Source organism: Solanum lycopersicum, chromosome 12 (assembly GCF_036512215.1).
Source record: "Solanum lycopersicum chromosome 12, SLM_r2.1".
NCBI lineage: Eukaryota > Viridiplantae > Streptophyta > Magnoliopsida > Solanales > Solanaceae > Solanum > Solanum lycopersicum.
The window spans coordinates 42064105-42136193 of NC_090811.1; the positions used below are offsets into that span (position 1 = coordinate 42064105).

General features: G+C 35.1%; 1 protein-coding gene across 6 annotated transcripts; it reads left to right on the forward strand.

The window, feature by feature from the left end:
* The first annotated feature begins 1604 nt into the window (after positions 1-1604).
* LOC101252157 (uncharacterized) lies at positions 1605-47915 on the forward strand. 6 transcript variants are annotated; one of them, XM_010315870.4, is made up of 22 exons: positions 1605-1984; positions 2093-2178; positions 2271-2372; positions 2768-2874; positions 2959-3059; positions 5759-5846; positions 20442-20530; positions 20648-20787; positions 20896-21058; positions 25350-25485; positions 25582-25678; positions 26381-26510; positions 28300-28359; positions 28511-28629; positions 28781-28905; positions 37749-37848; positions 37924-37973; positions 39805-39965; positions 40538-40701; positions 42007-42089; positions 42169-42254; positions 47518-47915. In XM_010315870.4, the coding sequence occupies exons 1-22, from the start codon at positions 1772-1774 to the stop codon at positions 47659-47661; spliced, it is 2544 nt and encodes an 847-aa protein (XP_010314172.1). In that variant the 5' UTR covers positions 1605-1771; the 3' UTR covers positions 47662-47915. The 6 variants fall into 6 exon arrangements, 2 of the variants coding, with proteins under 2 accessions (XP_010314172.1, XP_010314171.1); XR_011213099.1 differs by adding an exon at positions 47260-47437 and having other exon boundaries at positions 1607-1984; positions 37749-37973; XM_010315869.4 differs by having other exon boundaries at positions 37749-37973.
* The last annotated feature ends 24174 nt before the right edge of the window (positions 47916-72089 follow it).

Consider the following 72089-nt stretch of genomic DNA (forward strand, 5'->3'; position numbering starts at 1 on the left):
ATAGAGGAGAGGAGAGAGGGAAAATGAAAGGACGATTGTTTTAGATATTTTTATTTTATTTATTTAATTTTTTTTATAATTCATAGTGTGACATCTATTGCCACATATATACTTTCTGTTGGAGTACATGCAGATAAATTTATAGTTTTTTTTTTACAACAAAAGTTATATATTGCCATAGACACTACATTTGTAACAATGAAATGTTGACACATATCTCCTTTCTATGACATATGTTGCTACATATCTTCTTTATGTGACATATCTTGCCACGTATCTTCTTTCTGTGACATATGTTGCCACATATCTTCTTTCTGTGACATATGTTACCACATATTTTCTTTCTGTGACATATGTTGCCACATATTTTCTTTCTGTGACATATGTTGCCACATATCTTCTTGACATATGTTTTCACATATCTTCTTTCTATGACATATGTTGCCACATATATCCTTTCCTTTGGGGCGCATATAGATAATTTTATGGTGTTTTTTACAGCATAGGTTATATATGTTGCCACATACACTACATTTCTTCTTTTCCATTATAATTGACATTTGTTTCAACAGAAAAATCATTAATATTATCAACAAAAATAAACACTTCACCAATTGTTTTATACAACTTATCAACAAAAAAAGTAATTTACAATGGTTTACATAATCATCAATCTAATCAATGGTGGATATTGTTGCTTCACATCACAATTGACGACTTCGATTTTTTTCTCTTTCTCTTTCGCTTTCTTTTTCAATTTCTCCTTCTTTATCTCTAGGTCCTTCTCCTTCTCCTTCTTGTTCTCCTTGCCTTTTGGGTTTGAATGTGATACAGAGCAGTATTCATTGTGTTTTTTCTTTCACTAATTATAGATAGTGATTGATAAATAAATTTTTTCAATCTCCTACACTTCAAATATTTATGGATAACTGAACAAAACTATATTTCTTAAATCATATGAACAAAATGGTCACAAAAAGAACAACAAAAACAAAAAAAAATTAAAAATTTTCAGTGAATGTTAACATTACATATACATTTTTTTTTCAAATTATGGCTTTTTGAGTTTGTTAATTTTCTTTCTAAAACAATAAATAATAGGTACCATTACACTATTATTCATTTTCACATCTATATAACGATTTATTTTTCATTAACTGAAGAAAAAAACTTAGTATTATTTCAAAAATGTAAAATCTCTCAAAAAAAAGACTTACCCATTTTAAGTCAAACACAATTTTCAGTTCAGAAAGAGGAGAAAGTCACGACCGGAGATGATAATGAAAATAAGATAAAGAGAGATAATATTTGTTTTGATAGTTGAATTTTCAGATTTTCTAAAGAGAAAGAAGAAAAGAAGAGAGAACATTGAGAGAAGAAGAAGAGAAATACCTATTTTCATTTTTTTTTTTTAAAAGGAATGATTTGGATAGAATTATAAAAATTAAAAAAATAAAATACTTTTTTGTATTTTATAAAAAATTAGAAAATTTTAAAAATATTAATTTAATTCCAAATTTACTTAATTATATTTTAAAATAATTTAACCGGCATTTGATTGTTCTATTATAAAAAACCTAACAATTATTTGACACCTTTCATTTAATTCTCTACAACACTGTGTAGGGCATTTCGGCTGATAGGCCGAAAGGTGATGGGCCTAAAAAGGTCAAAAAGGGGAATTGATGGCATTAGAGTGTCGTCGCTGATTCGAATATTTCGTTTGTTCAAAGTATTATATGAGTGAAGTGAGAAATAGAGAAGAATAGCAATGGCTTGGAGACTGAACTCGGGTGATATAGCCGGATTCAAAATTCTGTTTAGTCTGGGGATTTTGTACGGATTGATATCGGTTCTTGTATACTCCATCATTCACATGAAGTTCATCACACCTCTTCCCATGGACGCTCCTCCTGATCGCTTCTCTGAGGCCAGAGCTATTGAGCATGTCCGCATCTTATCAAAGGATATCGGAGGTCGCCAGGTAATGACTCTCACAATTCCATTTTACATTTCTTTGCCGACAACCCTCAAACCACAGTTTTTGCCCCCAAAGAGAATCTCATGCTGTTTAAATCTTTTTTGTGTACAGCAAGGGCGTCAAGGTCTGAGACTAGCGGCGCAATATATTAAGACACAGTTGGAAATGATGAAGGAGAGAGCTCAACCTGGTGTAAGGTTGGTCTTATTTCAAACTTTTTAAACTTATTCTTCAGGTAATTCTTAATCTCAATTGCTGCATTAATTATTGGAGATTCTTATTCTTGCAGAATAGAGATAGAGGAGACCATTGTTAATGGCTCATTCAACATGTTCTTTTTACGGCATAGCATCTCTCTGGCTTATAGAAATCATACAAATATTATTATGAGGTATACCAGCTTGAATCTGACGTTTCCTCATATATCTATATATTTCATCATCCTGAACACTTCAGTTTTTTGTTTTCCTCTCTTTTTTCTTAAAGCATAAAGATAAAGCAGTGTTAATACCTGAATTCTATTCCTCAATTAAATGAATTTCTTTTTGGTGGAGCTCATTTGTAGGAGTCATGGATCTTTTACCTTTGGAAAATATTCCTTACACTTTCTTAAGTTATGAAAAATCTGAAGAAGTTTGGGAAATAACTGACAAATTGTTATTGATGTTTGATTTGTAATCAATCTCATATACCTAAGGAAAGCATTTTTTAAAAAAGTTTTTCATTCAAATATGCAACACCTTAATTTTATTTAATGAAAACTGAAAGTAAAACAATCAATTTCAGAATCTCATCAGTGGATTCAGGAGAAAATGATTCTGCAGTTTTGGTAAATGGCCATTTCGATACTCCACCTGGTTCTCCAGGAGCTGGTGATTGTGGTTCTTGTGTTGGTATGTATATCTTGCATTTGATCTGCTTTCCAGCTGATGTCGTAGTTGGTTATAACTATCTTGATTGTACTATGACTGAAACAGCATCGATACTCGAGCTAGCCAGACTCTCTGTTGATTCCGGCTGGATTCCACCCAGACCAGTAATATTTCTGTTTAATGGAGCTGAAGAACTGTTTATGCTGGTAAGAAGATCCTTATGTGGGACCAACGACAATTTATTTGACGCTGTACTCCTATGATATTTCCTTTTTAATGGTTAGAGTTTGGATGTTCTCATGTATGCCGCTTGATTTTGGGCTTTAATACATTCCCCGATTTTCTATTAAGAATAATGGACTTAAAGAATCATGAACTATGCTTGTGTATTACGGTGTTAGGTAGAGTGTATAAAAATAATGTTAAATAAAATGCATTAGTAATGCTTGCATTAACAATGCATGTATTACTTATGCCTGTATTAATCATACGTAGATTAGTTTTATGCATTGTTTGGTTTGATGCATTAAAAATAATATGCATTGTATACAAATAATTATTTACAAAAATACACTCTACTATTGTGGTAGAAAATATGTAAAAAAGGTTTTGAGGGGCAATTGAGTCTTAAATGATGTTAATGCATGCATTAAAACCATTGGATTGCTAATACCTAGAAATCCATGACATTAATAATACATACCTTAACACATAATCGAGTGTATAATTAATGCTTGCGTTGGTTATACATAGATTGGAAAAAAGTACCAAACAAACTACTAGTAATACACAAGACTAATGCTGTAATGCATGCATAAGTTTTTCTAATGAACTCTACTAAACAACCCCTTAGAGTTCTACGAAGTAGATGCCACTTTCCTATGACTTCCCATTTTCTTAGTGCATGTTTCTTAGAAAAATTATGCGGTTCGACAGTATTTCAATTTCCTGAAAATTGTTGTCTTCTATCTCTGTCCTCTGTGCCCCTTAGTCTAATAATGGAAGACGTGATGACGATACAAGTCAGGAACACATATTTGTTTACTCAAATAGTTTTCTGTAATATTTGGAATGATTTTTGGTACTCTTCATTTCATACTCTAAAAGCATACATACCAGTGCAAGATTTTCCTTGTATTTATATGGACAGGGTGCTAAATTATGATGGTAGCATGGTGCAGATGATAAATACTTTTGTCGATTCTGAGAGTCATTTGGATTAAGGAAGTATCTCGCTCTGGTGATTGATATACGGGGTTCTTAAAATCTTCTACTACCCCATCTTTACCTCTAGATATGTTTTTATACTGCTTGCGGTAGGCCCTCTGGTTATCTTTTGAACCTTTTTGGCCAATGCGATATGGAATCATGATATGATATCATGATATGAAATCATGAGATAAAAAGTAAAGTTTTTATTGGACATGCAATATGAAATTTGTGTGTTATATATTCTCTCATAAACGTAAGAATCCTATAAGTTGTAAAACTATTAAAAGAGCCCCAATTGTTTATTCAATCTTACCAAATAAACAAAAATTTATAAAATTGCATAATAAACTATTACAAAGCTATTTGTTCACCACTTAAGTAACTGTTTCATCTAATTTTAATTGATCAAACTTAATTCAATTAAAAGAATTGATCATAAAATTGTAGTGTACTAGTCTTTTATATAATTCTCTCATATAGTACGGATATTCTCTTCACGTTGAGCTTGCATTTCTTGATCATATGACCAACAAGACGAACCAACATTGTTACTTTGAGTCATTTGTTGGTCAATATCATCTGCAACTATATTTTCATGTTCACAGACCATAGATATTTCATCACTACTTTGATATTCTTGCAAATAAGTATGTGACACTCCACAAGCTATGAGAATTTTCACTTGTGTGTCAATATCATAATGGTTCATGCCTTGTTTCAGTTGTGTGCAATTACACATTTTTAGTGCATTAGTTTCGTGCTAAAATCAAATATATAGGAAGTAATTATCAAACATACATCACCAATTTTCCCCTTTTTCATATTAAATTGTTTTAAACATTTTCATATGAAGCTGAGAAAGAAGTTTTTTTTTATCATGAAAAACCAAAAACATACTACTCCCTCGGTTCTTGTTTGTATTCACCAATTCTTACTTCATAATTTATATTCACCAAATTGAATGTAATAATAAATTTTATGTTGGTGAGCGTAGTAAATTTTAAAAAATAATGATGTGATTATGAATTTTACATACATATGACAAATGGTTAATAGATATAAATGTGGGGTTGTTTTACAAATTTTGAACTTGTGAGTCAATTTTTGTATATAAAAAATCCCAAATCATGATATCGAATTCCCAAATCATGATTTTTGGAGAATATGGAATTTCATCTCATGATATGAAATCATGAGATCATATCATGAGATGAAATCAACATGAAATCGCATGTCCAAACGCTTATTCTGTCTCACGATTCCATATCGTTATATGGTATTGCATGGCCAAACGCCTACTTATTGTCTCATGATGAACAATTTTAGATATCAGTGAACAAATAAGGTTCTGCCTCCTTTTGTTTCTTTATTTTTCCTTCTGTTCCTTGATTACTGCGATTTTAATTGCATATCTTTTCTTATCAATTGTATCCTGTTTAGAATCTCGGATTCTAGTTCAATTGTAACACTCAATGCATTCGAGCATCCATAGAAATACATTTTGTCTTTAATAATGTCTCATGGCTTCATTGACTTTTTATATCTAAAGCTTTATGCATCTCTTCCATGAGCTCAAAGGAATTGTAGTTATCTAATTGTCATTGTTGATATTCAGAATGCTTTATGTAGTTTAGTAGATGATTAACAAAATCAAGCAAGTTAAAAACAAGAGTTTTTTTGATGATTTTCTCAGGGTTCACACGGTTTTATAACTACGCATAGATGGAATGAGACGATTGGAGCATTTATAGATGTTGAAGCTTCTGGGACCGGAGGCCTCGGTAGGTACCTGCATTCATACAATTGTGCCATGTTTATGCTTTCTGTGCTATGTTTTAATGTGATAATGTTATGAACATGAATATTTTCACTATCATACGAGCTGCCTGCTATTACAAGCCTGTAAGGAGGGATACATGTAAAGCATAGGGATAAATGTAAAGCACATTTTTCCTTTTTGGCAAATGCTAAAGTAATTGATAGTCAAAAGAGGGTACACTATGGCTTGGAATCATTTTATTGAGAACACTGTCTTCAATGTTGTTCTTTATCTTGGATATCTTGTTGTTTAATAGGTTGATATAAAAGATACAATGAATAAATAGATTGCCTATTAATTATCATAATGGTAGTTATGGGTACTGGAAACTGTATAATCATAGATTCTCTAGTTAAAGACTGATTGGATTTTATATTTGTAACAAGATTCTTTCGTCGGTTAAGCGTATGAGTTGTAATTTTCTTATATATTCTTTGCCAATCATCGCCACTTGAATTAGCCTTTTGGTTTAGATTCAAAAAGATTCTTTCATCGGTTAAGCGTATGAGTTGTAATTTTGTTATATATTCTTTGCCAATCATTGCCACTTGAATTAACCTTTTGGTTTAGATGCAACTCCCAAGATCCATTTTCATAGTGGCTCAATGTGATAGCCAAACCATCTTTGGTATTACTATCCAATGTTGGACTTGGACCACCCAGTTACGTTGCTCTATGCTCTAGGTATTAAGCCTTGAGCGTGCAGGTGTTAGAATCACACATTGGTCAACTATATAGGTTGTAATTTCCTGATACAATCTTAAGCAATCCTCACTACTTCAACCGCCTTTTGTAGTTGAGTTGGTCAAGTTCCAATTTCTCAAGAATATTATATTTATAAATCATGAATGTCATTGTACGAACAATAAAGTGAGTGTATTTGACTAGGGAATCTACCATCTCTATCTTCACTAGGGTGTCATGTTGATGTTATACTTCCCTTTTTAGTCTGTTTGTTTGTAGTTTAAGGGCCCATTTGGATGGGCTTAATAAAAGCAGCTCTAAAAAAGTACTATTGAAAGTGCTGAAACTTATTTTTAAAATAAGCAGTTATGCGTTTGGATAAAAGTGCTGAAGTTAAAAAAAAGTTGTTGATGTGTTTGGCAAATAAGTGCTGATATACAACTTTTTAAATCAAAATGTTTGAAATACCCTTAAAAGTTGTTAACATAATAAAAATTAATTAATTTATATTTTACAGCCATAAATAATTATATTTTGCTATCATTCACATATTTCTTTCTCATCAGAAATTATTTATAAGAGGAATATAAACTTATTATAGATTTTAAAGATATATAATTTGAATAGATCAAAGAACGATTTAAGATTTTATTTTAGTTTCATCCATAGGTAATAATAATAGTCTATCAGCCACATATTTCTTTATTATCATAAATTATTTATAAGACGAATATAAATTTTTATTTAAGTTATATGTCAACTTATTTTACATTTTAATAATATATAATTTGAATAGATCACTTGAAAGATTTAAAATTTATTTTATTTTCATTCATTAGTAATAGTAATTGTCTATCATCCACACGCGAAAAGGGAAAAATAGAAGAAAGAGATGTTAGGATTATGTGGGTAATTTGGAGATTGTATAAAAATATTAACGGTAAAAAGGTAAAAATGTGGTCAACTTAAAACAGCTTATAAGTTGGAGAAAAAAAAGCACCCCTACCCCAGCTTTTAACTTTTGGCTTAAAATAAGTTTTTTTAAACTTAAAATAAGTTATTTTGAGGATTGCCAAACAGCTAAATAAGTCAAAAATCAGCTTTTAAGTTAGTTTGACCAGCTTTTAAGCTGAGCCAAACAGGCTCTAAGCACGCCTAGGCCCTGAAGCGAGACTCAAAATGTGTTGAGCGCTTTGCTTCATTTTATGAGCATTTCAGTGTCATCCTCAAGGTTTTGAGATAAACTTTTCCTTGCTTATGAACCTATTCTGAAGAGTGACACTAACGACAAACTTTTCCTTGCTTATGAGCCTATTCTGAAGAGTAACACTAGACAATTGATATTTCCCTTTATCATATGTTTTATTTCAATTTTTTTGGTCATATATTTGTCATTCATGTTTATAATTATTAGTCTTGGACTAAACATATATATTTATATTTTTTTTCTACCTTAACGCCTTTTTTCATTAAAAACTACGCTTTATTTGCGCTTGAAGATCCGTCATGCCTTAGACAGTTGTTGCGCTCGAAGCTCCAACATGCCTTAAGAGTTTATTTGCGTTTTTCGCCTTTGATAAAACCACTTCAACACAACATATCACTTTACACTTATAAGTTATCAAAGAGAAAACTCTCTTGAAATCTTTGCTAATGTTCGATGCCTTTTCGATGTTGTGCTTTCATATACCTTTTTAGCTTCGATAGTAAGGTAAACTGATAGTCTACCAACGATTTACTCATGGAAAATTTAAAGAAATTAGACCGTAACTTACTTTATTATGTCTTCCATTTCTGTGTAGCATTTATTAGTAGTAAGGAGGTTATTCCACTACTTTCCATTTCAGTAGTAGTAGGAAGTATTTTCTTGTTATTTAGGCGGGGTTAATCCACCAATAATGTATTTAAAGTTATTTGATTTCAATAAAAAGATCAGGAGGAAATTATTGATGTTTTGGAGTTCTTTTACTCAAGATGTTATAGGTTTACTCTCAGCGTAGCACTATAGGTTGTAGGAAGAAGACATCTAATTTCATCTTGCAACGCTACATAACTAGAACCATATCAGGGGATCATAAAAACTTACTATTAGAGATGAGAGTTGTGGGAGATCTAATCTAGCAACAATTGACACAATTGTTGACTTTGTTCCAAGAAGAACCCACAACCATTTTAGCAAGAAAGGAAGCCATAAATGCTTGCTTGGATTCACTCATGGAGGGTTTAGAAAATTCAAAGTCATGTTGAAGCAACTGAAAATGAAGTCTCAATCGAGGTAGGAAAGGTAAAGCAGTGGCTGTAGGTTCCGAGTAGAAGCTAGTGAAAAATTCCATGATTCCTAAATATACAAAGTTGGATTTCCACATTTTTGTGGCCACGAGGACCCCTGGGAATGATCGATCCCGACACTTCTTTCGACACCAACAAACAACAAAAGAAGAATATGTTGGACTTGCTTCTTGCTTATTCTAGGGAAGATATGCCTCAATGCTCTTGGGATGAGTTCAAACATTAATGCAACCTTCGTTTGGATCACCAATTAGAAGTCAAAAGTTGAGAGAATTGGCTAAGTTACGCCAAAATGGATCTACAGTAGATCACCATAAAAGGTTTGCACAATTGGTTTTGTGGGTTGGTACCCTTTCACAAGCGTGAAAATTTGAACACTTCATTAGTGGCTTTGCTGATTACATTGTAATTGAGGTAGAGCTGCATAACCCTCTTGATTTGGCTATAACAATGAGTATTTTCCAGCGAACGCAAGGAACGACCCCTTTGTTCGCCATTGTTATATGCATGTTGATCAAATACAACGTATTTCTCACGTCAACAACCCACCGAAATTTGTGAAGAAATTGACCAGATTTGAGATGGATCAAACAAGCCATAAGGGACTCTATTTCAAAATTTGACGAACTATTCCCTCTAGTCCATCAAAGCAACAAATTATTTTGGATTGATTCCATTGGCGATGAAGAGGAATTTGCTAGAAATGCTTCTACTTTCCACACTTAGTGCTTAAGGAAAGCACAATTTGAAGAAGGGGAGTAATGTTCGCACACCTTTAGTTTACCAATGGTTCACACATGGAAAGTTTAAGGTAATCAGAAAGTAGATTACTTAACTTATTTATTAACTAGTTCTCGACACGTGCTTTGCACGTGAGTCTCACGAATATATATATATATATATATATATATTATTTCTATTAGACAAAAACATATTTTGCATAAACTATTCAAGTATTATCAAAGTCATCACGTATTAATAGAAGTTTTGTCAATTAAATAGCACTTGAAAGTGTATAAGAAAAACATAATAACATAAAAATATGATTTATACTTGAATAGCACTTAAAAAATTTTCATAGCAATGCAAAATCATACATAATTGCATAAAAATGTGAGTTGCATACTAATCCATTTTGATCAACCATACCTCAACTACAAAGTGAAAAAGAAAAACATAAAATATAATCTAACACACAAAAAAAATCTAATAATATATAAGTCATATCTTATACTGTTAAATTTAACAGTTGAACTATATTCTACGAGAACTTCTCTTTTAATTTCAAAATGAAACTATTTGTTCTTCTCCCAATCAGCTTCTTGATGACGTGTATTCATATCATAATCTAGGAAGAAGAAAAAAGTATAGTAGATGATAGAAAAGAAAAGAATGTGATGACCTAGGAAGCAATTAACTAATATTTATAGTGATATTTGATTGTCTTTTTACCTACCAAAATTTATTAATGATGCACATTGAATCATGATAGATAAATTTATTTAGTTTCGAAATTCAAAGAATCACAAAATTAGAAGAGTTACATACATTATTGTTTCATAAATAAAAATAAAAGTGAAGAGAATTTAGCCAGTCTCAAAGCAAATGAAAGCGGTTGATTTGATGCTCTCCGGAAAGACCAAAATAGCCGCGGATGCAGAGTTAGCACTACCCTGCTTCCATCCCCTATCTCACCTTCTTTTCCTATGTTGACATTGTCATTTGGTCACTAACGGTCTAATTAGTCATAGTTTCCTTCTTCGGAGGGTTGGTTTGCCTTCTCATCCAGCTTGAGATCGGCCAGATGGGCTTTTGCTTTGTTTACTCGGAGCTCTTTCGGTCTAGTCTGGTTTGCTTCTTACAAGCCGACCAGAAGAAGCAAGGCTTAGATTACCAGATCCTGGACACAATCTTCCTAGAGATGGAGAGCCACTTGACTGTAAGGAAAGGGGCACTTGTGCCACTTGCCTCGCCCTTTTTTTTGCACCTATCCTTCTTGCTTGCTTACCTATAGCTCTCTTGTCTTAGTGACTCTTCCTCTTTTCTAGGTTTTTTTTCTGAGTGTTAAAACAATAGATTTTTCATTTGCCAATGAATTGGGATCAGCCCCGATTCGATCAATAATGGGATTCTTGGCTAGAGAAAGGTTCTGTGACATGGACGCCCAGCCCAACTCGGTCGGTCGGTTGGCCCACCTAACATATGATGATATTCTCGATCGATATAATACTATAACAACTATTATGAAAACAATAACAACAACAATAAAAAAGTGCAATAACCAAACAACATAAAATCAATGGGTGGTAAAAAGCAAAAGAAAGATTGTACAAGAATAAGAGTACTACTACAACAGACATCACTAAGTCTAATCCTTTCGGAAAGCAAGAGAACACTCCACAACAACCTTTTTCCTTAATTTGCGATCTCCATGCTTAAGCATTTTGTATAATTGATGAAATTAATTTCTCTTTTCTTCTTAGCTAAGAAAGGCGAATTAGCTTATGTATTTGCCATTAATAATTTTACCTCATGCACATGATATTTAATTATAAGCCAAAAGTTTGCCTAGAATTCTGTTGAAAACTCAAAAGTTATGTTGGAGAATAGAGACATTCTTAAAATGCATTTTAAAACACCTTTTTATTTTTAGTATTTAAGATAATATTATATAATTATTATTTAATATGTAGTTGCTTAGATATATTACATCATTTTGAATTAAGATAGGGGTAAAATAGTATTTCAACTTTTACTTTTATGGCTTCCCACTTATAATAATATATGATTATGTTTTTCTATTTCTTTGTATCAGTTATTAGCAATAAGGACAACTTTGCCTATTTCTTTGTAGTAATTATTAACAGTAAGGAGGCTATTCCTTCCCCTCTCATTTCAGTATTAGTAGGAGGTTATTTCCTTGTTATTAGGTGCGTGGTTAATGATGCACCAATTTGTATTTAAAGTTATGAAAATTATTCCATTTTTGAGTACTACAACTCAAGAGATTATAAATTCTCTCATAACAAACCAACACCATAAGTCATAGGAAGAAAACATATAAGATATGACTTCATCTTGCATTATTGATAACTAGATACATATCAAGGAACTGTAACAAAGACTTTCTTCACCACCGTCAATAAGTCCTTTGAACTAAAAAAGGTCATCGAGTCTCACAGGTGTTGGTTTGTTATCATTTGAGCGAGGTTGTCTTTTCACTAGCTCAATCAATGTTGGCAATACGAACCTTCATTTTTATTAGAATCTTTAGATAGAAGATGAAGACCGGAGACCTACAATCACTTTTTAAGGGATGAGAGTTTAAAATGTGGAAGAAAAAGAGGGTTTGGAGTTTGCTTTTAGTGAGGAAGAAGTGCTATCTGCTATCAGATTTTACGCCCCTGACAAAGTACGTAGACCAGATGGATTAACAATGACTTTTTATTGAAAAAATTGGACACCATTAGACCTGAGATCCTTGGTGCTATTGATCATCTCCGTCATATCAGCTATATGGTGAAATTTTTCAATGATGCATTCCTTAAAAGAGGGATTCATAACATTAAGAGACGATAGAACTATCATCCTTTACTGGGAAGCTTCTATAAATTTATAGCCAAGGTGCTGATTGAAAGACTCAATAGGAAATTTGGAAATTGGTCTTACACCACCAAAATAATTTTATCAAGGGTAAGCAAATAACTGATGCTGCACTTGTAGCCAATGACGTGCTTGATTTGAAGCAGAAAAGTGAAGAATCAAGCCTCTTATTCAAGCTTGATATTGGAAAGGTCTTTGACAAGCTAAATTTGACATGCCTACTCTACCCTCTCGAATGCCCCTAATTCATCAAGAATCCTAGTTCATGAAGTTAAACCAAGAACGGACAACATTCCATATACCAATGATGATGCATCTCTATATTTACCTAAAACAATTGGCTCAACCTCATTTAAAAATGGGGGAGAAGCGCTACCTTTTTGGTTTTGAGTCCTAGGTTGAATCTTGTCAAGAGCTTGGATTTGGATGGCTCCCTAAAGATTTGGGATTTGTCCATGTGCTGGAACTTGCAATAATCAAAATCACATCAAGAACAATTACGTTGAGTGTATTAATGAGAGAGATCCTCTTCCTTCTCTTTTGAAGCCAAAATGACCCTTTTTTTGTTCCTCTCCAACAATGCCTATATTTATAGGCTGAATTCTCTTGCTACATTTCTTGCATATGAGACGGTCCATGAGCTCCTGAGCTTTTTACTTGCTGGGTGTTATAGTTTCTTGCCTACAAGCTAGGAACACTTGTTATGTTTCTTGCTTTGCAAATGAGGCTGCAAGCAAACTGGAGCTTTTATTACTTTTCAGTCTAATGTTCATAACTTTCTTTACAAGCTCAAATTGACGAACAATTTAAGTTGTTGAAAACTAGACTCAAAGGGCTACAATTTTTAGTCGAACACATTGTCCATATTTTTTATAGGTTTTGATTTATACCAATTTAAAGTCAGGTCATATGTTATCTTGGACATTCTTTCCTACTTACGTTTTCAACTTTAGTATTTAGCTTCCTTTGGCCATAACCACGCCAACTACTTCTAATAACTGCCATCGATATATTCACGTTTTGTTGTGTATGCCCAGTTCGCGAAAGCATTACCTTAAATATGTTAAAATTTAATTGGCCCTATGGCCTTCAATAGATGTTAAGTCACTTACATAAGTCATTATTATCCTAGTCCTGTGTTCCTACCACTCATACCCTTATCTGGGCCCCACACACCTTGGGTTTATTTTTATCATTCTTTTAGGGTACCACGACTTACATGGATAAGGTTCAGCAAGACCACAATCAACTACTCCATTCTTATCAACAAAGGGCTAGTGGGATTTTCCCCCTATGAGAGGGATCATACATGCAAGATCTTTTCTCTCATTCTCCGTGCATCCTTGCCATGGAGGGGTTAGCTAATGCGGAAAAAGCAAAACAGATGTAGGAAACAAATATTATTGAATTGTTGTTGTGTCTACAGTATTACATTAAGACCCTATTTATGGATCCTAGAATAATCCTTTACCAAGTAGGATACTATTTAATATTCTTATTACTATTCTAATAGGATTGTATACACTTATTCATATTTTAATATGATTGTATAAACCTATTCCTATGCCTATTCCAATAGGATTGTATAAACCTATTCATATTCTAATACTTCCTATCAAGCTAGTGCATACAATTCTTGTACCTAGCTTAATAGAAATGTAATTAACATGAGGACCAATGAAGGGCTTGGTGAGATATTTGAAAGTTGATCAATCGACTTCACCAAATTGATAGTCGTCTCAATGTGCTTAGTCTTATTAAATGCTGGATTTGATGCATAATGTCAGTAAACACAGAGATAAAACTCCAATGTTGAACTTCCCAAACCAAACCTGCAAAGACTGCTTCAGACCATAGAGTAACTCACATAATCGACATACAAGTTTACTAAACTCCCCCTTAAAAAAGTGCTCAAAACCAGTATAAACTTTATGGATATTGTTGGAATCAATAGATGAGTCGATATTAAACAAGTCATCGAAAAACTGGCTGGAACATGTTCATATGCCAGAGTAATAGATTTTATGGCTAAAAGTGGTCACAATTTAAGAAATAAAATTATATAATTAGGGTCTAAATGATATCACCACCCAACTAGAAAATATAAATTATATAAGATAGTTCGAATTGATTGAATGAGCCCATTGAAAAAGATAAAAAATATGGGTAGGGTCGGAATGATGACACGATCCTAATGTAAAAGAGAAATTATATAGGTAGGATTGGAATCATGGCACAACCCTCCACAAATCAGATTTGAGGAGTCACGAAAAAGACGAATGGAACTATGCAAATAAAATACGAGTCACCGAAAAGATACACGGTGATATGCAACTCAGATATGAGAAAGTAGTTTCGAAAAAAACCCATGGTACTACGCAAATTAAATATGAAAAGTAGTCCGGAGAGTTGTACGGTGCTACGCAAATAAGATATGCAAAAAAAAAAATGGTAGCTACCACAAAGAAGACATGATGCTACACAAATTAAATATGAAAGAGTAATCACTAGATTGATGACACGGTGCTACACAAATTAAATATGAAAAAGTAGTCACTGGATTGATGTACAAAAATTAAATATGAAAAAGTAGTCACGGGAATGATGGCACAGTGTTACACAAATTAAATATGAAAAAGTATTCACCGAAATAATGGCAGGGTGCTATACAAATTAAATATGAAAAAGAATTCATCGTAATAATGGCAGGGTGCTATACAAATTAAATATGAAAAAGTAGTCACGGAATGATGACACAGTGCTACACAAATTAGCTATAAGAAAGTAGTCAACGGAATGATGTCACAGTGCTTCAAAAATTAGATATAAGAAAATAGTCACTAGAAAGAAACACGGCGAGCCAACTTTTGCTAACATAATCATTGGTCGGACGGGCGACATATATGAGTAATAGCCGCCCGCTGGTAGCGGAAGCTCTTTGATTTTCTACCAAGAACGTAGAGGCTATGGTACCATGTGAGAAATATAGAAAAAAAATATTATTGGATTGTTTTGGTGTCTACATTATTACATTGAGACTCTATTTATAGACCCTAGAATAATCCTTTACCCTATTTAGTAATCCTATTCCTAGTCTAATAGGATTGTATAAACTTATTCCTATTTTGATAGGATTGTATAAATCTATTCCAATCCCAATAGGATTGTATAAACCTATTCATATTCTAACAAAAGCGATGGAATGCTATCGCTTCTTTAGAAAACGATAATTTTAGAAGAAAAAGGAAAGTTGGGGATCCTTTTCAAAAAAACAAATGAAATAATGAAGAAGAGTCCAGGCTGGGGACTCTTTCTGAAGAAGTCAATCAGTGATTTGGGTTCAAAATTGGCTTCTTTTCCTTTGAGAAGGAACTGGTTTCTTTTTCTTGCTGAAGCAGGATTTTCTCCAGGTTCTTTTCTTCTCTTCTTTCTTCTTCTTTCTTCTTGTGGTGCTTGGGTTTCTTCGGAGCTAGGGCTTTCAATAGGGGATGGCAAAAAAACTTTTTTTCCCTTATTTTTCGTTGCTGCTGGTAGTTTTATTTAAAGTTATTTATTTTCCTCTTTCCCTTTTCTGTATACGTCTGTTTTTCCTGTCGTTTTGAGCTGACATCTGGCAGCTGGAAGTTTCTCTTTTTAATAATTATTAATTGTTTGTAAGTTGATTAATGACTTCTATTTTTGAAATCCATTTTTAATATGAAAAATATGATGTTGATCCATTTATATATTGTTATGGATTTTACTTGTCCTAGGGAGGATTTTAGGCTATCTACCTTAGTTTTTAAATTGAAATATTTGTTTATATATACTCCCTATGTCCCAGTTTATGTGACAGTTTTCTTGATTAGTTTGTCCCAAAAAAATGACACCTTCCCGTATTTGGTAATATTTTGACTTTACACTTCCCATTTTACCTCAATGATACGATTTATAGTCACACAAATATCTAAGGCTTGTTTCAGACGACAAATTTCAACCATGTATCTTATTTTCTTAAACTTGGTGTGTAGTCAAACACGTTCACATAAATTGGATGGGTATTGCTTTTGTTGAATTCTTCTTTCTTTGGTTATTTTACTTACCTTTGCAAAGTTCATTTGGTTTTTCTTAAACATTGTGCTTCACTTCAATGAATCAAGTGCTTCGCGTCATGCTTTGCTGTTAAAAGTGAAGCAAGCCCCTTTCGTTTCTTTGCGCTCAACCTGGTGGAATTTAGCTGATATCATGTGTTTTACTATTGTACTATTGGTTTACTTATCTGGGACTCTCTCTAGGTCTCAAATACAAATAAACTGAAATATGGAGTGAGTTAGTTGATGAAAACTGGCCATATGGAAAAACCAAATATCTTTCACTTGGAGAAAGATTGACACTCATCAACAATGTATTGAATACCATTCACAGATACTTTCCATCTATTTCCCTCCTTCCTACGAAGGTGTACAAAGCAGCAGCAGCTAGAAATGTTGAAGAAATTTTCTATGGGAGGGCAACAGTCAAACCCACAAAATACATCTGTGAATAGGTCCAAAGTCACTCTCCCCAAGACTCGTGGTGGCTGGGCATCAAAGACCTTACTGTTTATAGCTAGTGTATGCTCATGAAATGGTAATGGAATTTCAATCAAGAACGAACTAGCCTATGGAAGGTGGTAATTCTGACCAGATATGGCAACAACAGTCATTTGTCCACCAAGGCAACCAACCAGGTTACCACATGTTACAGGACTGGAAAACTATCAACAGCTTATGGGAAGATTTCATAAGCAAATAGGAATTATCTCAGGTTTTAGATAGACAAATGTCAGGAGCTTACACACGGAAAAAGCCTTTCTGGATTTGTTTGGAATTGCCAGCCAACCAAATTCAACTATTTGCCCAACATAGAGATGGTAGTTCTGAATCTAAGACTAAGGAGGGACTTATATGATTGGGAAATTGAACACCTCCATGATTAAACATAGAGGACTGCAAATTGATGATCATGCTAGAGACAAATTGAGATGGAGCTACAACAGCAATGGATTGGAGACAGTCAAAGGCAACTTATGCATATATGAGCTCCAACAAGATTGTGAGAAATAGAGGAGAAAAATATTATTGAATTGTGTATCTACATTATTTCATAGTGACCCTATTTATAGGCACTTAATACATTCCTTTACCAAGTAGGAAATTACTATTTCTATTCCTATTCCTATCTTATTCCTATTCTAAGTAGGATTATATATACCTATTTCTATTCTAACACTCCCCCTCAAGCTGGTGCATACGAGTCATACGTACCTAGCTTGTTATAAATGTAATTAATACGAGGACCGGTGAGATATTCACTAGTTAATCACTCAACTTCACAAATTCAACGTGTTTAGTCTTTTCATGCAATACTGAATTTGATGCAAAATGTCAATAAAACACAAAGTGATAAATCCCTGAATTACAATGTTGAACTTCCCAAACCAAGCTTGAGAAGATTGTTTCACTTGTGTAATCAACATAGAAAGCTACTAAACTCACCCTGAGGAATAAAATTAGGTAGTTGCTCCATATAAACTTCTTCATAGTGCAGTGGACGTTAGAAAGTGCTCAAAATCTGGTATAAAATATATGGACGATCTTGAAATCAATAGATGGGTCAATGTTAAACAAGAAAGTCACTGAAAAACTAGTCAAAATATGCTCATGTATGAGTACTAGATTTGATGGCTGAAAGTTGTCATAATCTGAGAAATAAAATTATATGGGTAGGGTTGGAATGATGGCAGAACTTTATTGGAAAATAGAAATTATATAGGAAAAGTTAGATTGATGGCACTAAAAAAGTGAAATAATATGGGTAGGGGCAGAGTTATGGCATGACCCTATTGAAAAAGAAAGATTATATGGGTAAGATGAAAATGATGGCACAACCCTACTCAAATCAAATTTGAGGAGTCATCGGAAAGACCAATGGACCTACACAAATCAAATATGAGTAGTCACCAAAGAGACAGATGGTGCTATGCAACTCAGATATGAGAAAGTAGTTCGGATAAATCCATGGAACTATGCAAATTAAATATGAAAAATAGTTTTTGGAGAGATGCACAATGCTATGCAAATCAGATATGAAAAAATAGTAATTACTAAAAGGATGAGACAGTGTTACACAAATTAAATATGAAAAAGTAGTTACAAGAAAGATGACACGGTGTTACGCAAATGAGATATAAAAAATTATTCACCGAAAAGATGACATGTTGCTAAACAAATTAGATAAGAGAATGTAGTCACCAAGAAGATGGCACGGTGCTACATAAATTAAATATGAAAAAGTAGTCACCAATGACGGCACATTGCTACATAAATTAAATATGAAAAAGTAGTCACCGGAGATTGCACAATGTTAAACAAATATCGACGGATATAGGTTGACATAAAGCAACCCTAGAAAGTCTGTGGAAATTGACGCATGGTAACCTGTCTGACCGAGTCTTATTCCCCTGAATATGGGGTTCATGCATATATCATTAGCCCTACTTTTGTTGGCATAATCACTGGCTGGACGAGTGGCATATATGGCTAATAGCTACTCGTCGGCAGTGGAAGCTCTTTGATTTTCCACCAAGTTTGTAGAGGCTCTAATACGATTTAAAGATATGAAACCTAGCCTAATTCAACCATAAAAGCTAGCTCATACGGGAGGTTTGTCCAATTCCATATTAGGAGACCATTTTCCTTGTTAGAATAGAAAAATAGAAATAGGTATAGACTATCCTACTTAGAATAGGAATAAGAATAGTAATAGTAAGAAATAGTAACAAGAATAAGAATAGTATGTAATTTCCTACTTGGTAAATGACTGTATTGTAGTGTCTCTAAATATAGTCTCTCTATGTGACAATGTAGATACACAATTCAATAATATTGTTAATCTATATTTCTCACATGGTATCTGAGCCATATCCATTCCAATATGTTGTTCACCGATGTTGTTCCCCATTTATAAGTGTTCACGCTCCAGTTAAAGTCTGAGTGTGCGGGGAATTTGAAGAAGTCCCACATCGGTAGAAGAATGGGAAATTGGTCTCCTAATATGGACTTGGACAAATCTCCTTAGAGCTACCTTGTCAGGTTGAGTTAGGGCAGGTGCCATATCTTTACAAAGATGATTGGTATTTTGCCTTGGAAGCTAGTTTGGAAACAATCACCCTTCAAACATTTCGTGCTTCACTTGGACGGTCCTAAAAGGGACATGTCTCACCCAAGATAACCTTATCAAAAGTAGTTTTCAGCTAGTACCAAAATGCCTTGAAAGAATTAAACAGCTTTTCCGCCACTGTCCAGTTGCTGTAGACTTTTGACATATGTTCTTAGTTGCTTTTTGACCTAAAATGGTCTATGCCATTCTCTATCAGAGAAGCATATACAAGTTTGGAGTTCTAGGAATGTTGAAAATTCCGCGGATCATGGTACCTGCCTGCATTTTTTGGTGCATCTGGTCTAAAAGAAACATAAGACGTTTTGATGGAATATAAACTCAAATATGCTCTCTTAAGGCTAGTTTATCTAGTTAACTTATATAGCTTGGCTAACCTTTCACCTCTAAATAATTTACATGTTTTTGGAATTTGTCAGCTTCTTAGCTTTATAATTTTTTTTGTTTTTTCTTGAGCTGAGAGGTCCTCTCTTTTTAGAATTTGTCAGCTGCTTAGCTTTATAACTTTTTTTTTTGCATCTGTTAAGCTGACAGATTCTTCTCTTTTGTAATCTCTGCATCCTCTGAATGCTTTTAATGATATCTCACTTCATCAAAAAAAGTATTCAAGTTATGATGTTCTACTAATTGGTGCACCATCCATGCGACTGCACATTCTGAATGACTTGTTTCCCTGACCAAATTATCTACTCTATGAGGAGAGTTATTAAGTTATTAAATCTTCCATCTCTATGCCATTGCTATTGTTATAATTTTCACCCGCTGTGCATTGTTGGATTTACAGATTTGGTTTGCCAATCTGGACCTGGGTCCTGGCCTTCATATGTTTATGCTCAATCAGCACTCTATCCTATGGCAAATAGTGCAGCTCAGGTTCACAGAATATTGTCTACTACTGAAATCAGTTTCTTGATATCTTTGTATCAGCTCCTTGCAGCGATGCGTGGTTGATATGGTGTTGAAAGTTTCTCTTTTCCAATGTTCTTGTAGGATATCTTTGGTATAATACCTGGTGATACAGACTACAGAATGTTTGCACAAGATTTTGGCGATATTCCTGGCCTAGATATCATCTTCCTCCTTGGGGGTTATTTTTATCATACCGCATCTGATACTGTTGAAAGACTATTGTATGCATCACAATTGCTGTTTTGGTATAGTTCACCAAATTGAGTTTTTATGACCATTATGTCTACATGGATACTTGCTCTAATACATGAGAATTTTTTTTGACCTAGACCTGGAAGCATCCAAGCACGTGGAGACAATTTATTAAGAATAATCAAAGCCTTCACCAACTCATCTAACCTGCAAAATGCACATCAAAGGAAATTAAGATCTGCTGTCAATAGATCTGACAATGAACGTGCAATTTTCTTTGATTACTTGTCGTGTTTCTTGGTAAGCCAACACTTCTCAAGATGAAGATCTTCTTTATGCATGAAGTGAAATTAGATTGTAAATTAACTATAGAGTACCTATTGTTCTTGTGAGAATATTGGAGAAAATATTATTGAATTGCATATCTAAATTGTTACATGAAGACCCTATTTATAGACACTACATTGGAAACCTTTTCCAACTAGGATTCCTATTCTTATTCCTATTTTGAGAAGGAAATACTTATTTCTATTCCAACACTCCCCCTTAAACTGGTGCATACAAATCATATGTACCTAGCTTATTACAAATGTAATTAATACGAGGACTTGTGAGGGACTTGGTGAAAATATCTGCAAGCTGATCATTTGACTTCACGAATTTTGTAACAATATCTCCTGAGAGTATCTTTTCTCTGACAAAGTGATAGTCAATCTCAATGTGCTTAGTCCTTTCATGAAACACTGGATTTGATGCGATATGAAGAGCCGCTTGATTATCACACACAAGTTCCATCTGATCAATTTTGCCAAATTTTAGTTCTCCCAGCAACTCTTTGATCCAAACTAGCTCACAAGTTGTTGTCGCCATTGCTCGATACTCTGATTCAGCACTAGATCGAGCAACTACATTCTGGTTCTTACTCTTCCACGACACCAAATACCTCCTACTAAAACACAATATCCTGATGTCGAACATCTGTCAGAAGGTGATCCTGCCCAATTAGCGTCTGTATATCCAATAATATGCTCACGGCCTCGATCCTCAAAGAGTAGTCCTTTACCGGGAGCTAACTTTACATATCGCAGAATACGAAGAACTGCTTCCCAATGACTATCACAAGGGGAAGTCATAAATTGACTTACAACACTCACAAGAAAAGAAATGTCAGGCCTAGTCACTGTGAGATAATTCAACTTTCCAACAAGTCGTCTGTACCTTTCAAGATAACTAACTGGCTCCCTCTGTCCTAGAAGGAGTTTAACATTCGGATCCATAGGAGTGTCAATAGGTCTACATCCCATCACTCCTGTCTCCTCAAGAATTCTATGGCATACTTGCGTTGGGAAATACCAATACCTGATCTAGATTGAGCAACCTCAATACCGAGAAAATACTTCAATCTCCCTAGGTCTTTAGTCTGGAAGTGCTTAGAGAGATGTTGCTTCAAATCAGTGATACCATCTTGATCATTACTGGTGATAACAATATCAACGTAAACAGCCAAATAGATACATTGATTTTGTGCAGAATGCCGATAAAACACCGAGTGATGAAGCTTCACTATGAGTCATGTCAAACTACTCAATTACTGTGCTAAACTTCCCTAACAAGCTCGAGGAGACTGTTTCAGACCATACAGTGACCTACGCAATCGACATACAAAGCTACTAGACTCTCCCTGAGCCGCAACACAAGGTGGTTGCTCCATATAGACTTTTTCCTCAAGATTATCATGCAGAAAAACAATCGTAATGTCCAACTGATGAAGAGGCCAATGACGAACGGCAACCATAGATAGAAAAAGGCGGACAGATGATATTTTAGCCACATGAGTGAATATGTCACTATAATCTAGCCCAAATATCTGAGTATACCCTTTGGCAACACGGCGAGCCTTAAGTCGATCAACCTGACCGTCTGGGCCAATTTTGACTGCATAAACCCAACGACAACCAATCGTAGATTTACCTGCAAGAAGGGAGACAAGCTCTCAAGTACCACTTTTATGCAAAACAGACATCTCATCAACCATAGCCTGTTTCCATCCAGAATGAGAAAGTGCTTCACATGTAGTCTTAAGGATGGAATTATAGTACAAAGACGACACAAAGGCATAATGGGGTGATGATAGACGATGATAACTTAAGAAGGTACAATGTGGGTTAGTATTTCGAGTGGATCGTATACCTTTTTGAAGTGTAAGTGGTTGGCTAGGAGGAGACAAGTCCGCAGTAGGAGCAAGGTCTGGCGCATGAGATGTATCATTTGGGACTAGGGTTAAACGAGGACGACGATGATAAGTTAGTAGTGGTGGCACTGCAATTGGAGATGTAGAAGTAACCGTAGATTCCTCAAAGGTTGGCACAGTTAAAACTTGAGGTATGGGTAAGACCATAAATACTTTAGTATGGTCAGAAGATGTATAGTAAGGCTGAGACTCAAAAAATGTAACATCAGCGGACATAAGTTATCGATGAAGACCATGTGAATAAAAACGATACCCTTTTGAACTCTAGAGTAACCAAGAAAGACACATTTGAGGGCAGGAAGAGCTAATTTATCTTTTGTTGGGGCTAAATTATGAACAAAGCATGTGCTCCCAAAGACACGAGGGGGGATAGGATAGAGATGTGACTGAGGAAAAAGTATGGAATGTGGAACCTGATTCTAAATAGAAGAAGAGGCATTCTGTTAATTAAATAACAAGATGAGAGGACTGCATCGCCCTAAAAACCCAGCGGAACATGGGATTCAATGAGGAGAGTGCGAGCAGTCTCTATGAGATGCCTATTCTTTCTTTCAGCTACACCGTTTTGTTGAGGGGTGTATAGACAAGATGTTTGGTGAATAATTCCTTGGTGAGACATGAATTCCTGAAACTGGGATGATAAGTATTCTAAGGAATTATCACTACGGAAATTACGAATGGAAACACCAAACTGATTTTGTATTTCAGCAAAGGAACCTTTGAAAATAGAAAATAACTCAGAATGATATTTCATTAAGAAAACCCAAGTACATCGCGAATAGTAATCAATGAAACTAATAAAATAACAAAATCCTAAGGTGGAACTGACTCTACTAGGACCCCAAATATTAGAATGAACTAATGAAAAAATAGATTCTGAACGACCCTCGGTACTACGAGAATATGTAGCACGAGTATGTTTCCTAAGTTGGCACGACTCACAATCTAATGTGGATAAACTAGACAAATTAGGCACCATCTTTTGCAGTTTAAAAAGACTTGGGTGTCCCAACGTTTTGTGAATTAGATCTGGGGAATCTGTAACGGAGCATGCTGTTAAGGAATTAGAAGAGGCAAGATAGTATAGGCCTTGTGATTTATGTCCTGTTCCAATTGTCTGTCCCGTACTACGGTCCTCATGAGAAAGAAATCATCAAAAAAAGTTATGCTACAATGTAGGTCTTTCGTCAAACGACTAACCGATGCTAGATTAAAAGGAGAACCAGGAACATAAAGAACAAAGTCGAGGGTGACAGAAGATATGGGTTTGGCTTTTCCAACCCCTTTTGGTTTTGTTTGGATCCCATCGGCTAATGTAATAGCTAGAAGAGATTGTGAATAAACAATATCAGACAAAAGTGATTTATTACTAGTGATATGATCAGAAGCCCCCGAGTCTATGACCCATGATCCAAGAGGGCTAGACCGTGACACACAAGTAAAAGAATTACCCGCAACAGAAACATCAGGTTGTGCAACCGAAACTACTTGTGGAGACCTTTGTTTATTTGCACGATATTGAAGGAACACTCTATATTTCTTTAGAACAATAGGATCATAACTGGGTGGTGGACCATGTAAGATATAACATATGTCTCGAGTGTGTCCAAGTTTATAACAATGAGTACACTTGGATCGAGGTTTCCAAAACGTTGTTTACTTGTACTATTTCGAAGTTTTCCAAAACGTTCTCCCCTTCGTTGATTCTCATACACTGGTATGTGCGCTGGAATCTGCCTAAAACATCTGCTATAGTGGTCTGAAAATAGTGGAAGCTGCCGGAAAAATAAATCTGAATGTCAAATATTGGTCGGAATCAGGAAATTTTACATGGTCAGCCTCGGAATGAAGAGGCAACCAGATAGAAAAAAAATTGTTGAAAAAACTCTTTGGAAAAGGTCACACGCGCCGGCGCGTGGATCTGATAGTTTGCCGGTGAAATCCTTCCGGCAACGCGTGACAACGCGTGTAGCACTGATTTCCGGTGGGGATGTCTGGGCTTTGCTCACCGGGAAGTTCCGCAGCTAGTGGTGGTGTCGATTTTTTTGTAAACAGTGACGGAAAATATTAATTATCCGGACAACAACTAGGTTACCGGAAAAACTGCACATTGCATTTTTTTTTATTTTTTTTCTCACACAATTGCTCTGATACTATGTGAGAAATTTTAAAGAAAATGTTATTGAATTGTGTATCTAAATTGTTACATGAAGATCCTATTTATAGACACTACATTGGAAAGCTTATCCAACTAGGGTTCCTATTCTTATTCCTATTCTAATTCCTATTTTTAGAAGGAAATACTTATTTCTATTCTAATAGTTCTCCTTCTCATTGTAGGTATACTATTCACGAAAGCAAGCTATGTTTCTTCATTGTTTACCTGTTGTCATCTTTTTTCTTGTGCCACTTCTCCTACGCTTTCCAACTTGGGGACTGACCTATTGTTTTGCAGCCTTTTATGATTTTCTTAAAGGTAGGTAATTTACATACTTCAATTCTCTCTTTGGTTGGAAGAGTGCTCTTAAAAGACTTGTTTCTGTGTTCTGCTTGGTTCTTGGCTCTTATGCAGGAATGCTATGTCATGCTTTTGCAATTTTGCTAGCAATTGTTTTTCCTGTTGCCTTTGCTGTCATAAGACTGCTGTTTGCTGGTCAGTCAATGAACTGGTATGTGTTTGTTTATTCTTGAGATTGCATTCTCTGGGTTTATTGTGGAGAATTATTATTTTTTAATTATGTTTTTTTTTTATAAAGATAAAGTTATTTTTTAATTATGTTTAAGTGTCTGGTAAAACATTCTGCCATGGTTTCATGTCGCGGAACAGCCTCTTGCAAAAATGTCAGGTAAGGCTGCATGCAATAGATATAATATGATCCAGTTTTTCCTGGGCACCAGATATAGCAGCGGGAGTTTAGTGCACCGAGCTGTCCTTTTTATGTTTGACTGTCGGTCTTCCACTCTATGACGACGATATTGTGATACTTAGCAAAATTGGTATCCTGATAATATTGTATTAATGGAAATTTGGTGCTATCCTGAAAGAAGATTTTTGTGAAAGCTGTGACTATTAGTTCTCTTTGCCCTTTTCACTTCTCTAGATCTTCATATTGAATTGCGAATATCTTAGTTAAGAAATATATAAGTGGAGACTTGTTTGAGTGACATAATGATAAATGTCGCATAAGTGGAATGCCTCAAGTTGCTATTAATTGCTTGTGCTTAAAATTTTCAGATGTCAAATTACTAGTTTTTTTTCTAGGGACATAGGTGTGCCATATCCTCATCGAGGTGCTTGTACTTCAACACAAATAAGCAGAAGTTTTCACTTGACATTGAGAAAACTTTTGGTAAATTATTTTATTGAATAGGTTTTCCACGCCATATTTGGCATTCATGATGTTTATACCTAGTTCACTTGCTGGGATGTTGATTCCAAGAATGCTATGGAAAAGCTTCCCTCTGACTCAAGATGTTTCTATCCTGAAGTTGTCGAAAGAGGTACAACTTTAAATATTGTTGGAAATGATGTCTGCTTTTCATATGTCTGTTTTCTTGTTCCATCTCTTCCGTTCCTATATCTTATGATTATATACGATGTCAAAGATCTATCGTTTTCTTTATTAACCCATTACACTGCAGACCAACTTCTATATATTTTATTTGTTATTCCACTGCACTTTTTGAGAGCCATTAGAGAGTATTTAGATTTCAAATTAGTAGTACGAAGAAAGGAAGAAGAAAGAAAACTGATATCGTCTGCTTGTTTTAAGATTTCTTAGATACATTGTCCTATGAATTTTGATTGGGGTTTAAACGACTGGCTGTTTTTAATCATCAGCTTTTCAATCTACTTTGTGTCACAACCCAAAATTCGAGGACCTACAATCAGCACCAACAAACCCTCTTGTCGAGCCAACCAACTTTAGTCTCAACTCATTCATTTCGTGATTAATGAAGCAAACTGTATTGGATAAATCAATTCAATTAAAATGGTAAAATAAATAATGCAAGGCTCATTCGAATGTAACCTCGACTTAGAAATAGGACTAGGCCCATAATGAGTCAAGAGCATCTAGGATTTTTGGAGTACATAACAATGTGCGAATGGGAAATTAACTGATACAGAAGTCCGAGCTACCACAAAAATAGAGTGGTTGGCTCACCACTGATAACTGCAACGAGTGAACTCTACCACAAGGTTCACTAGAGCTCAGATTATTGTCTGCCATATCACCCATGTACATCTGGGATTGTTGCTGGAAACATTTTGGAATTGGCCAGTCCGGCTACCTGGCTAGCTATGTGACCCACATAGGTTAGCCCGGCAGCGTAGCAGCTCTGCTACCTTTTTGTAAAATGATCATAACTACTTATATAGAAGTCGGATTGATGAGAGGTTGGATGCATTGGAAACTCAACTCAAAGATATTTAACTTGATAGGTTATTGGCCTTGTAACTGTTCATATTCTAGGAGATATGATCGACTGAAGTTGACCCTCGTATGATCTCATACGAAAACTTAATCGATGGAGAAGCTTTCAACCTAACTTTGTGCTAAAAGTCCCTTGTGAAAATTCAAATACACTTCCCACACTTATGATTGGACCTTTACATCTAAGCGCAATCACATTGATTGAGTTCAGGTCTAATTTCATACGTGGAATGTTCCAAATCATAATCCAAAGGTTTGAGGTGTTACATATACATGTACTTTTGACACACTGAATTACAAGTTCTTCCATTCGACTTCTCACTGCAATGGTGGTTTTCTTCGCCGCAAAAACCGTCGCAGCCTTTTCATGTTCCAAAACACATCCTGACCCTGGAACTTAATTCAAATCATACAAAGAAGTCATAAAACATAATATGTACTTGTTAACATGCTTGAAACATAATTGGAATGCAAATACTTAACATGAGGAGTTGGGTTGTTACATTTTGTGGTGAGTATTAGGAATGGGAATGAGGAAGAGGGGAGAAATGGGCTGTCTAAGTTGGGTAACTCCTCTTGATCTAGTCAGTTTATGCTGGAAGAGATGACTTTTTTTGCCAGTTCCAATTGGGAGGGGGTGGGGAAATTTGAAGTGTCAAGTTCTGTTTTTATCTTTGAATTCTGTTCCATATAATTCTATAAACTATGCATCGAGTAACTAAGTTATGCTTGTCCCTGGATTATATATAGATTTTATCGCCAAATTGTATGTGGAGTGTAAAAAGTTTATTCTTTTAATGCGAAGATCATTCCAGCGTTTGTTCTTTTTTCTTTTTCTCTTTGACATTATACAGGAACTAGTTTCTGAAGCTAGATTTTGGGGAGCATTTGGGTTATATTCGATTTTAACAATGGTGCGTGATTTGTTTTCTACTAGTTAATCTGCATTTTGTGTTCTTCTTTTGCAGTGGATTGACTTCGTCACTTAGTTTGGCCAAACTTGGCAAAGTATGCATTTTCCTATTTGATAAAAAATAAGATGGCTAAATGGCTTCCTTCGAGCAGGTTTACCTTGTTGTGGGGCTGAGTGGAGGTTTCTTGACATTTGTTATGTCAGCATTCATGCTTCTTGCTTGGATTTCCTTTCGCCTTTCTATGAAGTCATTTATTGTTGGATCATTTAGGTATATCTATTTCAATGCTAACTACTTTTTGTTTGTATAACTCCAGAAGACTGTATGTTTTCGTGTTGATAGTTTATGCTTCTGACGTTAAAACCCGTTGCTCATTAGTTAATTTTAACGTACTCTACTGATCAAAAGTTGTTTTTGTCAGGTCAACTGCATGTTATGTGATCCCTCTCATTCCTTGTATAATGTACATGGTGTATTTTGGCGGATTTCTTGTTGCTTTTGTGATTGAAAAAATGGGCATGACAGGCTCACTCCCCCCACCTTTTGGTTAGTATTTCTGACCTGGTTTCTATTGTAGATATTGACTGAGTATACTTGTCAAACATTTGATCCCTCTCATTTCTTGCCTTAATGTATGTGGTGTATTTTCTTGTTGCTTTTGTGATTGAGAAAATGGGCATGACAAGCTCACTCCCCTTTCTTTTTGTTCGTGCTTCTGACCTTGTTTCTAGAGTAGATATTATTGAAGCATGCATGCTAAACATTTGATCCTCTCATTCCTTGTATAATATACATGGTGTATTTTGGCGGATTTCTTGTTGCTTTTGTGATTGAAAAAATGGGCATGACAGGCTCACTCCCCCACCTTTAGGTTAGTATTTCTGACCTGGTTTCTATCGTCGATATTGACTATACTTGTCAAACATTTGATCCCTCTCATTTCTTGCCTTGATGTATGTGGTGTATTTCTTGTTGTTTTTGTGATTGAGAAAATGGGCATGACTAGCTCACTCCCCTTTCTTTTTATTCCTTTGACCTTGTTCCTAGAGTAGATATTATTGAAGCATGCATGCCAAACATTTGATGATTAATTGATAAATCTGTATTCATTTCTAGAAGATTGCTATTGCCATTGAGGTTATATATAATGACTTCAGCATGCTAGCCTTATGTTCCACGTAGATACGTTGGCACACACGTTGATCTACATAATAGTGGCATTGATTAACAAATTTGCAACTAATTAGAAAATGAAGTGGAAGGTTGAGTTACCGAACCCGAGTCAAATCCTGCAGTCAAATTGGTATTTTAGATCAAGTTACAACAATTTCAGTAAAATTCTTTAATGTAAATAGTGCAGATTGTTTATTACTCCATGCTGAAATGCTTCATGCATGTGCTGAATCTCGATTAGACTAGCTTCTTTTCATATCCTGCTATCAAGCTTTAAAAGTTCATCTCTCTTAGTAGTGACCAAGTTAGAGCATGTGATTAAAATTCTTTTAATTTTCGAATATGCAGTCTTAGTGTCTTGGTCAATTTTGCCTTCTTGAAATTTGTTGATTGCCATATTCCAGAATTATTTCTCTCTGGTACCAGTAGATCTGGACAAATTTTGTTTTGAACAGAAAAAACCAACCGAACCAATCTTTGTCTTAAAGTAAATTGGCTTCGTTTTTTCGGTTTGTTCTGTCAGTTCCAGTCATAATTTTTAAAAACTCAGTAATTGAATATTTTAGTCAGTAAACCGGTAAACCGAATTTTCAGCACTGAAGCTGAAGCTGGTCGTCCTGGCGGTGGTCTGCATCTCTGACTTCATTAGAGAAACAAGTGGTTTGAAGAGTAGTGGCACAACACTCTTGCAGATTGAGATGAGTGAGGTGTTTGATTGCTTTATTGAGAGAAATGAACACTTCGGATGGTATGCAATGTGGAGGGTTGCAGGTCCATCAACTCCAGCATGTTCACCGCGTCAACCAGATACTCTGTAAATTCGGCACATTTGAAGAAGTAAGAATTCGATGGGTGGGCATTCCTATGCATGTGTGGTCCCAGAAAGTCTTCCAAGAAATTGGAGAAGTTTGTGGAGGAAGAAACAGAGCTAAAAAACCACATGAAGTGGGTGAGAATACTGGTGGCCAATGATAGTAGAGAGGTATCATAGGACGGAGCGGAATCACCTTTCACTTTATGGGTGGAGTGTAAACTTAGATTCAAAATATCGCCAGAACTAGGTTGTGACACTGTCGGAGAAGTCGCAAGGATGAAAAAGCATTACCCAGGGGATAATTAGAGGTTGAATCTGCAGTTAATTACTGAAATCCCTTCAATTTAGGAGTTCTAGTCAGAGAACACGTGGGTGACAAGCCTATGACAACTGGAGGTGAAAATCTAAATGAAACATGTGACTTGCACATGACTCACTTAAATGTGAGACAGGATTTGGGCTTCTCGGCCAAGCCGAAGAGAATTGAACCCCAAAAATCAACTAAAAGACCAGATATAGCTGAACAAGTGATTTTCTACGAAATTCAAGTAAATAGCAGTCCAGGAACACCTATGTGGCAACAACAATGATGGCAAGCAGTGTTGTCAAAGACACGATTAGGTCCTCAAGCGATGCTCAAAACGTGTTGAGCGCTTCGCCTCGCTTTATGTGTGCTTCAATGTCATCGTCAAGGTTCTAAGACAAGTATTTCCTTAGCTTTGTTGCGCTTTTCGCCTTTGATATTACTGATGGCAACAGAGGACCCAAACGAGGGAAATCTTTTTGCGGTAAGAGAGGAAGATGATCTCTCAGAAGTAGAATTGGCGATAAAAGCAACAGTGAAAGAGAAGAAAGTAGACTTGTGTTTTAATAAGGAACTTGTTAATTGGTAGGTTGAAGCAAAGGCAGTTGTGATCCGACAACAACAAGCAAGCCAAGTGAAAGAGCAAGAAACCTCCACTTGGGTAAAACTAAATTTGATTAAGTTGGGTAAAATTTTTGGGGTACTATCTAGTTAAATGGAAACAATGCAGTTGCCTAAGCTCTCATGTGGTCTTGAAGTTAGGAATCTTTGAATCCATAATGAATGCATCTTGAATAAATGGTTGTGAGATATGTGGAAGAAGAACATGCATTTTGTAGCAAAGTAAAACATCACAAGTATGGCAGGAACTCCCAATGGTGTGCCAATGAAGTTTCTATGCCATATGGAGTTTCAACATGGAAAACAATAAGATGCTTCTGGACAAAACTAACAGGATACATCAAACTCAGAATAGGAAATGAAGCTAAAATCCTGTTCTAGAAAGATGTTTGGGTAAGACATGAGGCATTAATGCAATCTTTCCCCTACTTATTTTCTTTTTGTAGCAATCCAGATATCACGCTAGCTGAGAGTTGGGCAAATGGTTGGGATATATCTTTCAGGATACGTTTGAATGATTGGGGAAATAGATAGGGTGGCACAATTGTTACATGCAATCAACAAGTTCAATGGTTTTGCTGCAAGGACAGACGGTCTCGCGGGTTCACTCTGAGGAAGGAAGGTTCACAATTAACAAGCTCTATAAGAAGGAACTAGGAACTCAATAAAGCCTCAGGTTGGCTAGATTGAAATATGTATGGACAAGCCAAGCACCAACCAAGATCAAATGTTTTCTATGGTTGGTAGCTAAGAGTGCTTGTTTGACTCAGCAGGTACTGTTGCGGAAAGGTGCACAATTAGTACTTAGATGTTTCCTATGCAAATGAGACAAATGAGACCAAAAACCATCTTTTTCTAGACTGTAGAGTCACAGATTAACTATGGTCTCTGTTTTTGAGGCTCACTGGTAACAGTTGGACGATGCTAGATCATACTGCTGATTGTTGGGTTATTGGATCAGGAGAGAAGGAAGTAAAACCCAGAATAAGTGGTGGAGAATTATGCCAGCTTGCTTATGATGGTCCAGTGACGAAGCCAAAATTTTGATCAAGGGGTGTCAAAATATAAAGAAGCAAAATTGCATATAGAAACCAAAGAACGTCAACATGTAATATATATATATACACACACACACATCAAAAAAATATGTGTATCTGGCTACATAGTATGTGGCTCCGTCACTGTGGTAGTCAATATGGAAGGAAAGAATGGTAGATGCTATGTGAACAAATCAAACTCCATATAGAAAGTTAAAGAGAATTATATTGCATATTTGTATTGTTGGTGTAAACCGGAATGCATGGAGGAGATAGAGCAACTAGTATATATGCTAGGATCTTTGTAGTTAGCCTTCCCTAGTCCCTTTTGTGGAGGCCACTAGAATATCTTTAATACTGAGGAAAACAACATTACTAATTTCAAAAAAATAAATGAAATTTTAGGGTAGATCTCCAAGGACATGAAGAGGAGACAACAAAACTACTCCTGCAGATTGACAGCTGCAGACATGCAAGGAAAATGGAGCAGGAGGTTGAAGGGAGAACGTCAAATATCAAGACAAGAACTAAAAACCCTTGTTTGATTTGATGTACAATTCAAAAACTCTAGAAGTAGGAACAAGGGGAGGAACACAAGCTCTTCGAAATGATGAAGTTCAAATTGGTTGCATGGAATGCGAGGGGGATAAACAATTGAGAAAATAGAAGGCTGGCGATAGTTTGATAAGGGGGTGGAGGGCAGATAATCTTTTTCTGCTAAAACAAAACGAAGAAGGGAATATTCTAGAGGTGGCACGACATATTTGGTGAGGTGATGGATTAGGCATGCTTCTTTGGATGCAAGTGGAACAAGAGAGGGGATTCCTTTTATATGAGATGAGAGGGAGTGGATGGGAAAGATTTTGGTAACATGGCTGTACACAATTTTTTGTAAATTCTATACATCCATGAAAGAGTTCTCAAATTTTTTTGAGAAAGTTAACATGAAAGAGTTCTCAGATTTCATTGAAAACATGAGGTTAATTGAACAACAGTTGGAGGATGTTACTTACACCTGGTTCAAATGAGATCAAGAACTTCCTGGATTGATAGGATCCTGATTTCAAAAGAATTGATGCTAACTTCAGTTATTTAAAGCAAATACCCCTCGACAGACTAAGTGCAGACCACATTCCATTTGCCTTGCTGGGTGGCTCATGGGAGAGAAACAAGAATCTTTTCAAGTTTGAATATTGGTGGTCAGAAATTGCAGGATTTACTAGAGTTCAAGGATAGTGGGAATCTTTCAACTTCACTGGAAAACCTGATCATGTTTTGGCTTCCAAACTCAAGGCTCTAAAACTTAAACTAAAGGAATGGAGGAAAGGTGATACTAGTAATCCAGGCAACCAGAGGGAAGTGTTACTTGAAGAGATGGTAGATGCCACTAATGGATGCAGAAAGGTGAGATAGAATTCTCACCGAGGAAGAGATAGCAAAGCAGGCTGAATTTACGTTGGAGTATTAGGAGGTGTTCAAGAGGGAAGAAAACCTTTGGAGATAGAAATCAAGACAATTTTTCCATAGGATGGGTAATACACACAAAACATATGACAACACAGATCAATTTATGGTACAAGGGAAGTCATGCAAGATTCACACAAAATCGAAGTGGAGATCATTGATACAAAAAACTAGACATTGAAACTGCTCAATGGATTCCTACTTATCCACATACTCAATCTCCGTCATAATAGAGGAGGAAAATGAGACCTTACAAGGCTGAGATGTTTAAAAATGAGTGCAACTGACAAGGCTCATAACTCTGATGGGCTTACCGTGGGATTCTGCATCAAGTGCCAGGAAATTGTGAAATAGGACATTATGAGATACTTCCATGAACAAGGCAATAACATACCGTCAATATAATACTCCCTCCATTCCATTTTGTAACACCCTTTCCTTTTTAGCCTGTCCTAAAAAGAATGTCACCTTACTATAAATAAGAACAATTTAACTTTAAAATTTCCATTTTACCCTTAATGAAATGATTTACAACCACAAAAATATCTAAGGATTGATTTAGACCACAAGTTTCAGAAGTCTTTCTTTTTTTTCTTAAACACCATGCCAAATCAAATGGTGTCACATAAACTACGACAGAGGAAGTATTTCTTTTGTCTCCATTTTAGCCTTTACTTCCAATTAATATTTGTTGCTTCATGTTTCAAGCCAACCACGGATAGAAACTAAAAATTAAAGTAGTTCTGCTTTGTTTTGGCTTCAGTAAGGTAGTAACAACTATATATTAAGAGAGTTGATGGAAGGTCGTGAGTGACTTTCTTTCTCTTTTTCGAGGGAAGAACTGAAAGCTTGAAAGAAGAAGTTGGGGTCTTGTAACAGACGACTTAGAAGGTCTTCCAATACTTAGAATATCTTTTGTTTGAGTCGGTAAAAGTCCAACATTGGTTGGGGAATGTACTGGTGGTCTCCTTATATGGACTTGGGCAGTGCTCCCCTTATGAGCTAGCTTTTTGGGTTGAGTTAGGCTCATGTACCATATCTTTACGTGGTATCAAAGCCAAGTCAATCCCCATTTGGGCTAACGATCGATGCTCCAGTCGGGCTTGGGCGTGAAGGGGGATGTTAGAGTGGGTAACAATCCCATATTTCTTGGGGAATGGACTCGTGGTCTTCTTATATGGACTTGTACAATCTTCCCTCATGAGCTAGTTTTTGGAGTTGAGTTAGACCCAAGTGCCATATCTTTACATCTTATAAGCCTATTTTATAGTTTTGAAATTTTTCATCGAATCCCAACACCCGTAACCATACATTGGATCAACACCCCCAAATCTTAAAATTTAGATTTTGTTGAATATGACATAAACAATAAATGGTTAAAAGATTGGTCCATCGGTCCAGTAAAAAAAAGACCTCAAATTTGCATCTGCATCTGATACCTGCATCTGAGTCTGAACAACTTAGCACATTGGGTAGTGTCATCACAGCTTGTTGCAATAAGAATGAACAAAAATAAATAATGTTTGACTAATGTGGTAAACTACCAATTAGTGTTCCAAAGACTTTCGCCCTCTTATTTTTACCAAATAACTTAGGAACAAATATGCATAGAGTAGAAACATTCCAACTACCCAAGAAAATAATGACCAAAAATGAAGAAACTAGTAGATTTTGATATGAAACAATGTAAAATAAAGTAATAAACCGAAGTATGTTCTTGACATTGTTGAGGAAATAAGGATGACAAATTATAGGCTTGTTAATACTTGTCAAGCTTCATTAGTTTGAATCAGCCTACGTGGTGCATATGTAGTTGTTAGTATGGAAAGGCAATGTGGATGTTAAGGCTAAGTGTTCACACCCTTTTTGTTAGGGCTATGACTCTTTTTACTTCTGAGGACAAACATTATTTGATGTGGGAGAGAATGTCAATATCCCATTTCTCTAGGGCTATTTTCATCCTTTCGAATAAAATAAAATAATAGTAATGAGATAATAAGAGTTGAAGCACGAAATTTAGGATGAAAACAAGAACAAAAGAATTACCCCTTAGTCTCATTTTATGTGTCATCCTTTCCTCTTTAGTCCGTCCCAGAAAGAATGTCACCTTACTATAGTTGGAAACATTTTTTCCTTAAAAATTACTTTTTACCCTCAATGAAATGATACAACCACACCAGTGTTTTGGACGGCGAAAGGTGGCAAACGGCGAGGCGCTTGCCTTTTTTGAAGTGCAGCACCATTTAATACAAAAAGTTAAAATATTTAGTTGCGTATGTAAATAATCAAACAATAACATATTAGCAATTTTTTGAATTTAAAAACTAAAAATAGATAGTACATACTAAAACTGTAGAACTTGAATGAGAAAAAAAAGAACAAAAGTCAAAACAAAGGTAGAAATAACTCAAGTCTAAAGAAAAAAAGAAGAAATATGTATTTGTTAGACTTTGGAGTCATCGGAAAAGCCTGGCTAGTTGCCAGAGGAGTCTAGTCGAAGATCCTAAAATTACCTTTTGACTTTTAAAACCCTAAATTGGTCGCCTTTTTTAAGAAAATACAAAAGGTGACAATTTCTAGCCTTTCTTGCCTCTTGCCTCTAGCCTTTTGTCGTCATGGCATCGCCTTTTGAAGATAGCCTCACCACAAAGCTAAAAGGCGATGAAGGGTCGCTTCGCCTCGCCTCTTGCCATTGGTGACGTGGCGATCGCTTGTCACAACACTGAACCACACAAGTATCTAAGGTTTGTTTAGACCATAAGTTCCAAACGTCTTCCTTTTTTTCTTAATTATCGTGTCAAGTCAAACAGTGCCACTTAAAATAGGATGAATGGAGTAGTATTTAGGCTCATGTAGCCGCACCTATATTATTATCAGAAGCTATTACAAATTAGAAGCAAGTGTATGTCTTCTTGTAAAACTACCAAAAAAGTGATTCAAAAGGGATGTGGGTAGGAGAGAACAATCTTTCATTCCTTGTCTATACAATTTGTGAAAAATAAATAACACGAAAAACGAAATTGAAAAGAGAACTTAGCTCATCATTCCGTCAAAGCAAAACAAAATTACATAAGATTCTCTCTAACTATTTCTAATGATTCTACAATTATAAAACAATATATTTTTAACACTCTCCCTCAAGTAGGTGGATACAAATTGTATGTACCAAGGTTGCTACATTTTAATTGAACTGAGATTATCAAGAACTTGCTGAACATATCTGCAAGTTGATCATTGGAGTTGATGAACTTTGTGACAATGTTTGCGTTGAGTATCTTCTCACCGAATTTTTTTTTGTGTTTATTTCATTCCTAAAATACTGAATTTGATACAATATAGAGTGGTGCTTGATTATCACACATAAGTTCCATGTGACCGGTTTCTCCAAACTTCAATTCTTTGAGTAGTTGCTTGATCCATGCAAGATCGCAAATTGCCACTGTCATGGTTTGATATTCTGCTTCCACCATAGCCCTAGCAATCACATTTTGCTTCTTTACCTTTATATGAAAAACCAAGGTACCTCCCCTTGAGTTGGTATGCGTCTTGTCTCCTAGTTATGATGGATATCATAAGCGTCCTACTTTTAAAACGATCCAGTGAGGTCCCTGTGCGGGCACCAATACAAGTGCACACCATCACATATAAAAAAGGATTCATCCTTCGCGATCATGGCCCTAAGACTACCTACCGCAATGCTCAACATCAACAACAAGAAAACAATAATGTAGTTTTCTTGTCCAAAACTCACCCGAACTCCTTTAATCCCAACCCAACCCAACCTTACAAGTCCCAATACAGTATATGAACCTATGGGAAGTCTCAAACTATGGAACGCGATGCAAATACTTAATATGTGGGGTTGTTATATTACATTTCCTTTATGTGAAGACCTTGTTATGTGATAAAATTGCTCTTGCATTGCAGCATTTATGTATTAACAATTTAATAAGTAGGTATCTTGTTTTCCTTGTAGGTTACTTCATTCCTGATGTTATAGTGGCAGCAATTATTGGACTGGTGACTAGTTGGTCTGTTGGACCTATTTTGCCTGTTGTGGCCCACTGGTTAGCCAGGTCATCTATACTGCATTTTTTGCTACACAGCAGCATTCTCGCTTTGGCTCTTTCATCACAATTCTTTCCGTACAGTACCGATGCACCTAAAAGAGTTATATTCCAGCATACTATCCGAAATGCAGGTAACAAAGAAGTATCAATTCATTTGCCTTGATATAGCGGAACAAAAATCTATATCTATACTACCTTAAAGTATGAACTCTTAAAGTTGAATGTTTAATTACTATAATACCCAATTAAGAAATAGTCAATTTATTCTATTTATCAATTCAATTAATTGTATTATATTAAAAGTAATTATCTTTTTATGTTAAAAAGTTGTGACTTTTTTGATGAGTTGTGCTTTTTCCGAAGGGTTGTGATTTATTTAAAGGTTTGTGAGTTGTGCCTTTTTCGATGAGCTATGACTATTCTAATGAGCAGTGACTTTTTCGAAAGGTTGTGGCTTTTTTGACAAGGCACAATAAACACCTATTCATACTACTATTGTTACATAGACTTTTCTAATAAGGCATGATAAATACCTATTCATACTACTATTTGCTAAATACAAATAGTGGTGTTGCCTTTCATTTTTAAACTACAATTTTTTATAGTTTTTTATTCTTATTCTGCTTAAAATATTTCAAGTGTTGTTTGTAATAGTTGATCAAGTTCGAAATTCAACAAAATCCAAGTTACCACGTAAGAAAGAGTTGGTGAACAAATTGTAGCAAATCATTCATTAATTCACACTCGTATTTGCCTCTTATAATTCTCATCACGTACATACTTCAACATTATTTGTATTTTTTTAGAACATCAATACTCTTCTAATTAACTTACATATTTTATTTATAAAAAAACTTATTTGCTACGAATAGTCACAACAATTTCAACCTTCATGTTTCTTCAGTCATAAATCACAACCATTCACTCGTTATAACTTCTTAGGGATCTCGTTTCTGTGACCATTTGAATAAGTAGTGACTTTTTAGAAGGGTTGTAATTTTTACAAAGGTTTGTGACTTTTTCAAAGGATTGTGCCTTTTCTTATGAGTTATGACTTTATTCAAAGCGTTTTGACTATTTGGATGAGTAGTTACATTTTTAAAAGGATGTGATGTGTTTGATAAGGCACAATTAAAAACTATTCATACTATTGAGTGAAGTAAAAGCAATACTATTATAGAAATATCAATTTCTCCCCATATTTAAACTTTAAATGTATTTTGAAATGTTTCAATGGTATATATTTAGTTTGATCTCTCAAAACAAGTATCTTGATGACAATCTGTATTAAATAGTTAAAATCATTTGTCCTATGTTATTTCATTTATAAGTCTTTACAAAATAAACTTTAATTTAGTATTATTAATTCTATTTTACAATATCGTGTACTATAGATATGATAAACACGTGCGTAAAACTAGTAAGGAAAAAGAAGGGAAGAGATTCAAAAAGTAAATTATTGGTTACAATTCAATTCAAGTGTATCTTTCAGTTTTTTGGTTGTTTCTAAGATGCGATGGATCCCCTTTTGACGTATAGCTCCCTCCTTTCTGGAGTTATTGAACTAAATGGGAAGAAGATGTCAAGATATGCCTTATCATATCATGTCGTACTTAATTTATATGATTTCATCTTTGGTTTCATGAAAAGGAAGCAGCTCATTGGTTTATGTCTCTGGGGTATAATAGTGATCATCTATCACAGTTGTTTGATTTGATTGGAACAGAATAAGATACAGTTTCTGCTTTTAGATTTTTTCATATTTTGGAGGGCTTAAAAAGCTTCTTGGAAGGTGTAACCCTTTTACTTCCTTTCCTCTATTAATTCCGACCAAACGTAGTGCAAGGATAGAATCCAACAGTACAAGTATGCAACTTAGTCTTTGGAGTTTATGTATGGCTTGCATGCCCTTCCAGATAAATTCTGTTGTTTCTTATTATTACGTTAATGCTGACTTAACAGGTGCCAGTAAAATTATGGAAACTACCTATGATTTTGCCGTCGTTGACTCCAACACTCTGCCTTTCGTTTTCAAGCATGCCCCTGAAGTGGCCAACACACTGCACATTAATACAGAATTATCCTTTGATGCTGTCAAGCAGTCTCATCAAGAAGAGTGGATGGTAGTTACTTTGAAGCTTTCGCTATGACTAGCCTATCATATTTTCATATGATATTTGTGTGCTTTTTTTTATAAAGAAGCAACAGAACATAGGCCTGTCGTCTTTTACAAAGATCTTGAAGTGGTTAGATCATAGATGTGGTCCTATATATTTTACAGCTTGTATCCAGTCCTTGCTTCCCTTTAGTAGTAACATGCTTAGGCGGCATTATTTCTGTATGTACAGTTTTTGCAGCGCTTCCTTATTTCAGTATTTAAAAGAAAGAGAGTTGGAGAAGGCAGAACTGCTCTCATCCTGAATCCTCTACATGGTGGTTTTATGATCTTGTTTACTCAAGACTCAAGAGCTATTATCATATGATGTGTCCTTTTTTATGGAAGATGTTCTTAGATCTGATAAAGGAGTAAACTAGGTTACAACAGAGTATCGTGCAACTTTTCCTGAAGATTTGCTGTTGTATTGATAGTGGCACTATGATATATTAGTAATTTTTGTCTGACTGGAAATTCAAATAATAATTTTTGCTTCATGAGATTCTCATGGAATGTGACATAATCTTCTCCTTTTTGTAGGGCATATTTCCAATATCTTCTCTGTTTTCTAGATGCATGAAGTTTCCTGCAAAAGGATCAGATGTCTCGGCTGAATACAATCATTTCCCACACCTAACGACTAATAAGCCACAAGAGAGCTTGAGTGGGGGTTCCCGTAGGATCTACTTGGAGTTCTCCCTCGGGTAATTTGGACAAGTACAATAACTGTCTTTACTTCAGACAACATTTTCCAAAGTGAATCTTATAAATGAGTTCAGGACTCCTCGGCTGGGTTAAAAAGAACATACTTTTTAATGTGTCAAATATAAAATATGGCCCAAGTAAAAGGGATCCACCGCACTCATTTAATATGTTTAAATAAGTAGAGATCCATTTTCTTAGAGGTTACCAACTTTTTATGTGATGTTACTTTATGTTATCTCGTGGTGCCCTGAATGTTCTTCATGTTCTGATGTAGATATAATTGATTTGCTGGATGTATCAAAACTTTTTAGTAGTCAGATTTAAGAAAGATCCTCTAAAATATGCAGTTCATGGCATGATGATATTTGCTATTTGTTGTGAGATGTGGTTGTTGCCCAACATTTTGATAAATAATAAAGTTTAATAGCGTATTAACACTGTGGAGTCATAGAACTCAAGTTTTACCTTATTTTGGACTCGCAAGTATTGTTGTACACGCAAAATTTTCTATCTCTTTTGCATGGAATTGACACAAAAAATAGAGCAGAACTACGTAAATGATGAATTTTTAAGTTGACCTTATTTGATTGTGGCATTTTCGTAAGTTGATCTCAAGAATACCAGTTTCAAAAATAAAAAGATTAAAAAAACTCTTGAGGATCTGTTCATGGGTCCATGATCCTTAATTATGAGTAGAATATACTTGTAATGTATCTAAGGCGAACATGGCTCTAACCTCTGAGGACCCAGAAACTTGTTTAACCTGCTTAAGTTATTGAATACAGGTTACCATTACCTATAATACACTTATGTGATATTATGGTGCCCTGAATGATCAAATCATGTTCTGATGTAGATTATTTGCAGGCTGTATCAGATTTTAGTAATCTGATTACAGAAAATTCCCTCTGAAATGGGGAGTTCATGCCAAGACAATGCTGTTATTTATTGCTGGATATGATTCTCACTATTTTGTCTGCATTTGAAGGTTTAATAGATAGATAGCATTGTAGAACCGCAAAAATTCATTTTACCTTGTTTTGATTCTGGAAATATTGTGAACAGACAATTTCAATCTTCAGTAAGGATTTCATTTTAGGCAAGCAGGCTGCAGCACGAGTACCCCTTTTTTTGACCTGCTTGATATTAATGCCAGAAATGGATCGGACTATAAACATGATGAAGTTCAAATTAATTTTTTGTAATTTTGATGTGATATAGTTTCCTCTACTATTGAGTAATAGGTAACTTCTCTGTCCCTTTAAATCAAAGCTGCTTCATATTTCTCTCTTGTCTGCGTTCAGTTCCTTGAAGGAAGTGTGGGTTGCAGTCCTTAATATTACTGGTTCGCTATCCAGCTGGTCATTTGCAGATAACGTTCTTCCAGGTAGTCTATGTTCTCATAGCTTTGATTATGGGCCTTTTCTTACTGCAGCATTGTTAATATTCTCAGACTTGATATACAGTTCCTGAGAAGACTGGTAATGGTCCGCCATCATATATATGTAGATTAAGTGGTGCAGGCGATAAAAACTGGACCTTTTGGTTGGAGGTATGACTTCAAACCAGATGCTCTATTTCAATCAATTGGATGAACTTTTGCAGAATATGTATGCCTTTGTGTTTAATCTGCCAGCGTGAACTAAATGTTAATGTAGAAAATTTAGTCGACTGTTGGCGGCACTTCGGCGGCAAGTGTTGATATCTTGCCCAGATGAGCAATTGATCAGGACTTTCAAAGAATTCAACATTGCCTCAAAGCTATTTTAAAGAATTATGAAATAAACTTAAGGTTCATCATATTTCTATTGATAATTCCATGTGATAGGGGGTAGGCATCGAGAGTTTCTGATGCTAAATTGATGTTCTTTTGTCACCAGAATTATAAAGGTTAACACTACTAGTGCTTTGTCGAAGCCAACAATAACTTCTGATACATACTCATCTATCACCTGCCTATCAACTGAATGACTACTCTATCTAAAAATTTGATACAATATGGATATGGAAACGAAATCCTAAACTAAGAAACAGAACTAAAGGATAAAAGATAGACACAAGGATGAAATGAATTGACAGTTAAAGCTCTTAATAACTTAAACCTACGATCTCAACTCTATCTACACGAGAGCCTCTGTTTCCCTTGTTCAAGTGATAGCCCTTTGTCCTCTTCTTCTCTTGTTTAACTCTTTTACTTTGCTTTGTTTCACCTACTCTTGTTTCTTGGTTTCTTTTGGTATGGCTTCATCATCTCGTTCGAATAATGGTAGTATACCAGCAGAGAAGATGTCAGACCTGAATCTTGATGATTCAGAAGTTCAATTAGATTACCATGGTGATGAGGATGTTTTTGATCTCAGAGAAAAGATTGCTAATCCTCCATGGTGTGTGGTAGGCCGTGTTGTTACACGCAAGTTTGTAAATCCTAATTCCTTGAGTGATGCAATATGGAAGGCATGGAGACCAAGGGAAGGTTTGATGGTGAGAGATCGTGGAAACAATGCCTTTGTTTTCCAAGTTTTCAACCAATGTGAACATGATTTAATAACTGAAGATGGCCCGTGGAACTTCATGCAGAACGTGTCCTACTACGCCCTCTTAATCCTGATAAGAACCCACAACAAGTAGAACTGACATCGTTTGATATATGGGTTCAAATCCATGACTTGGTGGGAGGTCTAAGATCTAAAAGATTTCTTGGAAACATTGGTAATACGATTAATGGTTTCAAATACAATAATACAGATAATCAGGACATGCTTTGGAAAGACTACATAAGGATACGAGTGAACATTAACATCCAAAACTCACTTAACCAATTAATTAAAATTAGGCTGCCAGGTGGAGGATGTGGGGAGATCTCATTCAAGTATGAAAGAGTTGGAACTTTTTGTTTCTTTTGTGGTTGATTGGTCATATAGACAAGTTTTGCCACAAACTAAATCATCATCTGGAAATTGATGAAATATAGTTTATTTATGGGCAAATTTGTGTGATGAGTGCGACAACGAACCATGGCTGGCATGCGTCGGATTAGGTCGGAGAGTAGATCAGCGGGAGGTGTGTGGCGCGATAAGGAAAGAAAAGAAAAAAAATCAGGGAATGAGGAAAAAATTAATGGGGATGCGAGGGAGGGAAAAGAGAAGTATATGCAAAAGAAGGGAGAAATGGTGTGCATTGTGGGAATGAGAGTGTTGCTAATAATGGAAAGGATTACGAGAATCCTGGGATAATTATAAGGGATGGAGATGAATATGGAAAAGATAGCAGAGGAGCTTGATGAGGAGGGGTTGACACTGTTAGAGAATGAAGGAAACGTGAGGCAACAAGCAAATTAATTCCTTCTGATGGGTCAAAAAACTTATTCATGACGGGTTCTAGTCTTCAGACCTGCCTAATCCAATGACCTCTTTAATCTTGAATTGTCGTGGGTTTGGGAACTCATGTACAGTTTCCGAACTAAAAGACTTGGTCCAACAAAAGATGCCCACTTTAAATTTCTTATAAGAGACTAAAGTTAACAACACTAAATTACAACAACTTTGTGATAATTTAGGCTTTGAAGGCTCGAGTATTGTTGATACCGAAGGACAGAGTGGTGGCTTAGCCCTTTTATGGAGAGAGAAGGGGACGTGCTCAGTAATCAATTCTTAAAAACATTTAATCTATGTGGATGTGTTAATAGCAGGGATTTCTTAATTTCGAGATACTGGTTTCCATGGTTGCCCCGAGACAAATCGTAGGAGGCAATCGTGGAATATTCTTAAGTCTTCGAAGAATAAATCCCCGCTATCATGGTGTACCGCAGGGAATTTCAATGATATTCTGAGTTATGAAGATAAGATGGGAAGAATTCAACAACCAGCTTGGAGACTTGATGGGTTTCGACAAGTGGTGAATTTCTATGAATTACATGACTTGGGATACATTGGAAATAAATTTACTTGGGAAAGGAGAAGAGGTACGAATAGATGGGTTTCAGAGAGGCTGGATAAAGCCCTTGCAACGTCTTGTTGGCACGTACTATTCAATAGAGCTACAATGTATCATATGGAAACTGCTTGTAGTGACCACATGACTCTTTTTATCTCCTTAGGAATAAGCATCATGCGATATTCACCAGTCAAGTTTGGCTTTAAAAATTCATGGCTTCGAGAAACTAATGTTAACAAGGCAGTGGAAGAACATCTATTGAACGTTGTGAGAGCTTTTTACAGACATGGGGTCGCAACATAAAGAAACAATCCAATTTAAGATGAAGCATTACTAGACACAGGTGAAGAGACTTAGAGGTAGTAGAGAGCCGAGTCATATTCCTCTTTACAATAGTGCCAAAGATTCTTATGAAATCTTGTTGAGGCAACAAGAAAATTATTGGAAATAGAGAGCCAAACAATTTTGGCTGTAGAGAGGTGATAAAAATACCTGTTGTTTTCATCTTATTGCTACCTCACGACGGAAAAAAATACAATTTTACAATCGAAAGATGAGTTCAGAATTTGGTTTGATTGGGAGATTGAATTGAGTGATCTTATTGTGAATTATTACACCAATTTGTTCAAGACACAACATGGTACATTTAATGTCATCACTAACATTGTTGAGAAGAGAGTTTTTAAAGAAATTAACGAGGACTTGAAGCGTCCTTCTACAGTTGAAAAGATCAAACTGGTTGTGTTTAGCATGCACCCATAGAAAGCTCCAGACCGAATGGATTAAATACATGCTTCTTACGACATTTTTGGAGAACTGTTGAAGATGATGTTTCTTAGGCCGTTATAAAAGGCTTGAATAATAATAATAATTCACCTGGGCCATGAAGTAACAATGCTAATATTGTGTTAATGAAACAACCTGAATTTGTTTCAGATTTACGGACTTTCTCCCTTTGCAATGTTGCTGATAGCACTTGAAGTCCTTGCGAACAGAATGGAACAATTTATGAGTCTAATAATCTCTGAGAACCAAAGTGTTTTCATTCCAGGAAGGTACATTACAGATAATGCAGTGATTTCCTTTGAAACTATGCATTATCTATAGAGGAAAACACAAGTCAAAGTGGGTTATGTGGCAATTAAGATGGGTATGAGGAAAGTTTATGATCACGTTGAATGGGGTTTTCTACGAACGATGACGATAAAGATGGGATTTTGTTGGGGGTGGGTGAATAAAGTTATGCATATGTTAACCGCTGTTACTTATCAATTTAGTCATGATGGCAAGCAGTTAGGAAAATGTTTCTCCAAGAAGAGGCTTGACGCAAGGTAATCCTATACCACCTTATCTATTTTTGATAGCTTTGGAGGGTTAGTCAGTGTTGTTGAAGTGAATGTCTATTCACGGCCGAAATTATGATGTTAAAATTTGTACTAAGCACCACTTATTTCAAACCCATTTTTTGTGGATGATGAGGCAAAAACTATAAGTTATGTTTGGGGTTACATCAGGCAGCCTCTCGCCTACTGGTACATTTTCAAAATTTAATATTTTTCAGCTGTAATACTAATGAAGGTGTGAAGAAAGAGATTGTGGATATCTTCCATGTTAAGGAGGTGAATGCTCGTAGAAAGTATCTTCGCTTGCTGACAGTGGTGGGAAGATGGGAAATCTTTGCGTATATTCAGGATAGAGTAATCTCAAAAATAATGATTTAGAAGTGCACTAGTCTCTTACGGGCAGCACGAGAAGTATTTCTCAACACAGTGATTGAATCAATTCCAACTTATGTGATGAATATGTTCTTGATTCGCAATACAAATGGAATTTTGTAAAAATCGGGAAAGAGGAAAAATCGAGGAATAGGTGGGGATGTCTTGACATAAAGTTTGTGTCTGCAAGGAGGTTGGAGGTTTGGGCTTTCGCAAGTAGTAAGAAACATGGCCCTAATTTAGGAACAATCGTCCACCAAAACAAATTCACAAATTGAGGGCTCTTCTCCGCCAACTTGCCAAAAAATAGTTTTCCCGATTTTCAGATCTTTTATATAAGCTAAACCATTGCAATTGTGAAACCGTCTTCACAATTGTGATGCCGCAAATGTGGACTTCCCATAGTGAAAGCGGAGACCAACTGGATGGACCCTTTTGCAATTGCTACCTTGGCCATTTGCAGACAAATCAATCATTGATCAACTGTCACAATTGTCATCCCTGACTTGCTTTTGAAGAGGTCATAGAGCCTCACTATGCATAGGCAAGCCTTTGGCCGCAAATGTGATGCACCAGTTGACATCAATATCAGTTGTTCTGCAACAACTACATTCTTCATCCAGACTCCTTGAGTCCCAGATTCTTGTATGGCAACCATTCCAAAAACATGATATAAACCTAACCGAAGCTTCAAATAACACGAGCACATAAACTTACAGAGGGGTTAGGTTATTGATTTTTCATTTAACCCTTCCTAATCAAGATTGATTTTCGAAACATTTGTGAGCCATTGGGGTCTTAACCCAAACTATCCCGCTAAGTTCAAAAGGGTAAAACCAAGCTATCTAGAATATTAAAGCATGAACTAATGTATACTGCTTAAACGGAGGTTTGAATTGTTACTTTCAGGCTGCACTTGCCTATATCAGCCACTCTTGTGGTAGGAGTGCATTATGGGGCAGCCCTGGAGGATAATCCCTCTCTCTCTGACTTGTATTTGACATCTTTTAGATATTTTACATATACCGAACACTTCAGTTACTGCATGTGGCTTCCTCAATGAATCGAGGATTCTTTAAACACACCTGTACGCTCATAAACTTTAATCCTAATTTATGGTGTTTACGTTAATTTTATCATGTGTATGATGTTTTCCTTATCATGCAGGCAAACAGTTCCGAGTCCATTAAGATTGATGTGGCTGTAGTGGACCAGTATCTGACAGAGTCTGCTGCTAAATTGAAAGCCATTTTTCCAGATTGGGTCGATGTGACTGCATTCTCTAGTTTTATATCTGCCTATGTTTTCTGAGTTGTTTAGAGGGCAGAGCCTCGTTATTTCTTCATTACCAAAAATATGGTTTGTGTAGTAGACCTTTTAAATTACTAGGCTTCTTTTCTTTTAATAAACAAATCGGCAATGTGGTGGAGTCAATTCCTTAAATGGGAACTGAACTTGTAGAAATATCTTATTAAAGTAACTTTCAATTTTTTGGGTTTATGCTCATCAAATATGAATATATTTCCAACAAGGTGAAAAAAGTAACGGAAAAGTTGATTTTTTAATGGACGTTTGTACATGTATCTTTTCCAGATTCGTTGTTAGATCCAATACTCAATATTAACCCAATGTATAAAACTAATTGACCCATTTCAAATAGGTCTTTAGTAATATCCATGTAAATTGGATGTGTAATTCTCGTCAAAAAGTTATATATGTATCTTTTATATTTAATGGGAGATTATACATTTTCGTTTTTCTTTTCTGAGGGGCCTAAAATCCAATCTAACAATAAAATTCAGATGTGCAAGATCGACTAGTTATGTTATTTTGATGTTTCTCGTTTTAGCTAGTTTTTAATTTCATTTATTAACCTAAATACCAATTATTTTAATTGCAAACTTGAGAAAAGTGTGTAGTCAAGAAAATAGAAGAAGTTAGTTCTAATTTTTTCATGAAAAAAATTGTGTTGTATTACACCATTTAGTTTCTAGTTACATGATATGATTTATCAGAGGTAAGGATGGAGGCAATGTACGGGTACAACATCAAAGACAACAACTTTTGAATGAGTGTATCCAGATCTAGGGGATGGAGATAAAATACTGCATAAGCTCACAAAGGTGAAAGAGGGGAACATTCGAAACTTGGATCAAGTGAAGTGCATCAAGGATAGAGAAGACAACAAGTTGGTGGAAAAACCTTCATTAAACAAAGATGGTAACATTACTTCCGTAAACTATTGAATGAAGAATGAGACAGATGTTATGATGGACGATTGGATCACTCAGTGAGGCATCAAAATTTTGGGTATTGTAGGTGTATTCCAAGTTAAGCTTACTATTAGTAGGAGGAGAAGGGAACATTGAAACGACTATATGAGGCTTCATTGGAGTTTTGGAAGACCACAAATATGGTAGGTATGAAGTGTCTAACTAACTAATTTGCTTAATGCCATTCTAAGATGGAAAAAAACCCAAACAATGAAGGTGGAGTATAATGGTTCTATTGTACAAGACGAGGGTATGATTTAAAATTGTAACAATAATAGGGGTATCAAGTTGCTATACACACTATGAAAGCATGGAAGAGAATGACGGATATAAGGTGAGGAGGGGTGCATCTATCTCTGAGAATTAGCTCTTCATCATGTGAGGAAACAAGTGGATAATTACCGGGAAAGAAAGGGACTTATAGTAGTCCCAATGAGAAGGAATGATGCCTCAAAGTATTAGTCCTTATGAAGGGTCGAAGAGCACTATAATCATGGAAAATTTGTGTATCAGCTCTCTAATTTTCAAGGGGTCTAATCGCGAGAGGATCCCTAGATCGTTATCCATGACATGCAAAAGATTTTGTGAGTCATTCATGGTGATGTGACAGAAACAATTGAAGTTGTCTTATATGGACCGAAGGATATTTTTGTTGTTTTGTACAAGACTATTCAAGTTAGGATACTTCTTGCAATTTGGGAGATTTAGTAGGACCATTTTTTGATCACTTCAATACCCCTTATCTTAGAGAGGTCAAGGCTGAAGAGTTTAAAGTACTCCATTCGAGTGTCATGAATGTGAGAGAGTACCATCTCAAGCTTGGTTAATTGTCACGATTTTCCTCAAATTTCAATCGTGATCAAACTTGGGCCCTTGTGGTTGGTAAGTGTTTTATGGTCTTGTTGAACAAGAATATGAATATCTCTTGGTTGATGGAGTATTTACAACACACTGAAGAATGTAACTTGGAGGTTATATTTGATAAGGATAGTGAGCAAAGTAATAGGGCAAAGTCAATTGACAATAATGATGGTGGAAACTGGTCATTCATTAATTAAAGGTCATCATAAGCTTCACCTTTTGCATCCAGTTCACAATCTTAGGGTCAGAGTTTCAAAGAACTAGGATCACAATCATTAGGAAAGGTTGTAGCAGATGTGGAGAAAATAGTCAAATGCCTCCTCAATCTATTACCTGATTTTCAATTACGCAGATATACTTTACGGGGTTTCAAGATGGTATTATGTTCACTTTTATTGTGTGCAATCAAACACACACACCAACCCATGTTAAACATTTATATTTGCTATTTAAAATTATTTTTATTACGTTCTTTGTCATTCTTCTTGTTTTCATTACCCTCCATTATATTTTCACCATTACAACAATATCAAAGCTTCTTCTGGTGAAAACTAAAAATGTAAAAGATCAGATTTCTGAAAAATCTTATCAAGAATCTTTTTCTAATTATAAGTTTGAAAAAAAAAAATTAGAAGGTATTGTTGGCAAGACAAATTAATCAAATGAGTTAGAGAAAAAAAATCTGACATTTCTATCAAAGATGAAAAAGGAATTGATTTTTTATTTTATTTTATTTCTTTCTTTGATTGTAAATTATGTGTAAATAAAACTACAGATCTAATGTTAGTTTTTGGGCAACTCGAAAGATAGATTTATGCACGAAAAAAGATTAAAAGTGAGGTAAATTATAAAGAAAATTGGAAAAAGAAGAGATCAAATAATTGCTAGAAAAAGTTGCTGATAAATTCATCCTCTTAGTTCTTTGGCTTCCTCTTCTGCGTCGATGATCTCCTTTCCATAACCGACACTTTCAATCTGTTCGAGATGGAAGTTTTAAGACTGTTATGTCTTCTTCACCATGGAATTGAGTGAAAGGAAAGTAATATCCTACATTAAAAGGGAGACAATTTTTGTTTTATGAAATAAATAAATAGAATATATATATATACATATATATATATATATATATGTGTGTGTGTGTGTGTGTGTGTGTGTGTGTGTATATATATATATATATATATATATAATTTTATTAGAGCAGGATTATGATACTACATCCGTCCCATTTTATGTGGCACCATTTTCTTTTTTGTCAGTCCCATAAAGAATGTCACATTTCCTTATATGCTAAGTAATTAAAGGTACAATATCTCTTTTACCCTTGTTGGACTCAATTTTAAAGATAGTACTTCAATACATTTATGAGGAGAGAGAAAAGTGAGTTTACTTTTTAATATGACTATTTTGTGAGGGTCAATTTGGTAAACATTTCAAAGTCTTCATTATTGTTTAAATTTTGTGCCAAGTCAAATGTTGCCACATAAAATGAGAAGAAGGGAGTAATTTTTTACATGCTTGCTGCTTCTCACTCTCTCAAAGAGACTAAAATGCACTCTCTGTGCCAAGTCAATATTTAAGTGGTTATTTATTCCACTTTAAAATAGTACAAGGGTGTTATATGACACCCTTGAAGTATAAGTGTGTAGTTGGGTATTCACAAATAGGTTGAGGGCTTTTTCATTTTTTTGGGGCTATTTTCTTAGCAGATGAGCTTATCTACTCTGGTTAATGAGATAGTTGTGGCTAGATGGGTTTGTAGTGGAAGTACAATTTTAGTGCGTCATTGAGACACTATAGCCAATTTGATTGAATCAGAAATGGTTGACTTCGATACTATTATAGGTATAGATTGACTATCATTGTGTTGAATTGTTAAACAAAAGTTAGTAAGATTCAAATTTCCGAAAGAGTTGGTCCTCGAATAGAAGGGTGACATTATAGTTTTCATATGTTGCTTTTTTTCATACCTTAAGGCAAGAAAGCTAGTTATCTTGGAATGTAAATGCCGAGGCACCAACTCTTCATTCTGTGCAGGTTGTGAATGAAGATCCATGAGCATTACCATATCTTATTTTAGTTCCTCCCGACAAAATATTGACTTATGGATTTATGTATTTATCGACACTAACTCGATATCAGTTTCCGCATATAGGATATCTCCACAAGAGTTGAAAGAACTAAAAAATCATTTAGAGGATATCCTTAGAAAATGATTTATTAGAACAATCATTTTGGGAACACCAGTGTCACGCCCCGAGGCTACCCTGTTGACGTAACACTGGACATTGAATCACGAGTGACTCCAAGCTAACCCACAAACATGATGGAAAACAACTAAGTACATCATGTACTATGCTAAAAACAAAGGATATCTTAAAACGGGGAAAACCCCAACTAGTCTAAACATATATAAAATAATAGGAGTTCAGTGATAACTGAAACAACCAATTGACTACTCCAGTTGAATCTATGAATATGTCTGAAAAACGTCTAACTGAGTTGAGTTGTTGGTACATGGCTGAACTAACTCTAATAAAAACTGAAAACTAAGAATTATGACTAAAATAAAAGTACACTTATTATCCTCGAAGTATGAGGAATCAATCTGCTAAAGTCGTACCAAGAATCTATCTAAGCGTGATTTGAATGTTGATTAACTGAACCTATATCCTGCAAGGATGTAGAACAAAGTACATTAGTACATGGAATATACTAAGCATGCATGATATAGATATACTAAGCTGAACAAGGATATATGAGCTAAACAAGGTATCTGAGCACTGACATAATCAGAGCAAGAATATAATTACTCAAACATAATCTAAAAGCTAATCTGAATGCAATGACCAAGTACTAAAAATGAAGATAACATGCTGAACTATATACTGATATAAATGTTGAGAACCTGGTCAATGCAATAAGAGCCTGACTGTGGGAGCTACTATAAACCGACATAAACCACGTGAGCTAAACGTTGAGTCCGATGTATATTCCCCATCGAAAGGACCCGATATACCTTGATAAAGGTATAAAGGAATGGTTGTGGCGTGATCACTAATACTGATGCTTAATAAAGGTGAAACACTGGGATTCGAAAAAGGGTAAGACAGATTTTTAAAGTTACAGGTGCCAACTAAAGAAGGCCGACCATGACCCTTGGATGGGACCACAGATTGTAGATGGGGCTCGTGGCTGGTCACGCAAGCTTCCTGTGAGAGGTCCAGAATCATGTCCTAACCAATGGATCATCAGTTAGAGCAAGATCCATGGTCTAGGATACGTAGGTCAGGACCCAAAACCTAGTTTCTTTCCATACACGACAGTCGTGAAGGATGAACTACCAGTAAGTCAATGGTCTGTTGGTAGGGATCCATAGGTTGGCAGTTATATTAAGGGTAGTTGGGTCTTTTCTTAATTATTTTTCCCTATACTACGTCATTTTACCCTTTACTAAGACCCCTATTTACGTGATTCCGACCCCTAAATTAGTTCATTCACCTCATTCTCTTCAACACTATATATTACGATCATCATAAATAATATTCAAGATATTGATATTGAACCCAATCGATCCTCGAATTATCATCAATGAAAACTTATGAATTTCATTATTCTTACAACCCATGGATTAGTTGAAAATTTGAGAAAAGAAGGCTAAGAAAGAATAACTAACTGAAACACTTTCAAAACAACATACACATCAAAGGAAAATATTTGCACATGTGCCGTCACTCCCACCAAAAAGGAAATTACAATGAAAAAAAATTACATGGGTAAGCGTAGATAGAGAAACTCCCTGAACAAATTGAGAATGGCATTTGCCGACTGATTCAGTGGATCACCAAACAAGATAATTCACCAACAATGCCTATATCTTAGAAGAATTCAGTCACTATTTTGGTTGGTTACAACGTGATTGCCTAAAATCAATGGGTGAATCACCAAATCTCCATAATCATTGACGAACTTACGAGTGTATCTCCCAATTAGTGCCCCTTATAAGGCGAACTGCATCGGGTTTGCCCAATTATATCATGGTATTACCAGCTTTGAGATACAGTCCACTGAAATGGATAGTATATACCTAATGTTGAGAACCCATTGGGTGAATTTGTTGGATATTTGCTTAATTGTGTTGGTGGATCGTCGAACTCCTCTCTCAATCGCTAATTTTTGACAAGTCCTTCATAATTGACACCCACCTTTCTTAAAAGAACTAATGCTTGGGTTGTCTCCCAAGAAGCGTCTGACTTAACATCACTGCAAAATATGGATATGCCTTCAAGAATAACCAATTATCCAACCTCAACAACCCACACGTCACGACCTTCCCAAAAGTACACATTCAACCTTCGACCATTGACTTTAAATCTCAACCCCTTTGCATCTTCAATTAAATTTCTCCATGGACTAGTCAAATTGGATTTAAACTTGCTCTAAAAAAGTTTACAACCTTGAATTGAAAAGTAAGACTAGCTCCCCTAGTCAAAACTCATGAGGAAAATCTTTGCATCATGTTACCATAAAACTTTTTCTTCGTAGAGAGTGGATCTTTCATATTCTTGCAATCAAAATTTATCTATATCAAGAATTTCACGAACATCATTCATGGAGGCCATCTCGCAATTTCAAATTTATCCTTTTCAATGCCCATAATGCTTTGTTCTCTGACTCAACCTGAAGAGGACATACCTTCCAGAATACTAACTTTTATGGAGACATACTAATATGGGACTTGAATTCCGTGCAATAGTCCCAAAGTGTATCATCAAACTTGCTAGACTAATCGATATGGTGGACATTTACCCTTTTTTCTATGATTCTCTTTATATCTTCACTTGACACCTCAACTTATTCGCTAGATTGTGGATGGTACAGAGTTGCCAATTTGTGACTAACTCCATTCTTTGATAGAAGGGATTCAAATTGATGGTTGCAAAAATGTGAACCTCCATCACTAATAATAGCCCTTAGGGTCCCAAATCTTGTGAAAATATTATTTTTGAGAAACTTTTTGGACCTTATTGATTTGTTGTTTTGGTAATTTCATAACTTCCATCCACTTGGAGACGTAGTGAACCGCTACAAGAATGTATTTATTCACAAAAGGGTTAGTAAAAGGACCCACAGAATCAATTTTCTAAATGTCGAATAATTCAATTTCAAGGTTTCACGACAATGGCAATTACTTTGAGTCTTTTTTTGGTCAATATCATTTGTAACTATATTTTCATGTTCACAGACTATAGATATTTCATCACTACTTTGATATTCTTGCAAATAAGTATGTGACACTCCACAAGCTATGAGAATTTTCACTTGCGTGTCAATATCATAATGGTTCATGCGTTGTTTCTGTTGTGTGCAATTACACATTTTTAGTGCATTAGTTTCGTGCTAAAATCAAATATATAGGAAGTAGTAATTATCAAACATACATCACCAATTTTCCCGTTTTTCATATTAAATTGTTTTAAACATTTTCATATGAAGATGAGAAAGAAGTTTTTTTTATCATGAAAAACCAAAAACATATTACCCCTCGGTTCTTGTTTGTATTCACCAATTTTTACTTCATAATTTATATTCACCAAATTGAATGTAATAATAAATTTTATGTTGGTGAACGTAGTAAATTTTAAAAAATAATGATGTGATTATGAATTTTACATACATATGACATAAATGGTTAACAGATAGAAATGTGGGGTTGTTTTACAAATTTTGAACTTGTGAGTCAATTTTTGTATTTAAAAAATCCCAAATCATGATATCGAATTCTGAAATCATGATTTTTGGAGAATATGGAATTTCATCTCATGATATAAAATCATGAGATCATATCATGAGATCAAATCAACATGAAATCGCATGTCCAAATGCTTATTCCGTCTCACGATTCCATATCGTTATATGGTGTCGCATGGCCAAACGCCTACTTATTGTCTCATGATGAAAAATTTTAGAAATCAGTGAACAAATTAGGTTCTGCCTCCTTTTGTTTCTTAATTTTTCCTTCTGTTCCTTGATTACTGCGATTTTAATTGCATATCTTTTCTTATCAATTGTATCCGGTTTAGAACCTCGGATTCTACTTCAATTGTGACGGTCAATGCATTCGAGCATCCATAGAAATACATTTTGTCTTTAATAATGTCTCATGGCTTCATTGAATTTTTATATCTAAAGCTTTATGCATCTCTTCCATGAGCTCAAAGGAATTGTAGTTTTCTAATTGTCATTGTTGATGTTCAGAATGCTTTATGTAGTTTAGTAGATGATTAACAAAATCAAGCAAGTTAAAAACAAGAGTTTTTTTTATGATTTTCTCAGGGTTCACACTGTTTTATAACTACGCATAGACGGAATGAGAAGATTGGAGCATTTATAGATGTTGAAGCTTCTGGGACAGGAGGCCTCGGTAGGTACATACATTCACACAATTGTGCCATGTTTATGCTTTCTGTGCTATGTTTTTATGTGATAATGTTATGAACATGAATATTTTCACTATCATATGAGCTGCCTGCTATTACAAGCCTGTAAGGAGGGATACATGTAAAGCATAGGGATAAATGTAAAGCACATTTTTCCTTTTTGGCAAATGCTGAAGTAATTGATAGTCAAAAGAGGGTACACTATAGCTTGGAATCATTTTATTGTGAACACTGTCTTCAATGTTGTTCTTTATCTTGGATATCTTGTTGTTTAATGGGATAATGCCCAAGTACCCCCTCAACCTATGCCCGAAATCTCAGAGACACACTTATACTATACTAAGGTCCTATTACCCCCCTGAACTTATTTTATTAATAATTTTAAACCCCTTTTTAGCTTACGTGGCACTATCATGTGGGCCCAACGATGGTTGACTTTTTTTTCGAACTAGTGCCACGTAGGCTAAAAAGGGGTAGAAAATTACTTATAAAATAAGTTCAGGGGGGTAATAGGACCTTAATATAGTATAAGTGTGTCTCTGGGATTTCGGGCATAGGTTGAGGGGGTACTTGAGTATTTTCCCTTGTTTAATAGGTTGATATAAAAGATACAATGAATAAATAGATTGCCTATTAATTATCATAATGGTAGTTATGGGTACTGAAAAAGTATAATCATAGACTCTATAGTTAAAGACTGATTGGATTTTATATTTTTAAAAAGATTCTTTCGTCGGTTAAGCGTATGAGTTGTAATTTTCTTATATATTCTTTGCCAATCATCGCCACTTGAATTAGCCTTTTGGTTTAGATTCAAAAAGATTCTTTCATCGGTTAAGCTATGAGTTGTAATTTTGTTATATATTCATTGCCAATCATTGCCACTTGAATTAACCTTTTGGTTTGGATGCAACTCCCAAGATCCTTTTTCATAGTGGCTCAATGTGAAAGCCAAACCATCTTTTGTATTACTATCCAATGTTGGACATGGACCACCTAGTTACGTTGCTCTATGCTCTAGGTATTAGGCCTTGAGCGTGAAGGTGTTAGAACCACACATTGGTCAACTATATAGGTTGTAATTTCTTGATATAATCTTAAGCAATCCTCACTAATTCAACCGCCTTTTGTAGTTGAGTTGGTCAAGTTCCAATTTCTCAAGAATATTATATTTGTAAATCGTGAATGTCATTGTACGAACAATAAAGTGAGTGTATTTGACCTTTACAGGGAATCTACCATCACTATCTTCACTAGGGTGTCATGTTGATTTTATACTTCCCTTTTTAGTTTGTTTGTTTGTAGTTTAAGCACGCTTAGGCCCTGAAGCGTGACTCAAATTGTGTTGAGCGCTTTGCTTCATTTTATGAGCATTTCAGTGTCATTCTCAAGGTTATGAGATAAACTTTTCCTTGCTTATGAGCCTATTCTGAAGAGTGACACTAACGACAAACTTTTCATTACTTATGAGCCTTTTCTGAAGAGTAACACTAGACAATTGATATTTCCCTTCATCATATGTTTTATTTCAATTTCTTTGGTCATATGTTTGTCATTCATATTTATAATTATTAGTCTTGGACTAAACATATATATTTGTATTTTTTTCTACCTCAACGCCTTTTTTAATTAAAAACTACGTTTTATTTGCGCTTGAAGATCCGTCATGCCTTAGACAGTTGTTGCGCTCGAAGCTCTAACATGCCTTAAGAGTTTTTTTTTGTGTTTTTGTCCTTTGATAAAACCACTTCAACACAACATATCACTTTACACTTGTAAGTTATCAAAGAGAAAACTCTCTTGAAATATTTGCTAATGTTCGAAGCCTTTTCGATGTAGTGCTTTCATATACCTTTTTAGCTTCGATTGTAAGGTAAACTGATAGTTTACCAACGATTTACTCAGGGAAAATTTAAAGAAATTAGACCGTAGCTTACTTTATTATGTCTTCCATTTCTGTGTAGCATTTATTAGTAGTAAGGATGTTATTCTACTACTTTCCATTTCAGTAGTAGTAGGAAGTATTTTCTTGTTATTTAGGCGGGGTTAATCCACCAATAATGTATTTAAAGTTATTTGATTTCAATAAAAAGATCAGGAGGAAATTATTGATGTTTTGGAGTTCTTTTACACAAGATGTTATAGGTTTTCTCTCAACGTAGCACTATAGGTTGTAGGAAGAAGACATCTAATTTCATCTTGCAACGCTACATAACTATAACCATATGAGGGGATCATAAAAACTTACTATTAGAGATGAGAGTTGTGGGAGATCTAATCTAGCAACAATTGACACAATTATTGACTTTGTTCCAATAAGAACCCACAACCAATTTAGCAAGAAAGGAAGCATAAATGCTTGCTTGGATTCACTCATGGAGGGTTTAGAAAATTCAAAGTCATGTTGAAGCAACTGAAAATGATGTCTCAATCGAGGTTGGAAAGGTAAAGTAGTGGCTTTAGGTACCGAGTAGAAGCTAGTGAAAAGTTCCATGATTCCTAAATATACAAAGTTGGATTTCCACATTTTTGTGGCCTCGAGGACCCCTATGAATGGTCGATCACAACACTTCTTTTGACACCAACAAACAACAAAAGAAGAATATGTTGGACTTGCTTCTTGCTTATTCTAGGGAACATATGCCTCAATGCTCTTGGGATGAGTTCAAACATTAATGCAACCTTCGTTTGGATCACCAATTAGAAGTCAAAAGTTGAGAGAATTGACTAAGTTATGCCAAAATAGATCTACAATAGATTACCATAAAAGGTTTGGACAATTGGTTTTGTGGGTTGGTACCCTTTCACAAGCGTGAAAATTTGAACACTTCCTTAGTGGCTTTGCTGATTACATTGCAATTGAGGTAGAGCTGCATTACCCTCTTGATTTGGCTATAACAATGAGTATTTTCCAGCGAATGCAAGGAACAACCCCTTTGTTCGCCATTGTTATATGCATGTTGATCAAATACAATGTATTTCTCACGTCAACAACCCACTGAAATTTGTGAAGAAATCGACCAGATTTGAGATGGATCAAACAAGCCATAAGGGACTCTATTTCAAATTTGACAAACTATTCCCTCTAGTCCATCAAAGCAACAAATTATTTTGGATTGATTCCATTGGCGATGAAGAGGAATTTGCTAGAAATGCTTCTACTTTCCACACTTAGTGCTTAAGGAAAGCACAATTTGAAGAAGGGGAGTAATGTTCGCACACCTTTAGTTAACTAATGGTTAACACATGGAAAGTTTAAGGAAATCAGAAAGTAGATTACTTCAACTTATTTATTAACTAGTTCTCGACACGTGCTTTGCACGTGAGTATCACAAATATATATATATATATATATATATATATATATATATATATATATATATATATATATATCTATGTGTGTGTGTGTGTGTGTATTATTTCTATCTGACAAAAACATATTTTGCATAACTATTCAAGTATTATCAAAGTCATCATGTATTAATAGAAGTTTTGTCAATTAAATAGCACTTGAAAGTGTAAAAGAAAAACATAATAACATAAAAATATGATTTATACTTGAATAGCACTAAAAAAAATTTCATAGCAATGCAAAATAATACATAATTGCATACAAATATGAGTTGCATACTAATCCATTTTGATCAACCATACCTCAACTACAAAGTGAAAAAGAAAAACATAAAATATAATCTAACACACAAAAAAAATCTAATGAAATATATAAGTCATATCTTGTACTATTAAATTTAACAGTTGAACTATATTCTACGAGAACTTCTCTTTTAATTTCAAAGTGAAACTATTTGTTCTTCTCCTAATCAGATTTTTGATGACTTGTATTCATATCATAATCTAGGAAGAAGAAAAGACTATAGTAGATGATAGAAAAGAAAAGAATGTGATGACCTAGGAAGCAATTAACTAATATTTATAGTGATATTTGATTGTCTTTTTACCTATCAAAATTTATTAATGATGCACATTGAATCATGATAGATAAATTTAGTTATTTTCACAATTCAAAGAATCACAAAATTTGAAGAGTTACATTATTGTTTCATAAATAAAAATAAAAGTGTAGAGAATTTAGCCAGTCTCAAAGCAAATGAAAGCGGTTGATTTGATGCTCTCTGGAAAGAGCCAAAATAGCCGCGGATGCAGAGTTAGCACTACCCTGTCGACGTTGTCATTTGGTCACTAACGGTCTAATTAGTCATAGTTTCCTTCTTCGAAGGGTTGGTTTGCCTTCTCATCCAGCTTGAGATCGGCCAGATGGGCTTTTGCTTTGTTTACTCGGAGTTCTTTCCGTCTAATGTGGTTTGCTTCTTACGAGCCGACCAGAAGAAGCAAGACTTAGATTACCAGATCCTGGACACAATCTTCCTAGAGATGGAGAGCCACTTGACTGTAAGGAAAGGGGCACTTGTGCCACTTGCCTCGCCCTTTTTTTTGCACCTATCCTTCTCGCTTTCTTACCTATAGCTCTCTTGTCTTAGTGACTCTTCCTCTTTTCTAGGTTTTTTTCTGAGTGTTAAAACAATAGATTTTTCATTTGCCAATGAATTGGGATCCACCCCGATTCGATCAATAATGGAATTCTTGGCTAGAGAAAGGTGCTGTGACATGGTTGCCCAGCCCAACTTAGTCGGTCGATTGGCCCACCTAACATATGATGATATTCGCGATCGATATAATACTATAACAACTATTATGAAAACAATAACAACAACAATAAAAAAGGGCAATAACCAAATAACATAATAACAATGGGTGGTAAAAAGCAAAAGAAAAATTGTACAAGAATAAGAATACTACTACAACAAACATCACTAAGTCTAATCCTTTTGGAAAGCAAGAGAACACTCCACAACAACCTCTTTCCTTAATTTCCAATCTCCATGCTTAAGAATTTTGTATAATTGATGAAATTAATTTCTCTTTTCTTCTTAGCTAAGAAAGGCGAATTAGCTTATGTATTTGCCATTAATAATTTTACCTCATGCACATGATAATTAATTATAAGCCAAAAGTTTGCCTAGAATTCTTTTGAAAACTCAAAAGTTATGTTGGAGAATGGAGAGACATTCTTAAAATGCATTTTAAAACACATTTTTATTTTTAGTATTTAAGATAATATTATATAATTATTATTTAATATGTAATTGCTTAGATATATTACAACATTTTGAATTAAGATAGGGGTAAAATAGTATTTCAACTTTTACTTTTATGGCTTTCCACTTATAATAATATATGATTATGTTTTTCTATTTCTTTGTATCAGTTATTAGCAATAAGCACGACTTTGCCTATTTCTTTGTAGTAATTATTAACAGTAAGGAGGCTATTCCTTCGCCTCTCATTTCAATATTAGTAGGAGGTTATTTCCTTGATATTAAGTGCGTGGTTAATGATCCACCAATTTGTATTTAAAGTCATGAAAATTATTCCATTTTTGAGTACCATAACTCAAAAGATTATAAATTCCCTCTTAACAAACCAACACCATAAGTCATAGGAAGAAAATATATAAGATTTGACTTCATCTTGCATTATTGATAACTACATACATATCAAGGAACTGTAACAAAGACTTTCTTCAGCACCGTCAATAAGTCCTTTGAGCTAAGCAACATCATCGAGTCTCACAGGTGTTGGTTTGTTATCATTTGAGCGAGGTTGTCTTTTCACTAGCTCAATCAATGTTGACAATACGAACCTTCGTTTTTATTAGAATATTTAGATAGAAGATGAAGACCGGAGACCTACAATCACTTTTTAAGGGATGAGAGTTTAAAATGTTGAAGCAAAAGAGGGTTTGGAGTTTTCTTTTAGTGAGGAAGAAGTGCTATCTACTATTAGATTTTACGCCCCTGACAAATTACGTAGACCAGATGGATTTACAATGACTTTTTATTGAAAAAATTGGACACCATTAGACCTGATATCCTTGGTGCTATTGATCATCTCCATCATATCAGCTATATGGTGAATTTTTTCAATGATGCATTCCTTAAAAGAGGGATTCATAACATTAAGAAACGATAGAACTATCATCCTTTACTGGGAAGCTTCTATAAATTTATTGCAAATGTGCTGATTGAAAGACTTAGTAGGAAATTTGGAAATTGGTCTTACACCACCAAAATAATTTTATCAAGGGTAAGAAAATAACTGATACTGCACTTGTAGCCAATGATGTGCTGGATTTGAAGTAGAAAAGTGAAGAAGCAAGCCTCTTATTCAAGCTTGATATTGAAATGTCTTTGACAAGCTAAATTTGACATGCCTACTCTACCCTCTCGAATGCCCCTAATTCATCAAGAATCCTAGTTCATGAAGTTAAACCAAGAACGGACAAACTTCCATATACCAATGATGATGTATCTCTATATTTACCTAAAACAATCGGCTAAACCTCATTTAAAAAATGGGGGAGAAGCGCTATTTTGAGTCCTAGGTTGAATCTTGTCAAGAGCTTGGATTTGGATGGCTCCCTAGAGATTTGGGATTTGTCCATGTGCTGGAACTTTCAATAATCAAAATCCCATCAAGAACAATTACGTTGAGTGTATTAATGAGAGAGATCCTCTTCCTTCTCTTGCAATAATCAAATGACCCCTTCTTTTGTTCCTCTCCAACAATGCCTATATTTATAGGCTGATTTCTCTTGCTATATTTCTTGCATATGAGACGGCCCATGAGCTCCAGAGCTCTTTGCTCGCTGGGTGTTATAGTTTCTTGCCTACAAGCTAGGAACACTTGTTATGTTTCTTGCTTTGCAAATGAGGTTGCAAAAAAACTGGAGCTTTTATTACTTTTCAGTAAAATGTTCATAACTTTCTTTACAAGCTCAAATTGACGAACAATTTAAGTTGTTGGAAACTAGACTCAAAGGGAAACAATTTTTAGTCGAACACCTTGTCCATATTTTTTTTATAGGTTTTGATTTATATCAATTTAAAGTCAGGTCATATGTTATCTTGGACATTCTTTCCTACTTACTTTTTCAACTTTAGTATTTATCTTCCTTTGGCCATAACCACGCCAACTACTTCCAATAACTACCATCGATATATTCACGTTTTCTTGTGTATGCCCCAGTTCGCCAAAGCATTACCTTAAATATGTTAAAATTTAATTGGCCCTACGGCCTTTAATAGATGTTAAGTCACTTATATAAATCATTATTATCCTAGTCCTCTGTTCCTACCACTCATACCCTTAAGTGGGCCCCACACACCTTGGGTTTATTTTTATCATTCTTTTAGGGTACCACAAAAATTAACGGGGCTTTCTAGTGCATTACATGGATAAGGTTCAGCAAGACCACAATCAACTACTCCATTCTTATCAACAAAGGTCTAGTGGGATTTTCCCCCTATGAGAGGGATCATACATGCAAGATCTTTTCTCTCATTTTCCGTGCATCCTTGCCATGGAGGGGTTAGCTAATGCGGAAAAAGCAAAATAGATGTAGGAAACAAATATTATTGAATTGTTGTTAGTAATACGATTTATGAGGTCTAAAAGATTTCTTGGAAACATTGGTAATACAATTAATGGTTTCAAATACAATAATACAGATAATCAGGATATGCTTTGGAAAGACTACATAAGGATACGCGTGAGCATTAACATCCAAAACTCACTTAACCAATCAATTAAATTAGGCTGCCAGGTGGAGGATGTGGGGAGATCTCATTCAAGTATGAAAGAGTTGGAACTTTTTGTTTCTTTTGTGGTTGATTGGTCATATAGACAAGTTTTGCCACAAACTAAATCATCATCTGGAAATTGATGAAATATAGTTTATTTATGGGCAAAATTGTGTGATGAGTGCGACAAGGAACCATGGATGGCATGCGTTGGATTAGGTCGGAGAGTAGATCAGCGGGAGGCGTGTGGCGCGATAAGGAAAGGAAAGAAAAAAAATCAGGGAATGAGGAAAAAATAATGGGGATGTGAGGGAGGCAAAAGAGAAGTATATGCAAAAGAAGGGAGAAATGGTGTGCATTGTGGTAATGAGAGTGTTGCTAATAATGGAAAGGATTACGAGAATCCTGGGATAATTATAAGGGATGGAGATGAATATGGAAAAGATAGCAGAGGAGCTTGATGAGGAGGGGTTGACACTGTTAGAGAATGAAGGAAACGTGAGGCAACAAGCAAATTAATTCCTTCTGATGGGTCAAAAAACTTATTCATGACAGGTTCTAGTCTTCAGACCTGCCTAATCCAATGAGCTTTTTAATCTGGAACTGTAGTGAGTTTGGGAACTCATGTACAGTTTCCGAACTAAAAGACTTGGTCCAACAAAAGAAGAGGCTTGACGCAAGGTAATCCTATACCACCTTATCTATTTTTGATAGCTTTGGAGGGTTAGTCAGTGTTGTTGAAGTGAATGTCTATTCACGGCCGAAATTATGATGTTAAAATTTGTACTAAGCACCACTTATTTCAAACCCATTTTTTGTGGATGATGAGGCAAAAACTATAAGTTATGTTTGGGGATACATCAGGCAGCCTCTCGCCTACAGGTACATTTTCAAAATTTAATATTTTTCAGTTGTAATACTAATGAAGGTGTGAAGAAAGAGATTGTGGATATCTTCCAAGTTAAGGAGTTGAATGCTCCTAGAAAGTATCTTTTTCTTGCTGACAGTGGTGGGAAGATGGGAAATCTTTGCTTATATTCAGGATAGAGTAATCTCAAAAATAAACATTTAGAAGTGCACTAGTCTCTTACGGGAAGCACGAGAAGTATTGCTCAACACAGTGATTGAATCAATTCCAACTTATGTGATGAATATGTTCTTGATCCTCAGTACGAATGGAATTTTGTGAAAACCGGGAAAGAGGAAAAATCGAGGAATAGGTGGGGATGTATTGACATAAAGTTTGTGTCTGCAAGGAGGTTAGGGGTTTGGGCTTTCGCAAGTAGCAAGTAACATTACCCCAATTTAGGACCAATCGTCCACCAAAACAAATTCACAAATTGAGGGCTCTTCTCCGCCAACTTGCCAAAAATAGTTTTCCCAATTTTCAGATCTTTTATATCAGCTAAACCATTGCAATTGTGAAACCGTCTTCACAATTGTGATGTCGCAACTGTGGACTTCCCATAGTGAAAGCAGAGACCTACTGGATGGACCCTTTTGCAATTGCTACCTTGGCCATTTGCAGACAATCAATCATTGATCAACTGTCACAATTGTAATCCCCGACTTGCTTTAATAGAGGTCATAGAGCCTCACTATGCATAGACAAGCCTTTGGCCGCAAATGTGATGCACCAGCTGACATCAATATCAGTTGTTCTGCAACAACTACTTTCTTCATCCAGACTCCTTGAGTCCCAGCTTCTCGTATGGCAACCATTCCAAAAACATGCTATAAAACCTAACCGAAGCTTCAAATAACACGAGCACATAAACTTAAAGAGGGGTTAGGTTATTTATTTTTCATTTAACCCTTCTAAATCAAGATCGATTTCCGAAACATTCGTGAGCCATTGGGGTCTTAACCCAAACTATCCCACTAAGTTCAAAAGGGTAAAACCAAGCTATCTAGAATATTAAAGCATGAACTAATGTACTATTGCTTAAACGGAGGTTTGAATTGTTACTTTCAGGCTGCACTTGCCTATATCAGCCACTCTTGTGGTAGGAGTGCATTGTATAAAACTAATTGACCCATTTCAAACAGGTCTTTAGCAATATCCATGTAAATTTGATGTGTAATTCTCGTTAAAAAGTTATATATGTATCTTTTATTTTTATTGGGAGATTATACATTTTCACTTTTCTTTTCCGAGGGGCCTAAAATCCAATCTAACAATAAAATTCAGATGTGCAAGATCGATACTAGTTATGTTATTTTGATGTTTCTCGTTTTAGCTAGTTTTTAATTTCATTAATTAACCTAAATACTAATTATTTTACTTGCAAACTTTAGAAAAGTGTGTAGTCAACAAAATAGGAGAAGGTAGTTCTGATTTTTCATGAAAAAAATTGTGTTGTATTACACCATTTAGTTTCTAGTTACATGATATGATTTATCATAGGTAAGGATGGAGGCAATGTGTGGGTACAACATCAAAGACAACAACTTTTGAATGAGTGTATGCAGATCTAGGGGATGGAGATAAGATACTGCATAAGCTCACAATGGTGAAAGAGGGGAAGGTTCGAAACCTAGATCAAGTGAAGTGCATCAAGGATGAAGAAGACAACAAGTTGGTGAAAAAACCTTCATTAAACGAAGATGGTAACATTACTTACATAAACTATTGAATGAAGAATGAGACAGATGTTATGATGGACGATTGGATCACTAGTGAGGCATTAAAATTTTGGATATTGTAGGTGTATTCCAAGTAAATCTTACTATTAGTAGGAGGAGAAAGGAAGATTGAAACGACTATATGAGGCTTCATTGGAGTTTTACAAGACCACAAATGTGGTAGGTATGAAGTGTCTAACTAACTAATGTGCTTAATGCCATTCTAAGATGGAAAATAACCCAAAAAATGAAGGTGGAGTATAATGGTTCTATTGTACAAGACGAGGGTATGATTTAAAATTGTAACAATAATAAGGGTATCAAGTTGCTAGAAAAACTATGAAAGCATGGGAGAGAATGACGGATATAAGGTGAGGAGGGGTGAATCCATCTCTGAGAATTAGTTCGGATTTCTGCTAGGGATTGACTATATAATCTATCCGTCATGTGAGGAAACTGGTGGATAATTACCGGGAAAGAAAGGGACTTATAGTAGTCCCAAAGAGAAGGAATGATGACTCAAAGTATTAGTCCTTATGAAGGGTCGAAGAGCACTATAATCATGGAAAATTTGTGTATCAGCTTTAATTTTCAAGGGGTCTAATCGCGAGAGGATCCCTAGATCTTTATCCATGACATGCAAAAGATTCTGTGAGTCATGCATGGTGATGTGACAGAAACAATTGAAGTTGTCGTATATGGACCGAAGGATATTTTTGTTGTTTTGTACAAGACTATTCAAGTTAGGATACTTCTTGCAATTTGGGAGATTTAGTAGGACCATTTGTTGATCACTTCAATACCCCTTATCTTAGAGAGGTCAAGGCCGAAGAGTTTAAAGTTCTCCATTCGAGTGTCATGAATGTGAGAGAGTACCATCTCAAGCTTTGTTAATTGTCATGATTTTCCTCAAATTTCAATCGTGATCAAACTTTGGCCCTTGTGGTTGGTAAGTGTTGTATGGTCTTGTTGAACAAGAATATGAATATCTCTTGGTTGATGGAGTATTTACAACACACTGAAGAATGTAACTTGGAGGTTATATTTGATAAGGATAGTGAGAAAAGTAATAGGGCAAAGTCAATTGACAATAATGATGGTGGAAAATGGTCATTCATTAATTAAAGGTCATCATAAGCTTCACCTTTTGCATCCAATTCACAATCTTAGGGTCAGAGTTTCAAAGAACTAGGATCACAATCATTAGGAAAGGTTGTAGCAGATGGGGAGAAAATAGTCAAATGCCTCCTCAATCTATTACCTGATTTTCAATTACGTAGATATACTTTACGGGTTTTCAAGATGGTATTATGTTCACTTTTATTGTGTGCAATCAAACACACACACCAACCCATGTTAAACATTTATATTTTCTATTTAAAATTATTTTTATTAAGTTCTTTCTCATCCTTCTTGTTTTCATTACCCTCCATTATTTTTTCACCATTACAACAATATCAAAGCTTCTTGCGGTGATAACTATAATGTAAAAGATCAGATTTCTGAAAAATCTTATCAAGAATCTTTTTCTAATTATAAGTTTGAAAATAAAAATTTGAAGGTATTGTTGGCAAGACAAATTAATCAAATGAGTTAGAGAAAAAAAAATCTGACATTTCTATCAAAGATGAAAAAGGAATTGATTTTTTATTTTATTTTATTTCTTTCTTTGATTGTAAATTATGTGTAAATAAAACCACAGATCTAATGTTAGTTTTTGGGCAACGAATTGATTTATGCACGAAAAAAGATTAAAAGTGAGGTAAATTATAAAGAAAATTGGAAAAAGAAGAGATCAAAAAATTGCTAGAAAAAGTTGCTGATAAATTCATCCTCTTAGTTCTTTGGCTTCCTCTTCTGCGTCGATGATCTCCTTTCCATAACCGACACTTTCAATCTGTTCGAGATGGAAGTTTTAAGACTGTTATGTCTTCTTCACCATGGAATTGAGTGAAAGGAAAGTAATAACCTACATTAAAAGGGATACAATTTTTGTTTTATGAAATAAATAAATAGAGAATATATATATATATATATATATATATGTATATATATATATAAATTATTTGATTAGAGTAGGATTATGATACTCCCTCCGTCCCATTTTATGTGGCACCATTTCCTGTTTGGTCAGTCCCATAAAGAATGACACATTTCCTTATATGGTATGTAATTAAAGGTACAATATCTCTTTTACCCTTGTTGGACTCACTTAATTTTAAAGATAGTACTTCAACACATTTATGAGGAGAGAGAAAAGTGAGTTTACTTTTTAATATGACTATTTTTTGAGGGTCAATTTGGTAAACATTTTAAAGTCTCATTATTGCTTAAATTTTGTGCCAAGTCAAATGTTTCCACATAAAATGAGAAGAAGGGAGTAAATTTTTTACATGCTTACTGCTTCTCACTCTCTCAAAGAGAGTAAAATGCACTCTCTGTGCCAAGTCAATATTTAAGGGGTTATTTATTCCACTTTAAAATAGTATAAGGGTGTAATATGACACCCTTGAAGTATAAGTGTGTAGTTGGGTATTCACTAATAGGTTGGGGGATTTTTCATTTTTTTGGGGCTATTTTCTTAGCAGATGAGCTTATCTACTCTGGTTAATGAGATAGTTATGGTTAGATGGGTTTGTAGCGGATGTACAATTTTAGTGCGTCATTGAGACACTATAGCCAATTTGATTGAATTAGAAATGGTTGACCTCGATACTATTATAGGTATGGATTGACTATCATTGTGTTGAATTGTTAAACAAAAGTAGTAAGATTCAAATTTCCTAAAGAATTGGTCCTCGAATAGAAGGGTGACATTATAGTTTTCATATGTTGCTTTATTTCATACCTTAAGGCAAGAAAGCTAGTTATCTTGGAATGTAAATGCCGAGGCACCAACTCATCATTCTGTGCAGGTTGTGAATGAAGATCCATGAGCATTTCCATATCTTATCTTTGTTCCTCCCGAAAAAATATTGACTTATGGATTGATGTATTTATTGACACTAACTCGATGTCAGTTTCCGCATATAGGATATCTCCACAAGAGTTGAAAGAACTAAAAAATCATTTAGAGGATATCCTTAGAAAATGATTTTTAGAACAATCATTTTGGGAACACCAGTGTCACGCCCCGAGGCTACCCTGTTGACGTAACACGGGACATAGAATCACGAGTGACTCCAAGCTAACCCACAAACACGATGGAAAACAACTAAGTAAATCATGTACTATGCTTAAAACAATGGATATCTTAAAACGGGGAAAACCCTTACTAGTCTAAACATATATAAAATAATAGGAGTTCAGTGATAACTAAAACAACCAATTAACTACTATAGTTGAATCTATGAATATGTCTGAAAAACGTCTAACTAGGTTGAGTTTTTGGTACATGGCCGAACTAACTCTAACAAAAACTGAAAACTAAGAATTATGACTAAAATGAAAGCACACTTATTATCCTCGAAGTATGAGGAATCAATCTGCTAAAGTCGGACCGACAATCTATCTAAGCGTTATTTGAATGTTGAGTAACGGAACCTATATCATGCAAGGATGTAGCACAAAGTACATTAGTACATGGAATATACTGAGCATGCATGATATAGATATACTAAGCTAAACAAGGATATATGAGCTAAACAAGGTATCTGAGCATTGACATAATCAGAGCAAGAATATAATTACTCAAACATAACCTAAAAGCTAATCTGAATGCAATGACCAAGTACTAAAAATGAAGATAACATGCTGAACTATATACTGATATAAATGTTGAGAACCTGGTCAATGTAATAAGAGCCTGATTGTGGGAGCTATTATAAATCGACATAATCCACGTAAGCTAAACGTGGAGTCCGATGTATATTCCCCATCGAGAGGACCCGATATACCTTGATAGAGGTATAAAGGAATGGTTGTGGCGTGATTACTAATAATGAAGCTTAATAAAGGTGAAACACTGGGATTCGAAAAAGGGTAAGACAGATTTTTAAAGTTACAGGTGCCAACTAAAGGAGGCCAACCACGACCCTTGGATGGGACCACAGATTGTAGATGGGGCTCGTGGCTGGTCATGCAAGCTTCCGGTGAGAGGTCCAGAATCATGTCCTAACCAATGGACCGTCAGTTAGAGCAAGATCCATGGTCTAGGGTACATAGGTCAGGACCCCAAAACCCAGTTTCTGTCCGTAGACGACGGTCGTGAAGGATGAACTGCCCAGTCAGTCAACGCTCTGTTGGTAGGGGTCCATAGGTTGACTATTATATTAAGGGTAGTTGGGTCTTTTCTTAATTATTTTTCCCTATACTACGTCATTTTACCCTTTACTAAGACCCCTATTTACATGATTCCGACCCCTAAATTAGTTCATTCACCTCATTCTATTCAACAATATATATTACGATCATCATAAATACTATTCAAGATATTGATATTGAACCCATTCGATCCTCGAATTATCATCAATGAAAACTTATGAATTTCATTATTCTTACAACCCATGGATTAGTTGAAAATTTGAGAAAAGAAGGCTAAGAAAGAACAACTAACTGAAACACTTTCAAAACAACATACACCTTAAAGGAAAATATTTTCATATGTTCCGTCACTCCCACCAAAAAGGAAATTACAATGAAAAAAATTTACATGAGTAAGCGTAGATAGAGAAACTCCCTGAACAAATTGAGAATGACATTTGCCGGCTGATTCAGTGGATCACCAAATAGGATAATTCACGAACAATGCCTATATCTTAGAAGAATTCAGCCACTAGTTCGGTTGGTTACAACATGATTGCCTAAAATCAATGTGTGAATCACCAAATCTCCATAATCATCGACGAACTTACGAGTGTATCTCCCAATTAGTGCCCCTTATAAGGTGAACTGCATCGGGTTTGCCCAATTATATCATTGTATTACCAACTTTGAGATACAGTCCATTGAAATGGATAGTATATACCTAAAGTTGAGAAACCCATTGGGTGAATTTGTTGGATATTTGCTTAATTGTATTGGTTGTATCCCAAGAAACGTCTGACTTAACATCACTGCAAAATATGGATATGCCTTCAACAATAACCAAGTACCCAAACTCAACAACCCACACGTTATGACCTTCCCAAAAGTACACCTTCAACCTTCGACCATTGACTTTGAATCTCAACCCCTTTGCATCTTAAATTTAAATTTCTCCATGGACTAGTCAAATTGTACTTAAGCTTGCTCTAAAATAGTTTACAACCTTGAATTGAAACGTAAGACTAGCTCCCCCAGTCAAAACTCATGAGGAAAATCTTTGCATCATGTCACTATAAAAAATTTTCTTCGTAAAGAGTGTATCTTTCATATTCTTTCAATCAAAATTTATCTATATCAAGGATTTCACGAACATCATTCATGGAGGCCATCTCGCAATTTCAAATTTATCCTTTTCAATACCCATAACGCTTTGTTCTCTAACTCAACCTGAAGAGGACACACCTTCCGGAATACTAACTTTTACGGGGACATACTAATATGGGACTTGAATTCAGTGAAATAGACCCAAAGTGTGTCATCAAACTTCCTAGACTAATCGATATGGTGGACATTTACCCTTTTTTCTATGATTCTCTTTATATCTTCACTTGACACCTCAACTTATTCGCTAGATTGTGGATGGTACAGAGTTGCAAATTTGTGACTAACTCCATACTTTGATAGAAGGGATTCAAATTGATGGTTGCAAAAATGTGAACCTCCATCATTAATAATAGCCCTTAGGGTCCCAAATCTTGTGAAAATATTATTTTTGAGAAACTTTGTGGACCTTATTGATTTGTTGTTTTGTAATGTCATAACTTCCATCCACTTGGAGACGTAGGGAACCGCTACAA

Coding starts and splice junctions, on each gene's coding strand:
- LOC101252157 (XM_010315869.4), top strand. CDS start 1,772: ATGGCTTGGAGACTGAACTCGGGTGATATAGCCGGATTCAAAATTCTG. Junction 1,985..2,092: donor AGGATATCGGAGGTCGCCAG/GTAATGACTCTC, acceptor TTTTGTGTACAG/CAAGGGCGTCAAGGTCTGAG. Junction 40,702..42,006: donor TACTTGGAGTTCTCCCTCGG/GTAATTTGGACA, acceptor GTCTGCGTTCAG/TTCCTTGAAGGAAGTGTGGG.